Source organism: Eurosta solidaginis, chromosome 5 (assembly GCF_040869045.1).
Source record: "Eurosta solidaginis isolate ZX-2024a chromosome 5, ASM4086904v1, whole genome shotgun sequence".
NCBI classification, from domain to species: domain Eukaryota; kingdom Metazoa; phylum Arthropoda; class Insecta; order Diptera; family Tephritidae; genus Eurosta; species Eurosta solidaginis.
The window spans coordinates 4591431-4649446 of record NC_090323.1 but is presented as its reverse complement, the minus strand read 5'-3'; the positions used below and the strand labels follow the sequence as shown (position 1 = coordinate 4649446).

The window sequence follows — 58016 nt, the reverse complement described above, 5'->3', positions numbered from 1 at the left end:
TCAAAGCGTGACCCTGGGCAATCATGGGATATGTTTGTACAATATGAGTATCAAATGGAAGCTGTTTATGAGTACCTTGATACGGGGTATTTTTCGTACTCCTGGGTGACTAGGGTCTCAAGATATAGACGAAAACGTGGACTCGGTACCCCTAGAATGTGTTTATAGAATATGGATAACAAATGAAAGCTGTTGATGAGTGATTTAGTACAGTGTATTTTTCATACCATTGGTGACTAGGGTCTCGAGATATAGGCAAAACGTGGACCAGGGTAACACTAGGATGTGTTTTTACATTATGGGTATCAAATTGAAGCTGTGTATATGTGTTTCAGGACAGAGTAATTTTTATACCGCTGGATGACTAGGGTCTTAAGATATAGGCCAAAACATGGACCCGGATACCCCTAGAATGTGTGTGTAATGTGGATATCAAAAGAAATCTGTTGTTCAGAGCTTTAAAGTAATTATCATTGTGATGTTCGATTTAGTCGCATCAACCTGGCAAAACTGATAAATATGCATGCGAAGCCGAAAAAAAGCATGAATTGATAATATCCACATACCTATTTGCATACGTCCTATTCTATTTGCCTGAAATTTGGTATATAAATTTGCCTATATTAGTATTCACTATCCTTTTTTCCGGGAAGTAGACCAGAGACGAAGTGGGACTGGGATTAGGATTGAGACTGGGACTGAGACTCGAAGTGGGACTGGGATTCGGAATGGGACTGGAACAAAATACATACCACCCTCTGGGACTGGCAATAAGGGATGAAGAAGAATGAGAAGAACTTGAGAGAAGAGAAAAGATGGAAGGAGAAGTAAACTGAGAAAGAGATAGAGTGAGACGAAGATGAAACAGATTAGAGGAAAAGACGGAGGGAGGAGTAAATAAAAGGATTAAGAAAAAGCGAAGAGGGGGGAGGGCAGAGTTAGACAAAAAAGCTTATTAAAATGTATGCAGATAGACCAAATTTAGGGCAGAACAATAGAATGTGAAATATATTCTATATGGATAAAGAAATACCAAGTTTTTCCATAAATTTGAGCAAAACTTCTAAGTATTACGACAATCATTTATTGCTAGGGTCCACTTTTTGAAACCTGCTCTTTTGTCCCCTTTAACTATGGTTAGCAGCAGTCTAGTCAAAGTTTAACTGTAGCTTAAACTCACACTGAAAAAATGGGCCTAAGGCTCTGGGTCGTATAAGTTGGACAAAAAAAGGGTTCGATTCGCGCTTCTTTAGTAGCAAACCTCTGGTGATAGCTGATATGGCCTGAATCAGAGATAAAATCAGCTGGATTAAGCAAATAAATATATCCAGGAATCATTACTTATGCTAGATTGGGCATTTACGTAATCACATTTCTCGTCTTTTTTTAATAGCATCCCCTGGTTCGGGAGAAGTTAGAGCCACGTCATATTCCAAACTGCCACAAGAGTTTATTATGTATGATAGCCGAGTCTAAAACCAGAACAGATCGCTGATTTTTTTCGAATAGGATGCAGCTCTAACAGCGCTATTATAAACATTCGGGGCCCGTTATGTGTCAACAATAACAATAAAAGCAGATTAGAGAAATTTTATTTTTTTTTAATTTTATTTTACAAAAGCTTATATAAAAAGCTTATAATTATCATATGTGCAACCTGAAATATGCAGCGCTAGCATCAGGGGCTATCAGCCGACCATTAGAGTAATAATTCGTAGATGTTTGTTGGGTAAACCAGTTTTAGACTACTTTCGCTGTTAGAATGTATGCTTTGACTTCGAAATAGCTTAACGCAAAACTGAGTTCGAATTCGAGTTCGATTTCAAATGAATTTTTAGCTATGTAGATCTTTCTCTTGAAAGATTTTAAATAGCTCGGCTTATTTTCAAATTGAAATTTAATATGTTTACTGTAAAATACAAGTTCAAAAACAATGATTTTAACGTTTACATGATTCTTTAATATAAAGAACTCCCCCTGCCGGACTTGACAAGGTCTTTACAATTGACTAGAGTTTACTGCCATCAGCAGAGAGGTTATAGTTCTTCAAGTGCTTGCCCATTTTGCTTGCTTTATTTGAACTAAAAACCATCCGATCTCCGAATTTAGCCCCTTTTTTTCGGGGTCTTGCGATTTACCTGTCAAATTAAATGAATGCTCCGCACTCGTTGGTAATAATAACGGCTTATCAATCTAGAGAGAGAATTATAGGTAGTTATGTATATGTTTATGATTGATATGGTAGGGCATTCTTCCTTCGGCCGAGCGTAATGGGTCATAAAAGCTAGACTGCTCTCATAATTTTTTCTATGGACATTCTAGCCATCGCAAGTTCAGAGTATAGATCGACCAACCAGCTTGGTCTCTTGTAGCATTGCAATACGAATTTTTCCTTAAAATCAGTTATCTCCGCTATCTTCACAGATAAAGCACTGCAGTTCAGCTGCCGTATTGCATATTTCTCCTAGAAGAAGCTATAGGGCTCAGAGGTGGATAAATGCACTTTTATGGCGTAAGGCAGTAAGGTATCCGTTAATAAGCTCTTAATATCCAGGATAGTTTCATTGGCCAAGGCATCAAGTGTATATAAACAATCGTTGGAATGGACGCAGGTCGGAACGGTCTTCAGGACCCCCTTTGAAGTGAATACCATGCAGCTACAAATATTTTAAAGTTTTTTGCAACCCCCACAAAAACCTAAGCACTGTTCTATTTATTCTGAACCAAAATCATCGAATGCCTCAATGGTGTTCTAATATTCAAATCTTTCAATACATCCATATATGAAAAAAGTTTTTTGTGTTATATTTGAATTAAGTATTTATATTTATGTTCTTTTTTTTTCAGTATGAATATATTTTACATATTTAAAGTTCATCGGGCTTTGTTTTATAAAAATTTACAATTATTAACTATTTATATGTATACTTACATTTTATGTATATACAAATTTACAAATCTCCAAATACTTTTTAAGATAAATATTGCAACATTGCCACATTAAAATAATAAATAAATTTAAAAATTAAAGCAGTCTTTCGTTACGCATAAAAAGCTCACAATTGTTGTTATGCATGTAATTGTGTATGTGTGTGTGTAACATAAATTAAGTATTTACAATTTTACTATAGTGTTTTATTAAATTACTTTAAAAAAAATGTCTAAAAATATTTTTAGTTTTTTGTTAATTTCCAAAAAATTCACAAAGCTGCGCATTTAAGGCGTTGAAACAGCGCAATCACATTTACTCGTATATCACACATGTATGTGTGTGTAATTGTATCAGCTATTGCAGTAACTCAATAGCAGCGATCACGCATAATTAAAGATAGTGGCGTTTTAGGCGCAAGTAAAAACTCAAATTCCGTTTGCAGTGGCTCTTTGAAATCGATCTCGTAGGCGAGTAAGAGCTGTGAATTAGAAATGAAATGCGTTGAAATAATAGATATAGAATGTATGCAAACAAGCAGGTTAAAAAAAGAAGAAATATAGATAAAATACGGAAGATAGAGAGGAAAACCAAAGTTAGTTGTTTTGAAAGGAAGCTGAAATATCTCTTTCTCAATTTCAAAGTCCAGCCTAAGAACCATCAAGGCGTATTCTATATGCATACTTCAGAAGTTTCGTATTGAGAGCATATACTTGAAATGTCTGGACACTTCCAAGTTAAGGGACCATTGTCGAGGTGGTTGATGTCCACGTGACACAAAAGCTTACATCACCACCATATAGATGGACGGTATAAGGCAAAGGTTAAGCTGCGCCGTCTATAGCTGTGGCCATGGGAAGCAAAGCGGAACTCTTAGCCACGGTGTTGAACTTTTGGTGGGAAAGGAACTTCAGAATCAGTTAGTGTCATTTACGGATGTAAGCGTGGTACTTGACAAGGCGAGGCTCCTCAATATAACACTTATCTGGGCCCACGCATCCTTAGATGACACGGCCAACGTGGAAAAGGACTGCTTCATTAAGAAGTTTAAACAGACTATACCCGCAAAGATATAAAAATCATGCTAGGCTGGTCCTACATTCGGAAAATTCAGCCTCCTAGGTGTAACACCTTCCGACGGTTCACAAAGCTAGGAATAACGCCTTCCATAACACTTGGTTTCAGAATAAAAGGGTACACCAAGCTACTTAGGCGTCCCCTACCAAGGAACACAAAAGTACTGAAACTGATTCGGATTTGGTATTTCAATTGATTAATCAACGGCAGCGACTACTTCGGAATCACGTAACTGAACCAGTTAAGAACGAGTTCAAAAGGTCTGGAAACGTGGACTATTGCCATTGCGTGGAACAAGACAATGTAAAAAGGGTCAGGTGTTCATTGGGAAGAACAAACTTAGAACTAGGCGGAAATAGTGCAATTCGCTGCAGGACTGCTATCGACCTGATATTCACGATACCCAAAAACTCACGATAAGAGAACCAACACACAATAATCAATACTGCCAGCTGTGTAAGGATTGGGACGGAACTATCTGAGCTATTCAAAACCAAACGAGGCTTCAGACCTGAAGAAGTCGAAAATAGAACTTAAACTGAAATATATGTATATGTATTTATGACATACCTTAGCAAGCAGGAGTATTACTTCCATTTCAACAAACCGTTTTCCGGGACATGTTCGCTTGCCAATACCGAAAGGCACTACAATACACGCATTGGGCACATTTACCGTAAAGTGACCATGTTCATCAAGCCAGCGCTGAGGCCGATACTCCTTCGCATTATCAAAATTCGCATTATTATTACAAGCCACCATATTTTGGCAAAGTACGACGGTCTGTAATGAAAAAAGTAATTAACTTCCATATGGCATTTACAAACAACTTAAATATTTACTTACGCCCGCTTTAAGATTATAACCAGATAACTCCATATTCTCTTCAAGAACTCGCGCTAAACAAAATGCAGTCGGTCTAATGCGATAGGATTCCTGTATACAAGCTTTGGTATAATCCGCTTTAGCTATCGCTTCTTTCGTTATAGTCGTTTTACGATATTCACTAAAGTCATCGAGAATGCCACTAACAAATTTATTGTCGCTAGTCACAGAGCTGAGCACGAAGAGCACAGTGTTGGCTAACTGTAAAGATTGAGAGCAAAAAACACAACAAATTTATTATTGCTTAACACTTCCTATGTTATGACTCACCGTTTCTATGCCTGATGCTATGAAATCAACAATTGCTGATTTTTTATCACGTATATCCAAGTCCTTAAGTTCCAGTATATTCAGGAATATACTACGTAAGGCAGCCTCACTTTCATCATTCGCCGAAACAAGATAATCCTCTTGCAGTGCCATTTCAACCATCTCGGAAATAACACTGTAAATCAAGTGCAAGTCTTTTACTATCACATCAACTCGGTAGAATTCTCTCTCACATACCCAACACTTACTCATAGATAATCTCCTCAGCGCGCACAAAATCCTTGTACGTCTTCGTTGGCACATACTTCCACAGACCGACACCATAGTAGGAATCGCGTTGTGATATGAATAGCTGCTTTACTGCGCCTGCCAATTGCCTTATTCTTTCTGGTTGTTGACCACTTTTGTCCAGGAAACCCATGCGTCGTCCAAGCATTAGTGTACAGACTGCTTCGAGCCCCATCAGATTAGCGATATCTTCAAAGTTGTTCACTTCGAGCGTCTCGGGATTACGCTGTTGGCGCAATAGTTCGATGAAGTCGTCACAAACAACATTCAAAGCGGGCAAAAAGTTGTAGAGTATGCGTGGCGATGTTATGTAGGAGGTGAGCGAGGAGCGTAACTTTTGCCATGTGGGTCCTTGTCTGAAAAAAAAATTGACAAAGTTTCATTAGCCTTAGAAGAATCGCCAAGTTGTGAGCTCCATCGAGAAAGAAAAGCAATAAGATAGAAGGAATTATTTTAAAATAGAAGGCTCTGTGGTTAGAATCAAGCTTCTTTCAGAAAAAATGTATTTCGCTATATATTCGAAAATTTGTTTACTAAAAACATGTTATTTTGACTTTATATATCAAAAATATAAGAAGATGAATGAGAAGTGAGTATACGAGGGAGGTGGAAGGGGTAGGCATAGAAAACGACAAATGGGAAGGGATAGTTGGAAGATAAAAAGAGAGAAAGGCTGGATACCATACATGGAGCAAGACGAAGAGGAAGAAGAAGAGGTAGAGAATGGAAAAGAAGTGAAAAAGAATGACAGGATGAAGAGGAATGCAAGATGTAGACGACAAAAATTGGGAATGGGATACGGAAAGGTAGTGTTTTATGTAAATGAAAGGAGGAGGGGGAAGTCTCCGTCCACAAGAAGAACAAAAGAAAATGATGGAGGAGGGAAAATGAGGGAAGAGAAAAAAGAAAAAGTAAGGTAACGTGACAGGCAGCGAAAAAGCGAGAGGGGGAGAAAGACCAAAAGGAAGATGAAGTGGAAGGGGACGAAAAAGGAAGAAAATGTAAAAGAAAGAAGTGAGTTAAGATTACAATATAAAAGGTACTGAAAGGGGACAGGATGGGGATGAAAGAGAAAGAGGGAAAATGACGGGAGGACCGAAAAAAGCGGAGAAGAGCGTGATAGAAGGAAGAAGTAAGGAATTTCAACAGTGAGAGTAGGAACAATAGTAAAACTTCATAGAAAAGTAAAGTCAGATGGGGAGAAAACTTTTTCCGTACTTCATTGTAAAATGTGATTTTTCCTCAAAAACGGACAGGGAAGAGGAATTCAAGAGAAGCGAAGAGAAGTGGAAGAGAGCGGAAAAGGGGAGGAAAAAGTAAAAGGGAGAAGAGGATTAACTAGACAGCAAAAAATACTTAAAGGGAGAGAGTGATTGGAATAAATTAAAAAGCGGGAATAGCAAAAAGGCCGAGGAGAACGTGTAGATGGCAAAGAAAATAAAGAAGACGGAAAATAGTTACAAGAAGAGAAATAACGAGAGAAATACTACAAAAAAAAAGAAATGTCAGATGGAAAGGAAGCTTATTCAGTATCCACATTTCTTTGGAAAAGTAGATTCTTCTTGAAAAATTAGTTAGTTCATATTATATGGAAATTTTGTCAAATTTGGGAGTCGTAGTCTTTGCAAGTTAAATGCAACTTCAACCCCTTTTTTGTTTTTCGAAAATAATTAGCATGTAGAATTTATTTGGTAAAATAAAAATTTGAAAAAAAAAAATTTTTAAACCTTGGCAAAACTTGACCCTTCAAGAAAACTCTTTTTTTTTGTAACTTGAAAACAATATATAATATAGCACATATTTACAAATTTACACACCGTACATACCTAAAATACTTACTCATTCACAATGCCCAAACTGGAGTAACGATCTGGTCGTGATAACCTATAAGTCACAACAATTTCAGTGGGCGGCCGAAAAGGATAACGACTGGGATATTTCAGCACCTTTTCCAAATCATGGCGATCGAATAAATGTACAATTGGTAAGCCAGATGTGAGCACTTCTAAAGCTATTTGGCCATATTTGCGATGCCAATCTGTGTGCAAATATAAAATAGAGCGTCAATAGGGGCATTCATGAACAAAAAAAAAAAATGTTCTAAAATTTGTACAATTTGTTTCAAAGAATGTATTTTGATATTTTTCTATTCATTCTTTGCATGCTCACCTGCATACATCTCGTGCAGCAGCGACATTTTGTATTTGCGAAAAAATACGAAAAATACCCATTTTGTACCCAAAAATGGTATTGGCAAAGGTCCTGGAATATCCCAAACAATGGGCGGGCGTGGTATCTCCTTTGCATGATAGTAATCATCGGTTGCACCAATCGAACTTGCGCCTGTTGCTAGCTTCCCATTTCGTACACGGCAACGTGTAAGCAAAGGTTTTAGATAAGTGGCGGCTGCTTTGCCCGAGTCGAAATTGCAATAGAATGCTAAAAGTAGTGCGACTACGATCAATATAACCACGGCCATAACCATGGGAGCACGCTGCAAAAAATAAAATAAATACATTTTTGTAACCAAGTGAGTCATAATTATACTCAGCGTGCTCTGCACACAGAGTATATTAACTTTGATTGGATAACGGTTGGTTGTACAGGTATAAAGGAATCGAGATAGATATAGATTTCCATATATCAAAATCCTCAGCGTCGAAAAAAAATTTGATTGAGCCATGTCCGTCCGTCCGTCTGTCCGTTAACACGATAACTTGAGTAAATATTGAGATATCTTGACCAAATTTCGTACACGAGTTTATATGGACCCATAGTATATTGGTATTGAAAATGAGCGAAATGGGATGATAACCACGCCCACTTTTTATATATATAACATTTTGGAAAACACAAAAAACCTGAATATTTTGTAAATAATACACCTAGTATGTTGAAATTTGACGTGTGGACTGATATTGAGACTTTTGATACAAATTTGAAAATTATTTTTAAAATGGGCTTGGCACCGCCCACTTGTGATAAAATCAATTTTACAAATATTATTAATCATAAAATAAAAATCTTTAAACCCATCGTAACAAAATTCGGTAGAGAGGTTGCCTTTACTATAAGGAATGCTTTGAAGAAAAATTAATGAAATCGGTTAAGGACCACGCCCACTTTTATATAAAAGATTTTTAAAAGGGTCGTGGACGAATAAAATAAGCTATATCTTTGCAAAAAAGAGCTTTATATCAATGGTATTTCATTTATCAAGTGCATTTATAACAACAAATCTTAAAAAATGGGCGTGGCACCGCCCCTTTTATGACTAAGCAATTTTCTATGTTTCGGGAGCCATAACTCGAAGAAAAATTAACGGATCGTAATAAAATTGGGTACACAGATTTTCCCTATAGCACGAAATATTTCCAGAAAAAATGGACGAGATCGATTGCAGACCACGCCCACTTTTATATAAAAGATTTTTAAGAGGGTCGAAGACGAAAATAATAAGCTATGCCTTAGCGAAAAAGATCTTTGTATCAATAGAATTTTACTTTTTAAATTGAATTATAACATTAAATTGGAAAACACTAAAATTTTTGAAAATGGGTGTGGCACCGCCTCTTTTATGACTAGCAAAAAATAGTTTTGAATCAATGATATTTCACTTATCAAGTTTTATTGTAAGAGGAAATAGGGAGACACTTTTTTTAAACGGGCGGTGTCAGGTGTTATGTAAAAAAGTAATTTATCTGAAATGAAATGTACACTTGAAGCTCACGCTGAGTATATAATTTTCGGTTACACCCGAACTTAGACACCTTTACTTGTCTTTGATTAAAATTAATTTTAGTTTGCCTATATTTGCATTTGAACTTAATTATTTGTGCAATTTTATGTGAGTCAGTAGGTGAGTGATTGTGCAACTGATCTACTTAAATTTATGACCCACATAGAGTGCATACAAACCGAAGTAAGCCAAGTACCAATCTCCGCCGGTTTGCAGCTGTCAATAGACATACAAGATCTTGCTCAATTACATATTGGATGCTGGGATAAGATTTTTTTTTCGTATCAAAAATTCGTATTTTTTTTTCGAGTTGTCGGCAATAGTTATTGTAACATTTATTGGCGACGGCACGTCATGAGATATCACATTATGTATGTGAATTTGTAAAAAACGCCGGCCAACTTAAGAATCGAAAAAAGTAAGCAGCCCCTCAAATGATGCATACATATTTACTAATGTATATGTGTTAAAAAATGCTGTAAGTGCATTAGGATTTGCCGTTTGTATCGCGCTTTTTAATGCTACTTGAAAATCGCTGGTGGTGAGTCTGGGTCTAGTCCAATGCACACTGTTTTTGTCGGTGTTATTGTAATGTAATGTATTTATTTATTACGGCCTTCCTAAGCCTAACTTAAATCTATTTTACATGTTTTTAAATGTCTTCTGAACTATGCAATCTAGAATAGTTACATCTATGTCCTACCTTGGAGTACTATGGATGGGAGACTTCCAGATCATGCGAACAAAGTGTTGTTCTAGTGTAGTATGTAGGCATTTTACGCATTTTAGTAAAGCGCGAAGGCAACATCTGCACGGCGATGCACTGAATTAATCGAGTGATGCATTTCAGTATGCGCTTCGGCAATCTTTTTTGTATGCATACAAGAGCTTGGAAGTCTTGGCGCTACATAGCAGAATAGTTTCGCTGCACTTCTATCGATGCTATGGAAGCCCGCCTGTCCAGCACTAAATTGGTAGTGTTCTGCAATAATTGTACAATTTTTGTTTAAATTATTGTACAATGTAATACGCGAAATAGGCAACATAGTGCACAGCCGAACATTCCAAGGGCACCAAACAGTCGGGCCTAAAATTTTAGCTTAGTTGGAACAAAATTGTAGACCGATTTCAGGGTTTTATTTATTGGTTAGTTCAGCTTATGGACTCCCCATTGCTTATAAGTTCTTTCCCGGATTTGGTTAGTATATTTTCAGAATGATATCTGATTCCTTAAGTCTTAAGGCTTAAGAGATCAGCTAGAGAGATTTTTAGTGTAATTTCGTATTGTTTCTTGGACTGTTTTGGGACTTATTCGAAATGATTTTTTATGGTGTGGATACTTATTCGGGATCAGTTAGGTTATTTGCGGTGTCACCTGCCATTTGAGTCTTAACGCTTAAGAGATCAGTTGGGGGATATTTTCAGAATAATTTGGTAATGTTTTTCGAACTACTTTGTGATCTATTCCAAATAGCTATTTGTAATGATGTCGATACTACTTTGGGATCAGTTAGGATATTTGCGGAGGCATCTCAGCTCTACTACGAAAATGTTTTGGAAGAGTTTTCGAGTAAATTATGGGTTCATTTGGGTATAATTTTTGTAAAATTTCGGAACTATTTAGAAAAACACAATCCGCTTGTTATCGTTTTCTTTATAGGTAACAGCCTAATTTGTGTCATCGGTTTGTTATCGTTTTCGGCTTGTTAGCGAACACAACCAATGTATGTCGATAAGTTTTTGTTTGTATATTTCAGAGTTTGAATTAAATTCGTTTGCTTAGTAAAAGTAAAACTTTTGTGGCATACTTTCAAGCGTATTTTTAGAAAATAATTTCACTAAAAAACGGCTCACCCTTATGTTTGTTAACTGATGACCAATTCGCCCAGCATTGATTGTCGTTACAATTGCATTACAAAGCATTCGCTAAAGTTTACTCATAAACGCATGAATGAGTGTACATTTGCATGTATGCACATGTCAGTTATTATGTCGGCCTTTGAACAAACCTCTATATATCTGCCTTGCTGTTAAAATGTCTGCCGCCACGTCGGACCGGTAGTTTTTTTATCGCAGATACTCGAAATCATTTAAGTTTTTTGTTGTTATAACGCATGTAAGTAATACTGACTTAATAGTTGTTAAGTGTGATTAAATATATTGGTTTACAATTTGTATAGTAACATTAGGGTTGCACTATAAACAAAATTTAGTCATAGAGGTATAGCTATAGGCTCATTGCAAATAAAAATATGTTTCTAATCAAAACCTAGCATGACACGGCTAAAAACTAAGATTGCTTGAAGTACTTAGATACAAATTTTAGAACAAATAGGCATACAACTTGTCTTTTAAAAATAAGATTAATTTCAAAATGAAAAAATTATCAAACTTTAAAGATTCTTTAAAGCTGCAGTTCCCCCCTAATACATCTATGCACATGCTACTACTTATCGGCAAAATTTAAGCAAATCAGCACTGCAGTCGAATTTAACTTGCATAATTTTTAGTAAAAGATATATGACGTTTAATATCAAAGCGAGCAGCTGTGGGCGCGTTGGAGTTCTGTCTCTGTGATTAAACAATTATTAATTGATCACGTGATAAATTGAAACTATCTAAAATTATTCGTTCTTGTTCCAAATAAATCTGGGTCAAGTTAGTTCTCTTGTAAACTAGTTTGTCGTAAAAAAAAAAACAAAACAGCGCCTTGTACAGTTTGAAACAAGGAATCTGCGAAACTTTTAGTTTGTGCGAAAAGGCGACTGTTGGTACATATTGCATCCCTCGATACTGTACAACAGCAATTTTACACCAAAGGAACCATGGTTTTTGTCTGTGAGATGACATGGCACAGATAATTTTTTCTTAACGAAGTCTAGCTCGTTTAGTTTACTTTTAAGTTAAAGGTAAAACTTATCACATGTACATCGAGAGTGTTCATGTAATCTTGACGCATTTCAGCTCTTATTCCTTCTCATAAAATATGTAAAATTTTGAACCAGCATTTAGAAACTCCGTCATTTTACCTTCCACCTCTTTTTCACATTTTTCCGAAAGTTATCGGGTGGTTACTACGTATTGTAACGAATTTAGTGAAATTCCGCCTATTTCCAACCTTCTGCTAACGTTCGTATCGCTAAATTGTTGAATAAATAACTCCAACATTCAATAATGCAAGATGGCCTTTATTAGGCTACTTTGAAAATACTTCACAATAACACTTATACTTCGCAACCAATAGCGTGCTTAAATCAAACTGATTACAGATTACTCAGCTTTCGCTGCTTTTATACTCTCTGCCCAAATGTCTAGACATCTCTTCTTCTAGAATCCTCTACCTGGTCACCAGCCATACGCGCGTGTATTTGTAGTGTGTAACCATATGCGTGTGTATATGTGAGCGAAGTAGTAGCTGATGATGAAATGTGTTTGTGAGTATCTCTCTGTTACTTGTATGTATGCGTGTACATGATGATTAATGTGTTTATGTAGCTTGCTTAAATGTTGTTGTGGCTTTATTTAATAACCTTAGATATGTTAATATTCGCCACAGTATTAATGCATTTTCTAGTTCACCGTAGTTATAACTCTCCAAGATTTGTAGCCACGTGGCCAAAAGCCTCTTGTGATCTCTTAATATTAACGTGCAATTAAAAAAAATTAGAGGTACTAAACTATAAGTATGCTGAGTGAAAAAGATCTGTACCAGGTGTGTTTTCTGAAAAATACCATGGTTGCTTCGTTGCAAGAAAAGTCTTTCATTTTTTTTTATCTATTGGTATACCATCCTCCCAAATAGAAAATTTGTGAAATTGAAACTTTCTTACTGCTCCTACAGATCATGCATTCAACTTTGGACATAAACAAAAAAACTTCCTAAAACTTAAGAAACTGCAGAGAATGAAATACTCAACACTAACACTTAAAATTAATATTAAAAAGTTAAATAAAAACTACACATCCGTCTGCAAAATGCCCCTTACTTAATTTTTTAGCATGAACTCTTCCTTAGCTGATGTAGTTAAAACTAAACAAATTATAGGAGGTTATTTCGTTTCTGTTTGTAGGCCGCTGCCATGGAATGAACTTGATAATGAAAATAGTCTTAAATTTTTTTTCACGCGCTCCAACCTCACACCGAATTCACTTTTTTTGTAAAACATTTACACGAAACTATGAATGGTTTAGAAATGCGCCAACATTTTTTTTATGTATTTACAGAGCCTTGAATTTAAGCTTAAACCAAAAACGGTAACTAGTTTTGGGGTCAAAGACCCAGACTGCAAATGCGGTGAAATAAAATAAGCGTAGACATAAACAAGAACAAGCCAAAATAGGTCAACTTCAAGCTTACGTGTTAAAAGCCGGCAAAAAATTATGAAAGTAATGAAAAACAATTTTTTTGTATTTCATATTTCATATCTTTATTAAGTCAAATGGTAACAACCTTACTGACTAGATTACAGGTTAACTTAGTACTAGTTTAACAATTTTAAAGTAAGATTTACTGAGATAAGTAATAGGACTCAATGCGTTAATAACAGTAACGCAGAAATACATATATATATATATGTATGTGTAAATAGTTAGTTACAAATGTAAACGTTCGTAATCCGCATTTTTGCAATTCACTGATCGACATTTTCAAATGCATTCTTGCGCTTAAATTTGAAATCTTATAATCGAAAAAGAGAAGTTTTATTAAATTAAAAATTCAACTTTGTAGCCAAGTCTTAAGGATCAAGGATACCCATTACTTACTTACTTAATTGGCGCTTAACCGTCTAAACGGTTATGGCCGTCCAACAAAGCACGCCAGTCGCTCCGTCAAACGGCGCCAATTGGTCACACCAAGGGAGTTTAAATCGTTTTCCACCTGGTCCTTCCATCGGATTGGGGGCCGCCCTCTACCTCTGCTTCCATAGGCGGGTTCCGATAGAAACACTTTCTTGGCCGGAGCATCATCTTTCATTCGCATAACATGCCTAGCCAGCGCAGCCGCTGCGTTTTAATTCGTTGGACTATGTTGATGTCTGCGTATAGCTCGTACAACTCATCATTAAATGTTCTTCGGTATACCCATACAATATATTTATTGGCTCTGTATAGCTCACGACAACACTTCCTTGGCTCCGTTTGGCTCCCAATAACAACCAAATCGATTTCCGTAAAATTTACACTGAAAAAAATGGTGTTAGTAAAATCAACAAATCGGTTCTGTTGTTCTTGACTTAACGGAGATTCGGTGAAATTGATCGAATCATGGTTAATTCGACCGAGTTCTTTGTCAAGCGAACAAATTAGTTTAGTCGTTTCAACAGAAGAGAAATTGTCGCTCTTAAGTTAACAAAATTCTGTAAAATTGACAGATTCCTAATCAATCTAACTGATTTTTTGTTAACAAAACTGATCTCACTGGTCATTTCAACAGCGATCAACAGTCAATACATGAGCAAATTTCAAAGAGAATTTTACGCTCACTGCGCTCTCGACTTTGTATTTATGTATGCTGTGTACTATATGTATGCACATATTTACGTATGTATATGGCGGCCGCCGTGGTGTGATGGTAGCGTGCTTCGCCTACCACACCGAAAACCCTGGGTTCACACCCCGGGGAAAGCAACATAAAAATTTTAGAAATAAGGTTTTTCAATTAGAAGACAATTTTCCTAAGCGGGGTCGTACCTCGTCGCTGTTCGGCAAGCACTCCGAGTGTATTTCTGCCATGAAATATCTCCGCGAAAACTCATCTGCCTTGCAAATGCCGCAACATAGGTACTTTCGTACAAAGCTGTCGCAACAACTTTTTTTTTCATTTGACTACTAAAACCGTCAATTACGAATCAACGATTTGTGCGCAGTTGATTCAATATCTTGTTGCGATGGATAAAAACTGACAGAAATTTCGGTTGCTTTTACCAGTATTTTTCTTTCAGTGTAACTGAAATTGCCACAGCATGCTTTTAAATTCAAGTTCAAAGTTCGAATTGCCTTGGTTCGGCGTTGACGCCCATTCAGAGTAAATGGTCGAGATTCATTGGTTCGTTGCAGTTTAGTGAGAAAATTTAGAGCACACGAATTGATATATATGTGCCAGTGTATATTGTTCTTTAGTAGAAAATAATTTTGAGTGGATAAACTTATTATTTCAATAAGGCAGTCGTAGTTTTTATTGAGGTTGTTGTCGTATGGCTCCGTTAGCCAATTTTCTTTAGCAACCTTTGCTGTAAAATATTGAACATTTCACTTATGCTCTTTCCATACTACTACAGTATAAAATATATGACTACCTAGTTTGTCATTGTTAATAGCAAAATTTTATTGTTTAATATGACAACATGCAAATATTAAACACGTAAACACAATTAACTACGCCCAATCGATTGGAAGACGATTTTTGTACACGTTTGCATATGTGAATTTTTAGTGAACATAACTTCTGAACAATCAGTGCGAATGCAGTGATCAAATCGAAAGCATACGTGATCGACAACTGAAATGCACATGCAACCACACATATGACACAGTCACGAGACTGCATATTTAAGCTGTTTTTCGCTGATTTATGAACAACAATAAATAAATAGGAGCATTGAGATTGCTCATAACCGGAATCTTACGGTCGAGTTGCCGCTTATTACCTTTTCGAAGCGGGCACCAAGAACATCTATGGATCACAGATTATTAGAAGTATGCTAAATATTGAAAGATCTGAACACTCACTTCAAGAAACCGCAGAAAACACCTAACACCTCGTATAAACTTGATTATCAAAAAAAGTTAAGGCCTGAGCTTATGTAAGTGTGGCGACAGTACGGTAGCCAATGATGTCAAGCAGTGGATGTTAAGAACAATTAGAGGTAGGCTATTATATGGCCCAATATATTGAGTATTTCTTTTGGAGAAAACTTTCTGTCACGACCTATGAAATTGGTCAGGGAAGAATATTCCTTTTGGAGACTATTGATTAGATATTTTTTTCGAACTATTTGAGTCAAAAACTTAACATATATAAAACCAAAAATTTCTCCATTTTAGCTATATCAAAATCCTTTAAGAATTTGACATTTCTTCGTTTTTCTCAATAACAATACATAAGAAGCTTTCATCCATCAATAGGGTACATACATACACATGCACAAGTACCTATTACAATTTTTTTATCTGTTCAACAGCGCTCAAATGTTATATTATATCACATTAAATAGCATTGAGGCATGTGTATCAGAGATCTGCATGCAAAGCATTGAAAGCAGTTTAAGTGATTCAATTTCGACTTTACGGCGCTGCGGGTATTTAATGCTTGTTTTATATGAACGGAAAATGGCACAACGTCGAAACAAGTTTGTCACAAAATCAAATTTGACAAGGGATGACGAAAATTGTTCCAATGTATCTCTCAAAGATCGACAATTTCCTCAGTGAATGTCCTTTAGGCGGTTTCGTGTAGTCTGATCTAAGACATCAATAGCTTTATTGGACAAACCAAACGGTTCGAGTAAAAAAAGGTCATTCTACAGTAATTTAACATTCCTGATAACTAATTGGCGCCAGCAAAAGTGTATTAAAATGGCACCTAGAGCGATACTTGGGCAGTTATCACAAATTTAAGTCGCTTTTTTTCTTCTGATGACTAAACTTTAATAATCATTTCTCAATAACTTTTTTTTTTGTTATTAAATTATGACTGATTGCTCATAAAATTGATGAGGAATTTAGGCCTCTTCAGGATCATCTTTTACTACATTCGATAGCAGGGGCGTAGCCGGAAAATAGCCTTGGGGGGAAGTTCAAAAAAAAAAATTTTTTTTTTTTCAGTTAAATAAAAAAAAATGTTGTCTTTAGAGTACGTGTATTTAGAATATGATATGAAAAAGGTTACAGTAAACACTCAAGCGCATGCGTCGGTTTTTCTTTGCCATTTCATCTAAAACTTCATCAACGGTAACAATTTGATCACGGTGGATGCTTAGTGATGCACAGCCATTCAATCGATTTTCACTCATCGTATTTCTCACATAGTTTTTAATCAGCCTAAGAGTCGAAAAATATCTCTCGTTCGTTGCCGTTGTTACTGGAAGCGTACACAAAATTTTCAACAACATGTGAACATTAGGAAAAGCCACAGAATCGCATTCCTGTTATACTAATCATAGATAAATTGATAAAAAAAAAAAAACCGAAGTACCTCCTTCAGGAATAAGTAGAATTCATGCTTTTTGAGCCTATGCCTGAGATCTAACGTATACGTCTATAAAATTCAAAAGAAAGAAACTGATCGAAAAGAAAAAATGTAGATATTACATTATAATAATGTGTTTTCCATATGGAAAATAATATCAAATTTTCATTATATTTCAAAATAGGAAATGTGTACTTCAAAAAAAGCTGTAAATTTAAAATTTTTTAAATGTTAATAATATTTGCGTTTTCATTCCGATGAACGTAATCGCTGTTGAGCCAAACGAGCAAACGCCTGAATTGATTATATTCACACATGCAATTAGTTGGTTGATTTTATACCAATGCCGATTATGTTCAATTAAGTAAGTTGGATCATTGAACACGATCATGTTGCCGTTGTTGCCGAACGTTGTTGTGTTCGAATTTTGCTGTTCTCTGATATGTATGTAGATGGTCGTTAGGCAAATTTAAAACTTCGTTATGAAATTATAGTAAAAGTTAACATGTACATTTGTATATTTAATAAATTGCAGAATTATTATGAAACAGAATATGATTAAAATATATGTCTTCACTTCGTACATACATATGCTTGCATATAGAACATATAATATCACCAACAAAGTAAATACGTAGCAGAATATATGAATTGTAATGACATAAAAAATCAAATGATCCAGAGGCAAGAGGGGTTTAAACCCCCAAAACCCCCCGTCGCTACGCCCCTGTTCGATAGCATTTCATTATTTCAACTGTAACGCATGCCGTTCTCTGATAAGCATGGATGTGTACACGTTAGCTATTTTTTGCAATACATTTTGTTCATTGTTGTTATTATTATTTTCTTATCAGAATTTTTGTATACAACTCTATTTTAGTAAATGTTTGCATAATCGCACGCACACAAATTCAAACATACATCAGCAACAATTTCAATGTCAGTAGGCCGTTCTCATTGTGGAAGTTGCCGCTTATGACGACAATCGTAAACGTCGTCTTATCAGCATTTAGCGTTGCCCACTGTGCGCAGAAAATTGATCTCGTGGGGTTTTCATATTCACACATCGCACATACACAGGCACAAAGATTACGCATTCATATCAGATTAAGTGGTATTAATGAATGAAATATATATGGCGTATGCCTATAATATTTATATAAAGCTAGCTGCAAGTTTTGTGAACATTTTACATATTTTAATATAAATATAATAAGGAAACAGATAAAAAAAACGTTTAACAAAAAGAACACTCACCATAAAAACACAAGCACTTCAAAATTACAATATATACTTATTTACCATGAATACCTTAAACGTACTAAAATTCTAGATTAAGTGCAAGTCCTTTTTATACATAAATGAATCCATACACTAATTCAATATACATTGAAGGCTATTTGTGGCAAAAGATCACATGCTGATGATATTTTATTTTTATAAATATAAAACACTTTGAATTTGTTGTATTTTTGGAAGTGACATGTATAGAAAGGAACATATGTACATATTAGCCACTATTTACGGTGGAAAAGGGACACATTAGACGTATTCACAAATGCACTTGAATATATGTGTAACCAACCAGAAAAAAAATCTATCTGACTGTTGATACACCTTAAACACAGGACTTACTTTAATTGCCGCTTAACAGTTTAAGCACAAGAGATATTACTTTTTTAGGGCCGGTCTAATGTACGTTCTTGCATCAAGTGAATTATTTCCAATATAAACCTTAATAGGCGTTGACTAAATTTTAACCAAATTTTGTCACGTGTGTTCACAAGTTGCATGTAAGTAGTAATATTGTGCATTAGAGTGCCCCACTCACCATGTGACAAAAAATGAGTTCCTTTTTCATTTCAATTATGAAATCAATTGCATTTAAAATCCTTAATCTCTGTTCATATTTTTGAAAATACGACTGGGTCAAATATACACTCTTTCGAGGTACTTATAGGATCCTTATCCGTCAAGAGATTGTCAAGGTCGGTAAGAACCTCTGAACGTGCATGGTTAATCCAGCAACCAAAACAATATATTCCAAAATATTTCGCAAAAAAAGAAACAGAAGTAAAAGAGCGTTATGGAAACAGAGAGATGGAGAGTCAGAGGGATAGATGGGAACCGTGGACCTCAGGAGAGGAGGAGCAATGGGAGGCAAGTGGGTTAAGGAGTGACAGATGGATAGGTGGAGGAGAGGGCCTGTGGAGAGGTGGAAATTGAGAGAGTTTAGAGAGACAGTAAAGAAAAGGGAGAAAGAACGGAAATGAGAGGAAGAAAGCAATAGAAGAATAGGATATTAATCATGAGCTAACTAAATAAAATGGGGTTTACAAATAAATACTGATTTCTGAAATTAGTTTTTTTAGGCAGCAACACGAACACTATGGCACACTATTTTGGAGACTTCAAAAACCCTTATAATTTTCGAGCAAAAAAAAAAAGGAAACAACTTGTGTAAGCACTCTAATATATGTTTACAGCAGCGAACATTAAAATAGCAGTACATTTTTTTTATTAAATTTCGTAAATTTTTTTATGTTTGAAAATTTATAAAAATAATTTTTTGAATTTTGTAACTTTGGAAACAAATTTAAAAAACCTTTTCGAAAATTCGTGAAAATTTTCGAAATTTTTATTTAGAGCTTTCAAAATTTATTTGAGTATGTAGTTTCATAACCCAATCAATTTAAGTCTAAAAAAGTACTAATTAGTTAACGGAATTTCATCAAAATTTCCACTGGTATTTTATTGTTCGCTACTGTATATGTATGTATTATGGCAAATACTATGTAAGTGTATGTATACTTGAGAATATTTTATGTTGTATTTGAAATCTTATGTTACGTGAATATATGTGCTTCCTTATGTGACGTTATGCTATATTATGTCATGCTTTGCCATGTAATACTATGCTGTTTTATGTTATGTTACCTTTTGGTACTATTATTGTATTTATTAATAATATTACTTAAATTTAAAAGTATTTTCAATGACTCTAGAACTACTCATTCGTGCTTACTTAATTCGTTCTAAATTTAGCATTTATTAATAAATAATGCAAATCAGTTCAATGCGTTATGCAAACTCATTTGAAACTTGATTTTCCTGCCTTTAAACAAATTATGTGAGCTTTCAGATAAATTCATTTCTACTGTATTAATAAAAGCGAACACTTCCTTATTCAGCTTAATTCGCAAACTTCCGCCCAATTCGAGCGAAACATAGAATTCCATAGCCAGACCTGTGCTGGGAATTAAGTGCGTACTGGTTTTGTGTTGACTTACATTTGACTTATATTAAGCGTTATGCAAGAGAAGCAATGAAGCAAGTTCTGCAAATTACATTACCCAATCCGAAACTTCAATACCTTTGCCTACGCCGTTAACTGGTTTGACATGAAATTCACTTTCTTTGACAAGTTCTTGAGCCTGCGAATAATACTTACAGCCATACATAAATATTTATGTGTAGGTATTAAGTACACAAGTACATTCTGAAGCGCGTCTATTATTTCATTTTAATTAGTTTCGGAAGTAATATGCCGCAAAGCAGAGTGCTATTAGATCTACGTCTATATAAACTTAACGAGTAATATTAGCACTCACCATTTGCGCATGCGCACATTAAAGTCATTTTATAATTGCCATATTAATATGCGTCCAACAGACTAGCACACAATCAGAATAATAGCAAAAAACATAGAAAAAATTTAATAAACAGCAGCAACAAACGAAGATGAGCCACCAGTATACTGAACATTAGAAGCAACAAAGCTTTGCGCATGCGCATTAGAAGTCTAGTCGTACGGAAAAGAGGGCAACACGGCAACAAGCCAACAAGAAGCTGTTGAGCTTAAGAATTAGTTCTGCTAAGCTTGTCACGATTCTGTGTGAAGTCAAGCCGGTATTGATGAGTTGGCAACGTCACAATTCAGTGATTTTTGTTTATGCCTGTTCTAATTGTTGTTATTGCAATTAATGCTGTTTTTTGTTAAAGCGTGCGTGCTCCTAAGTTTTGCTTCTAATAACTACAAACATATACATATGTACAGTGTACTGTTTATACTTTTATGTACTATTGCTACATGTTTGTTACTCATTTGTTGGGAGGCAGCATTATCGCTAAATCCGTCGACCCACCAACTGACTGACTGAAAAGAATTTGCAAAACCGGCTTTATATTTTGCATTAGATGTATATGAATGACCGAAAAGGAAGACAAATACCATTTAAATGTCTAATGGTTTATGCATATTTATGATGAAAATATTAAGAAACAAGTAAGGAAGGCTAAGTTCGGGTGTAACCAAACATTACATACTCAGCTGAGAGCTATGGAGAAAAAATAATGGAAAATCACCATGTAGGAAATTGAACCTAGGGTAACCCTGGAATGTGTTTGTATAAAATGTGTATCAAATGGAAGGTATTAAAGAGTATTTTAAAATTTCTATAGGTGGACGCCATTTAGGGATATCGCCATAGAGGTGGACCAGGGCTAACTCTAGAAGTTGTTTGTACGATATGGGTATCAAATTAAAGGTACTAATGAGGGTTTTAAAGGGGGTGGTGGTAGTTGTATATGTGAAGGCGTTTTCGAGATATCGACCAAAATGTGGACCAGGGTGACACAGGACATCATCTGTCGGGTACCGCTAATTTATTTATATATATATCATACCACGAACAGTATTCCTGCCAAGATTCCAAGGGCTTTTGATTTCGCCCTGCAGAACTTTTTCATTTTCTTCTACTTAATATGGTAGGTTTCATACCCATTTTACAAAGTTTTTTTCTAAAGTTATATTTTGCGTCAATAAACCAATCCAATTACCATGTTTCATCCCTTTTTTCGTATTTGGTATAGAATTATGGTTTTTTTTTCTCATTTTTCGTAATTTTCGATATCGAAAAAGTGGGCGTGTCCATAGTCGGATTTCGTTCATTTTTCATACCAAGATAAAGTGAGTTCAAGTAAGCACGTGAACTAAGTTCATTAAAGATATGTCGATTTTTGCTCAAGTTATCGTGTTGAGGGCCGAGCGGAAGGACAGACGGTCGACTGTGTATAAAAACTGGATGTGGTTTCAATCCATTTCGCCCTTTTTCACAGAAAACAGTTATTAGAAACAGTTATCACAAGGATTGGTAAATTTTTGTTCGACTTATGGCATTAAAAGTATCGTAGACAAATTAAATGATAAAGGGCGGAGCCACACCCATTTTGAAAGTTTCTTTTATTTTTGTATTTTGTTGCACCACAGCATTACTGTAGTTGAATGTTGACATAATTTACTTATATACAGTAAAGATATTAAATTTTTTGTTAAAATTTGACTTTTAAAAAAATTTTTTTTAAAGTGGGCGTGTTCTTCATCCGATTTTTCTAATTTTTATTGAGCACATATATAGTAATAGTAGCAACGTTCCTGCCAAATTTCATCATGATATCTTCAATGACTGCCAAATTACAGCTTGCAAAACTTCTAAATTACCTTCTTTTAAAAGTGTGCGGTGCCACGCCCGTTGTCCAAAATTTTACTAATTTTCTATTCTGCGTCATAAGTTCAATTCACCTACCAAGTTTCATCGTTTTATCCGTCTTTGGTAATGAATTATCGCACGTTTTCGGTTTTTCGAAATTTTCGATATCGAAAAAGTGGGCGTGGTTATAGTCCGATATCGTTCATTTTAAATAGCGATCTTAGATGAGTGCCCAGGAACCTACATACCAAATTTCATCAAGATACCTCAAAATTTACTCAAGTTATCGTGCTAACGGACGGACGGACGGACATGGCTCAATCAATTTTTTTTTCGATACTGATGATTTTGATATATAGAAGTATATATCTCTCTCGATTCTTTATACCTGTACAACCAACCGTTATCCAATCAAAGTTAATATACTCTGTGAGCTCTGCTCAACTGAGTATACAAAAATTATTTTGCAAAAATGTTCAAAACCGGCGTGCGCAGTGAAGCTCAATGAACTTTGCTGCCAAATTTATATCTAAAATATATTTAATTTATGTTAATTATTAATTTCACAAATCTGAATTATTTTTTTGGCATACAAACAATTTAATAAATTTTCGCGTTGTTATATTAAACGAGCAGACCCGCCGACGCTGTTCTGCCATAACTTTGGCTCAGCTGCATAATATTTAAGAAGTTTTTATCTAAAATTCTCCCTCCTCTCTCTCCCATTTTCCTTTATCCTTTAATGCACTCCTCTCTCTGCGTCTCTTTCTCCTTCTCATATTTTCCATCCATTCTTTACTCTCTAGCTCCCTCTCCTTCTCCTTCAACCTTCTTTTTTTCTTCGCCTAGCTCTATCTCTTCCGCAATCTCTTTCTATTTCCCTCGTTTTCTTATCCTTAGTTCTTTTTATTCTTCCCCATCCTATATTCCTAGTCCCACCTCCAGTTCCAAAGGGTTGTGTGTTTTGTATGATGTTTCATAAAAAAATAAAAAATATAAAATTTTCTCAAGCAAATAAAAAATTAAAATTAAGGCATGGACACATATCTACCGGCACGAGATTTTTATATCATTATATATAAAAATTACGTGTCACATTGTTTGTCTGCGATGGACTCCTAAACAACTGAACCCATTTTGAATTTGTTTTGCACCCCGAGTGTAGTTTGATCTAACTTGAAATATAGGATAGGTTATATCTTAGTTTATAGTCGCAATATAATTTTATGGCAAAGGGAGGACCCCAATTTCGAAGTACTAAGACTTTTTTATTTTAATTCAGGAGAGTCTTTAGTTGTGCCATGTGCAATTTTTAAGCCGAATTTAAAAAGCAACGAATAGCTGCATTTCGTTTTAATATTATAGTGAAGTGTGGAAAATAAAAATCTATATATATAAAAGGAAATGCTAAAATGTGTGTTAGTTGGTCCCCGGTGTTTGAAGAGATGCGTCCGTCGATTTTGTTAAAACGTGGACCCGGGTACCCCTAGAATGTGTTTAACAAACGAAAGCTGTTGATGAGTGATTTAGTACAGAGTAATATATTATACAGCTGGGTGACTAGGATGTCGAGATATAGGTCAAAACGTGGACCCAGACACCCCTAGAATGTGTGGGTAATATGGATATCGAAAGAAAACCTGGCAAAACTGATAAATGTGCATGCGAAGCGGAAATAGAGACATGAATTAATAGTACCCACATACCTTTTTACATATGTATGTCCTATTCGATTTGCCTGAAATTTGCTATATAAATTTGCCTATATTAGTATTTACGATCCCTTTCTTCCGAGAAGTAGCCCAGAGACGGACTGGGACTGGGATTAGAACTAGGACTGGGAGTGAGACTCGGAGTGGGACTGGGACTGGAACTGAAACAAAAGAGATAGACTGAGAGATAGATAGAATGAGACGAAGATGGAGATAGATGAAGCGAAAAGGACGGAGGGAGGAGTGAATAAAAGGATTAGGAAAAAGTGAGGAGGGCGAGGGCAGAGTTAGACGGAAAAAGCTTTTTAAAATGTATGCAGATAGGCCAAATTTAGGGCAGAACAACGTCTGCCGGGTCCGCTAGTATAAGATAAAATTTGCATTTAAGTAAAAAAATGAACAGAATTAAGAACAGTAGTGGCGAGAAAATTGTCTAAGTTTCGCTTAATATTATTAACTAATCAACGAATTGGAAGTCATGCATAGGCTTAATTTATTCCAACGCTAACTTCGTTGTGAAGGCTGTTGTTGTTTGAGTTGCAAAATATGAGGTTTGTTGTTAAGAGAATACTCGTTTGGGGGTTATTTGACATTCAAAGAAGTACTTAAATATTTAACTCATTGGCATGTCTATTTCATCATACACTTATACATATGTATGTTTATTAGACTGGGTCGATTTATTAACCGATATCGCGCCATCGATTTTTCAATAGGATTTGGGCTCAGGAAAAAAAGTTCCACTACGCATACCCAAAAAAATAGTTTTCGAGCTTGCGAAATTTTATTTTTTTTATTTTTTTACTTTTTTTCGATTTTGATTTTTAAGGTTTTTTTCATGATCTACTAAAAAAATTTTCATTTGATTGTAAAATTTTCATGTATACCCTGTCCGACCCAAAAATGTCCGCTAAAAACGTTACCGATAACAGTTTTTTGAAACAAAAATTTTTTTTTCAGCTGAGATGAGCGCAACATTATCAAACAAAGTGACAAGGTTAAACTGTAGTCAACTTTAACTGAAGTTTAAACTCGCACTGAAAAACCGGGCATAAGCCCCAGTTAAAGTTGACTAGGGCTTAACCTTGCCACTTTGTTCGGTAACATACAATTTGTACACGTATATTTTGGTTCCGATTGCAGACTTTGAATACCGATACCCGCATAAAAAAATATTCTTTTTTTAAAAAAAAAAACTGTTATCGCCAATATTTTTAGCAGACATTTTTGGACCGGACAGGGTATACATATGAAAATTTTTTTAGTAGGTCATAAAAAAAAACCTTAAAAATCAAATCCTATAGAAAACTCGATGGCGCGATATCGGTTAACTTTCGTCCATACAAATCGACCCACCCTAATGTTTATACTAAAACACATCTCAACTTAGTATCACTCATATGTTTTTGTATTTGGGAATGTTATCTGCTTTCATGTGATTAACTTTTTGTCATCACTACACTCACAAGATTTTGAATTTTGCGAATTGTTTGTTTTTTTCCCTTATTTGTTTACTTAAAGTCTCAAATGAACTTGGCATTGAAAATAAAAATTATGTACCTGATAATACAAAAGATTAGAAGTATGTAGTCGCAAATAATTAACGCTTTATGAGGCGCGTCCAGGTTTGTAGTTCAAGTTCACATTTATCTACGCAATAGACGCTGACTAAAAATTAGGTGATGAAAAATAAATAATGAAATTAATTTGAAGAGACAAAGTTTTAAAGTATCCCACGTCTTATCAAATCAAATATGCTATATTTGAGTAGAGAGCCATTGGGGATATAAGGGTAAATTTTCACGATACTTTCTTTGGCATCCACACTCGAGTATTTCTTTCACTTTTTGTACAATGTTCAAACAAGAGGTAGCCTGAGGCCTGTTACGTGTTTAATGCCCGGTTTTTTAGTGGGAGTTTAAACTTCAGTTAAAGTTGACTAGAGTTTAACCTTGTCACTTTGTTTGATAACATAATGTTGCTGCTCATCTCAGCTTAAGCTGCCATAGTGGCAAGATTAAACTCTAGTCAAATTTAACTGAAGTTTAAACTCCCACTAAAAACCGGGCATTAAATTATGCACTGAAAAACCAGACATAAACCCCAATTAAAGTTGACTAGAGCTTAACCTTGCCACTTTGTCCGGTAGCATACAATTTGTACACATAAATTTTGGTTCCGATTGCAGACTTTAGGGGTATCTCATAGTGTTAAAAATGAAGATTTCTCCATGGAGAGTAAAAAAATTAAAATTTAATTTTCAGTTTCTAATACCCAAAATATATAAAACTACTGTGGGCGATACCACCTAGGAGTTTTGCTCTCGACGAGAAACGGTTAAGGCGCGCTGCACAGAGGTTAAAGTTCATTTTATGCTTTGGAAACTCAATATATAAAACAAGAATATAAACCACTGTGCAATAACCCTTATCAAGTTCCAATCAGGACCAACATGTGTTTATGATATCGCCAACAGTAATATTATCGATCTCGGATCACGAGGGACGAGAAAGGAAACCTAAGTGAAAAGCTCACTCAGAAACATTTTCTATGAATTGCGCAAGTATCTGGCGACTGATTTTGTCGGCGGATATATCTCTTAATGTCTCTTGTTTCTTCCTTGGGTGTTGTGTAAAGTGATTGTATTCGTTGAAAATGTAACGTGCGTTGTGGGTTCGGTCACAATGTAGGCAGTTCAGATTTCCCAATTTTCCCATTATGTGGATACATTCACGAACTTAGCCAGTGTAGTTAAAATTTAGTCCGATAGAAGTTTAAGACTTCATGCGCCAGCTTCAAGTTTGACTCTACTTCTCTGGTCTACTTTTCTGCTTCACTGCAAGTTCATTGCTGTAGTCATCACCTTCCAATGGTGAGGTGATTATAAATTCGGTCATTTCAACAGTAAGAAGGACGCCATCTGCTGAAATTGTGCAGTAAGCTGAGACTTTACATAGCGCCCTTCTGCGTTGCACCGTTGTTATAGCTGCTTGGTACTACCGGACTTTCATTATATCCACTCAAATTTCTGTTCAATATGAGAGTAGAGGATTCGAGGCGGATACAAAGAAGTCTCTTACACATGTACGTATGTAAACATGGTTGAAAGAGCAATGATTTTCCTTTAATCGGCTTCCTTGAAAGCACTTAGAAAGTTTGACGTGGTCATATCAATTCGTTCTCGAGATGGTAAGGCCAGAAGCTTAAGTAGCTAGTCCCGGAGCGTATTTGCTTCATATCCAGAAAAAAATTATCAAACCATCGGGAAGTCTCTATTGTTACAACAACAAAACTAAAAACTCATTCACTGTTATTAGCGGGTTTTTGGAGAATAGTTGTTATGTAAATAAGAGGCAGCAAAAATCCTCTTCAAATATTGTTAAGTAACTCGTTAAAAGCAAAACAACCTTTTCTTTATTGTTTTTTTTTTTCTTGTTCGCTATTCGACTTCCAGGCACGTAAGCACACTTCCTTGCCCACAGACAACACACAACAAGATTCTTTACTTCCAATGACCATTTGCGCAGCGCCGAATTACCTCGTCACATTACCCCACTACAGAGCTGCGCATTCATTTGACGGCAACGTCTTTCACTTTTCTGAGCTTCCATTGGCAGCGTCGGCAGAGAAACTTAGAAACGGCATTAGAAGTAAAAGCCAAAGTAAAAAGCAACTAATGAAAGAGTAACTAAAATCGATAATTATTCTAACTTCATTCCGTTCCCGTGCTGCAGAACCACTCAGCCGTCCGTATGGTATAATGTAGCCAACTTTCAATGTTCAAGCAGCATTAAGTTTTAATGTTGTTGCATTTGTTGCTTGCTATTACGGTATTAGAATTTTTGTTGTTTGAACTTTGTTTGTTAGTTTTATTTTACTATTTTTAAATTGTTGTTGTTATTTGCTTGTTGGTATTATTTAGGCGTTGGAAAGTGGTTGTTGCTCAGTTATTGGGTGTGCCCGAACCAGAACTTGTTGTTATTGTTCCTGGTGCAACACTTCTAATGGTCATATAATGAGTTTGCTTCTTCTTCTTCTACAACACTCCCGACTTGCTGCTTCTTTTGGGCTTCTGTGATTTTTTCATGGAAGTGGAACAGGAATCAAGTGAGTATTCAACAATGAAAGCAACAACAATAAGTATGAAAAAGGAAAACTTCTGATTTCTCTCTTCACGCAAATCAGCGACGTTGCGCTGCTAGCAGATGTGGTAACTTTTGTTGTTGTACTTGTAGTAAGCGAACACGCTAGCACTTCAATGACAACAAAGCGGGCAGCTAAAGTTGTTGAAATTTATTGTTCGAGTTGTTGGCTGCTTTGGTTATGAGTGAGCTCGATTGACGAGCCTAGAATCGGCGTAACTACAAGGTGTGGCAAGCGTTCAATAGCAAATGAGCCTATATTTGCATCAAATCGCTAACGAGCGCTAGCTTTGGCCATGACCATGACAGCGTGTGAATAAACAAAGCTTCCAATAGCAATGAAAAACACTCGCTAGGCGTTAGAAAAGTGGTTTTCAATATTAGAAAAAGCAGTTTCAAAGCATGAGCAGCTCTTTTTATTGGTTGGATGGGTTGCTAAACTTCTGGTACAGAAATGTGAAACGACGTGTGGTAAGAGGAACGGCAGTCAGGCGCATTTATGGTCGCAACAGCGTCGTGGAATCGCTGCGCGTTACCTCAGCTTTTTGACATAATCTTTGTTAGCTTAGTCAATAGCAAAAACAATAACAAATGCTACTAAAACAACAAAATTGATGGAAGCCGCTTGTGCGCATGCGCATTTAACCTTTGAAAGCAAGCAACTAGTAGAAATAATTAGTTAAACAGAATGATACAAAAAATAAAAACAACCACAAGCTTCAACATTATAAGCAATAACCAAATGAGGAGCGAAAAGAAAAAGTAAGGTTAATGAAAAACGAAATGACACTTGCAACAGCAACAGCAATGCTGTAGGCAGCGGCCGAACGTGCGAGATGGTGGCTGCGTCAAACTGCACATGCAGGTCATTTACATATGTAATGAGCTAAGCTTACGTTGTCATACAGAATTATTTTTTTTTTTTTTTTTTTTTGGGATTTGATTGCATGGAGGAGGACCTTCTTATATTTGAAAGTCCCAGTTCCAGGTTATTGTCCAATGCATAAAATGATTAATTTCTGGATTAACTTTCCATAGTATGTAAGTAATTTAGGCTCCACTAATACACAATGGTAATACCACTGGCCAGAACCATGTGTAGTAGCTTGCTATTTGTATTTAATTATGTGCTTTGTTAACTGGTTTTTTCATGGCACCACGCCAGGTTATTTTCAAATTATAGTTATATGTATGTTTGATTATTTATAAAATTTGTGTTTATGTCCAATTTAATTTGGTAAAGGTCTTTAATTTGTTGATATTTTCCAAATCTTCATATCACAATAGTTTCAATTTTTGTTAATTTTCAGTTTGAGTTGGTATTTTTGTCCACTTTCTTTGTTTAAATATCACTTTTTGGTTGTATGATTCAAATCCAATTTGTCTAATCCGGTAAGTTTTATCTCGATTCCACCAGTCCATTCCATTGTTGTTTTTGTCCAATTTTGGTAATTATTTTTCGTTTATTTAATTGTGTATTTTGTAAGTTTTAATTTAATATATACAGATTCCCCAGTCCATTCCATTGTTGTTTTTGTCCAATTTTGGTAATTTTCGTCTTTTCCATTATTATATTTTATATTTATTCAGGTTATGTGTACATGACTGTACATTTTAGTTACTCCGTTAAATTGTCCCGTTTATTTCCGAGAATTTTATTTCCATTTGTATGTATGTAAAAACATTAATTTTCAGTGGCTTGTTGCCAAGTGTCTTCAATGATTTCCCGTTACGACAGTTTTACGTAAATCGAGTTGGTATTATGTGGCCCACGCCAGGTTATCAATTTCATTTGTTATTTATATGCACAATTTGCATATTTTTACAATAAATCGCACAATTTGTAAGTATTTTTAATTAATATTGTCTTTTCGACTCCCGCACTATCCGCCATTTTATTCTCAAACCGCGTGAGTAAAGCCCCTTGATAGCACGCGGTTGAGTTGTGGGGAAAACCGAACTTGACGCGACGACGTCAGAAAACGAAGTGCATACAGAATTATAAAAAACTTTTCGGCTTTATAAATATAATTTTTAAGCAAGTTTTTGGTAATCGTAATATTTCTGGTTATTGCATTGGAAATCGAGAATTTGTTACGTGACATCGTGCAGCGATGCGCTGCTCATTTCATTTCGCTATCGATTTGTTGTAAGTATATAATGATTTTGTTGTTTTTTATTTTATACATATAGGTATAGCTTACTTTCATTGCACCTCATTGTAAAATTATATAATTTATGGAAATTTTGTGGTTTCTTTCTTTATTTGTAAGCTTGTAAGTTCTTTAATAATTGCCTCATTTGGTTTTGAATTAATTAATTTCTTTATTTTCTCCAAAGCTCTTTTACTTTATCTTCGTTATTTTACTATTGAATTTATTTAGCAATTCAATTTCTGTAGCAGTTCATTTTTTATATAAATCATGACTCATAATTGTACATATAAAATTTCAATGACAAATCTTGTTATGAAAGCCAAGCTCTCCTGTTTTTGAGACCACCAGTTTTTGGGATTTCAAGGGTCAATATTGCAAACTGTGAAGCTTGAATCGAATTTTATACTATTTTCATCGATGGTTACATAGAAAACAAAAGAGGTCCGATTTTGAAACCTTGATAAATAAAAAAACGCTATAGAAGCCTTACGAAATTGTTCAAGTAAACATAGAGTATTTTGAGTGCGTTTTTCCGTATTAGTTAAAATATACTCATGACTCTGTAGGAGTACAAAAATTAACCAGAAGTGGTCTTTTGTTCTAAGAAAATATAAGAAACATTGTTGGCCTTCTGTTTCCCATCCAACCATCCAGAAAGAGTATGCACGTTCAGAAGCGCACAAGATGACACAATTCCCAAAAGAAGAGCAACTCTACATAGGATTTTACCTACCAGACCTCATATACAAGAAATGTCTCCAACAAAAAACTTTGGAAACTTTCCCAAATTATTAAATAAATTAAAAATCGCTTGAAATATATATTTTCACACATTTAAAGCAATAAGGGCAACCCCCGCTTAATTCATACAAAAAAATTTCCGCCAGATGCGAAAATATATAATAAACAGCAACTTGCACCCTCAGCCATCTTTCCGTCGTATGCTCATGCTAGACACTGCATAAAAAAAAAAAAATGATCTATATTCTTCTGAAGCAACACCTCTTGGCGGCAACGGAGAATGAGGAAGACTGTCCAGAAGCCGATACATCGTTTCATCAAGCAATATTGCTAATCCTATAAAGTGTGCATTCTGTCCGCATTTTGCAAAATCGCATTTTTCCAGCTCGAATAATATACCAAAAAATAAAAAATCGTCAACAGAAAGCTGAAAATGAGGTCGATCATTATAGACATTTTTTCTTCATTTCACTTTTTTTGATTCAATTTTTTAAGACCGTAGAAAAATGTCATAGCATTAACACATTTTTCCTTGTTCTTAAGAAAGTTTCCTGTTTTGAGAAGAAAGTTCCCAGTGCAAAAAAATTTTGAGTGAATGTTTTTTGTTTACAACAATCGAACCGTTTGTTAACAGTTTTGTTTACAGCGTACATTTTTTATTGACTTTCTTTGTTTGAACAAAAAATAATAACAAAATATTAATTAATTAAGGCTGGGTGCGAGTTCGCCTAAGTTTTAGGTACCTAAAGTAATATGCCACTGGAACTCTCCAGCACTGCAATAATTTAGGAAAAAGCTGTCAAAACTGTGCGAGTTGATTTGATAGCCTTAATTGTTTATTTCTGCTAATAAAGCAATAACAATATGGGAAGTTTGGTAGTTTTGATGCGTTTTCACGCTTAAGAAGAAAAGAGGTCAATTAGGGTCCGCGGTAAGTACCTATCCCAAGATAGCAGTTCAAGAAAATGCAGTGGCTCCGTTTTATAAGGCTTTTTTTCGGACATAGTGGAGCACGTGCACAATGAACTTTTCCACAATCTCGAATTCAATACTGTGATGTTGGTACGCCTCCAATAACTTTTTTGGGCCAATTAGTGCACTTGGCTGCCAAATATGTTTAGATTGCGGTCTATATTTGAGAAGTATCAAATTCTTGTGTCGCCAACATCAGCTTGATTAAATTTGAGCTCACCATCACGTACAATTCGATCGGACCTTAATCGCAGCAGGGATCATCGCTCTACGATCTATGATTTACTTAAATTGAATGGACAAGAGCCATTTGTTTGCATATACAGTATTGAAAAATCAATATTTTTGTTTTTGAAATTTGACATTTGAATTTAGGTTGAAAAGTATGCTCATAAAAATTCTAAATTTTTACTTTGCACTGCCTTACCGACAGTTCCCAGTGATTTAGGTTTTATCTCTATTTAGGTAGAAATTTAGGTCAACTCGCACACAGCCTAAATACCCAAAACGATGACCTACTAACAGTATGCAAAGATGATTTCCGCACGTATAGTGCTAATGAATCGATGGCTGATGACGGTCTTCATTAAGGAACAGCAGGACTATAGTAAACAAGTAGAGAAGTCGTTTTCACACGGACAGAAAAAGAATTAATCCAACGCTTGCAACAGCAGTACTGCAGATAAAAGGAGCAGGAAATTAATTACAAAAGTGAATCCTTGATTGAGGCAAGCACGTGGAGAGTTCAACTTGCAGCTGACCCAATTTGAGCACTTCACGCTATCTGCTCAGAATATTAACGACTTACGCTGCACCTTCCTTCGAATGAGAACACTTTGCTCTATAGTGAACTATGCGCAGATCTGACGGATGCAATACTGTTAGCAGATAACTAAGGCACATACTTCCCAAGAATTATCTAAAACGGGTCAGTAATATAGGGCCAAAAATAAGGTACACATTTTCCATCGTTCTATTACATCGTTCACTTGTCATTGCTAAATTTCACTTACAAACTTCATAACCGATTCTGGCATTAGGCTCTTTTGTAGAAAAGGAAATTCTGTGTAGTTTCCATTTAGATACCTCCAGTATATGATGTAAATGATTGAAGCAAAACACATGACTTTCCGGAGGCACAAAATTAGACTAGTTTCTTATCTCAAAATACCCAACAAAATAACATAAGCAGTTACACTCATACATATATGCATATAGTTAGGTACATTTTAAAAACAATTATTGCATTATATAACACAAAATTCTAGAAGGGATACTCGAGCATACAATACTAAATAATAGATGACTTGGCAAATATCTGAAATTTTAATTTAAATATACAAAACAATATGTGCTTTCAAAAATTTATTTTTAGTTTAACTGCTCAATATTCTTTTGCAAAGTCATTGCCAATATTAAATGCTGACTGCATATAAAATTCAGTCGTTAAAAAAAACTATGCCCTGCGCTATATTATCAATAAATATATTTATATACGTACTATAAGCAAATCAAGTTATATTTACATACATATTTAGGTGTTTTTCGTGCACATTTTTGTGTTGTTATTTTGTTGGTTCAAATTACTACATTAAAATTTAGTAAGAGTTAAAAAATTGATTATATGCTTATGCCTTACTCCCAAAAAACACATATAAAAAAGTTATATATATTCAGGGAGCCAGCAAATTGTGTTCAGACCCAATTGTATACCAGTTCTACATTTGCGTAGTAGTTTACATAACTCTAGATACCGATTAATCGGTGGGATTTCTGTTGTAATAATGAATAGCGTCCCGTACTAATATTCGCAGGCATATTAGAGAACATTCGTATTTTTATATATGTATGTATGTATCTCTAAATGTTTATACTTATAATCAACTTTTGAATTTAAAATAACATAAAAATATTTGTTTAGGTATTTATACAAAAAGCAGAAATATAATTTTCATGAATTCGCATTGTTTGCGTCATTAGTGCAGCTACTAAAAGGTATATGCAAAATTATATAATTAAACTGAACAACAGTAACTTCGAAATACAGAAAACATTTTATTTTCATGAAAGGTGGCACTTTTTTTCTGAACAAACTTATGCCTCAGCGTATCTTAAAGGGAAGAACAAATGTTTGTACCAAGATTATAAAATGAGAAACTTTTCAAAGCAGTACTTAGAAACACCAGCATTTTTTATCCCAGGACTCTTTCACATTTTTCGGGAAATCATAATAAATTAAGTGTTGATGCAACATGTTGCTAGAAATGTACCTCACGTTTGCGGCTCATAAGGAAGACTCTCAAAATTGTATTTATGTCAGATTTTTCGACTTGTTCAACAAATTTCAGCAAATCCCTCCGAGTTTATTTATGCCGTTCGGGGTCGGTATAAAAGGATGGGCTCTTACAATATGTAGGAATAATCAAGAACAAACATAAATCTACTCGCAATTCGTAGGAGATACTTAGACTAAAATTGTTCAGAATTTAATCCGTATCAATTATTATGAAATAAAATTATATAGTTAACACAAACTCAATTTAATATGTCATAATAAATACGCTAAATTTGACGTATAACCTTAAAAAAAATTACTGCCAAATCTCGCGTATTTCATTGACCCTGAATTTATTATTTATTCAATTATTTCGAAAAAAACAGATGTTTTAATACATAGATCGCATGAGAACTTTATCACATATGCTTAGGTACGTAACTGTACCTGTAGACTAAAAGGTATAATTCTAATCTTATCGCGCTAAAATTTTAGGTATGTAAGTTAATAGAAGTGCCTGCAAAGCTTGAATTTTTCGTGAAAATTAATTTCATCATGTCTTTTTTCCTGTTATCTATAATTTTTAACATAACAAAGAAAATGTTTTGTAATTGATACAATTTCTCCCACTGTAAGATAGCATTTAGAAAGCAAATCAATTATAATCTTTGTTTTTTATTAAGTAGATTTTAAAGCCAAATAATTTAAACCTGTTCCAATTTAAGATGCGCAAATTTAAATGCAAGAAAAATTTTTAGAATATTTTAAATACCTTTTTTATGGCAATAATATTGCGCAGTGGCCTAATTAAGATGCGGAACTTTGTTGATCTGTTAAAAAATATACACAGTGGTAGTCAGCTAAATAGCCCGATTTATTTATGGACAGTATTCCCAACTGATTTTATTTTTTAACAGTTTGGTTAGTTTTCAATAAAAAAATGTTATATTTTCTCATTCTGATTACCAAAGAATTCAAGTCTATTTCATTTTAAAAAAAATATTTTTTCGCATTTGAAAAATGATGCTTCTAATTTGACAGCTTTCTAATCACTGTTCCATTCAAATCGCTGTTCCATACGAATCGACTTACAGAACAAAGCCTCAGCACTTAAAAAAATTCACTGCAATTCAAGAAATTTTAAAAACTGTTTAATATTTTCATCTTTTTTATTAGGAGTTTTTAGAACTTCTTCGAATACTGAGTTTTGTCACGCACTCAATTTGGCTTGTGCTTGCTAATTTTATACCACATAAAAGCAGATTTTGCTCATCCATTGTATGGAAGAAAATTAGCAACATCCTACACAAAAAAAAATCTCAAAAGTAGTTGATGGGGATTTGAAATTTGCACATTGCTAAAATCAACTTGAGTGAGCTGAAAAACTGCGTATTTGAGTTTTATTTTAAGTACTGAACTTGAGTTGTGCGGAAATCGGAGAGAGAAAGCATTATATTTCAATTTAAAACTAACAGAACAGTTCAATATAAAAGCAGTTTGAATATATCAAAAAATAAAAGTGTGCAATTTGGGTGACCATTAAAAAAGTTTGAGCTTTATTTCTACATTTTTCTTAAATAAAAAATAAACAATATTTCTAGCTTAAATTCACCAAGTCAGTTTTAGGGTTTTCCTGAAGGCATAGTTCATTTGCTTATATAAAAAAAATTTTATTGTTTTTGGGTTTTTTGAAGAAAAATCAAGCGAAAATAATTCCAAAACTCACGGAGACCACTTCACTAGGTGTTAGATTGTATTTAATGGGTTTCGTAACACCATTTTCTGCCTTTTGGTTTAAATGCAGCAATTATTCTCTGAAAAATTTTAAAATTTCTTTTTTAACACTTTAAGACTTTAACAAAATTTGGAACTTAAATGTTTACCGCTTTGAGGTTAGATTTCTATAATCGAGCGTTCGAATCGACAACAATAAGATTTTTTTATTTCAATGAATTTTGTAAAAATGATAACACCGAAATACATGAAGCTAGTAAAATCGACAAATCAGTTTATTTGTTCTTGAATTAACAGTTATTCAGTAAAATTGATCGCATTATGGAGTTTTTTGTCAAGATGACAATCTTGTATTTCAACAAAAGCAAAACTGTTGATCTCAAGTTAACAATATTTTGCAAACATTTTATACTCTCCGTCAATTTAACTGAATTTTCTGTTAAACGAAAAATCTCTGTAATATCAACAACCACTGTTACATTTCAACAGTTTTCACTGATATTTTTTTAGGGTGACATAAATAATAGTTGGTTAAAACACCAAAATTTGATAATAGCGTGCTACGCCTACCACACCGAAAATCCTGATATGAAGGTCTGCAGATGCACATCAAATTCTTTAAAAAAATTTATATATAAATGTATATGGTATTCCATCCCATCTCGACCATGGGGTATTCCATCCCCACCGACCCCTTTAGAATTGGCTGAAAGTTTTTCTTCTTTTTCTAGCTTACGAAAGACGTTTTTCAGAAGTTTTTCAAATTTTGTCATCCAACTCAAAAAAAGTTATGAATTTTTAAAAAAACACCGTTTTTGTTTTCAAAATGCTATAACTTTTTCAAAAATTGACAGTTTGGGATCTTTTTTTTTTAAATTTGTTTTTAAATGTACTTTTCGGAAACAATTCAAAAAAATAAAAAAAAATTTTTTTTCAATTAAATAAAAAAAAATTCTCGGCCCACTACGGGATTAGTGGGGATGATTGCAGAGTTGATTGAAGTTTTTTATGAGAAAAAAAGGGCGAAATTCGAAAAATCTCGAAAAACTTGAAAATTACAAAAAAACTTTAAAAAATTTTTTTGAATTATTTCCGAAAAGTACATTTAAAAACCAAATTTTTAAAAAAAAAAAAAAGATCCCAAACGGTAAATTTTTGAAAAAGTTATAGCATTTTGAAAACAAAAACGGTGTTTTTTTTTTAAATTCATAACTTTTTTTGAGTTGGATGAAAAAATTTGAAAAACTTCTGAAAAACGTCTTTCGTAAGCTAGAAAAAGAAGAAAAACTGTCAGCCAATTCTAAAGGGGTCGGGTTCAAAATTGATCGAAATGGGATAGAATACCCCATATATATGTATACAAATTTTTCTTTTAACAGAGCTGTGCCTTGCAATTATGAACTTTTTTTTCTGTTTGCTGTTAAAACAATTAAATCGGGATCAATAATTTGTGCGAAGTTGATTCAATAGCTATTTACGTTGGATAAAAATTTATTGATAGAAATATCGGTTGAATTGACCCGTAATTCGGTTGCTTTTTCCTTCATTGTAAAGTTTGCGTATCGGTCCGTCTGCCCTACAGGTTTCGGGTTGCAGTGTTTTGAATCAGTTTCGTGCTCTCAACCCACTGAGCTTTCACGTTTGTACAACGAAACATATCATAACAGTTCATGTATATAATATAATATTGTGAAAAAGGATCGATGACTTGTAGAAATTTTCACAAAATTATATTTTTATTTTTAAGTTTTCCGCAACAAGTTTAAACTTTAACTGTCTTCACTTTGCAAGTAGCTTAGTGCCAATTATAAAAATATTAATAGAAATTCATACATGCAGAAGTTACTGTGTATTGCAATAAGCTTGTGGTTTGCATTATTTTTTTTATAATCCGAGTTTTCCACGTAATTGCAAGCCTATGAATATTATATAAACAATGCACGTGATTTTCATTTTCTTCAGTATGTTTGTTTATTTTTTTTTTTAAGTTTTCCACAACTGCAGATGCACAGTGCCGATGTTTATGTACATATGTATGTAGCTATCTACTTGTATTTATTTATTTTTATCTGCATTTCTTTGTGTAAAAGTTAAATCACTGCGCTCTCATGCACCGATTACTTGGATTGCGCTCAATCGGCGTAACAATTGCGTGGCATTAGCAATTTCGCTAATAAATATTAATTTTTTTTATGAGATTTGTTTATATAACTTGTGCATTGAGCGAAACTGCTTAGGCGCTTAAAGTAAGAAAAAAAAAATTGCTTAAGTTTTTTCGCTCATGCTTTGTTAAGTATCTAATTACTTTATAAATACACAAGTTAAGTATTCATTTTAGCTTTCAGAGAAGTGGATTATTGCATATGTCACATTTAAAGAAGTGGCTATCAACTCAAAAAAAAAAAACTAATTGCTTAAAATGTTTGCATCTGCAAAGCCTTCTTTTGGTGTGTCTTGGGGCTGTAAGTAAGTCTACAGATCGATCGTTATTGAATGAAGATACCCGGTAATTTGCAGAGTTTTAAAATTTTGGACTTTATTTCACTATTAGACAAGTCCAAATAAATAAGTTGTAAAAAAAGTTGAATTTTATAGAATCCCTAAGATTGTGCAATAGACCATTACCAAAGAAATGGCCATATTCACAACAACGCTACATACCTTTAGAGCTTGATAAACTTCCTTAACCCTAACACCATAGTCGTAACTATAGCCATATCCATAACCATCTCCAATGTGATCGATTAATGGTGCCTTAACCTAAAAATCGTGAAAAATTCATAAAAATGAAGAAAACGCAAAAAAATAACAAACATATTCCACAAAAAATAAGTTTCTTAGTCATAACGTATCCCAAACAATGAATAAAATCTACAAAAAGTTATTAAATGCACCAACTCAAATATTTTAAGGTTATTGATATGGCGAGAAACCAAAAACCAATTCGTTGGCTATGGTATGGTTATGGCGTTAGCTTTATGGTATGGCACCATTAATCGCTTATATTGATTTCCACAAGGTAGGTTCGATCAGCTGTTTTATCTGGTTATGGTCATATTGTTATAAGTCACCATTAATTGGCCCTTTTAGCTCATTACTGTAAACTTTTTGTGTTGGATGGTGCTCCAATCACAGTCAGTTTATGATGGAGTACATCGTATTTAACGCGAGCAAAGGCTGCTATTTCAGTATTACCGATCGTTACGTATTATTCTACGGGTGAACTTGCCGTTCCGTACAACTTCTCTGAATAACTTTATCAGAGAGCCATGTCGCGGAATTTTTTTTCAATACATATTGCATTGCAGCTGGCCTCTGGAGCATGTTAAAAAATCCAATTCTATAGCTTTTTGTACGATTTTCTGAATACCTTTCCAAATCTGTATGTCTCCTAGCAGAACTTTTACCCCTACACGTGTCATCACCTGGTAGGACGTCCCAAATTTTACGTCTCTAGCACATGTAATATAAAAATCAGATATCTCAGATCCGTGACATATCTGGCAGAATTTTGTTTAGGCCATAAGCGTTATTAAAATTTTTAGGTATCTAGATTATGAAGAAGAAACATAAAGCTTGAATATCACGACCCGAGCACCACTAACAAGTAGTTTTTTTGCCCCAAAAATTTTTCGAACCTCCTGTTAGTGGTTTTGTACAAGGAAAGTAAGTGCGAGCAGGTATTAAAAATTAGAGCTTAATACTTCTTCCCGAACACAAGCATGAGTTTCGTGAAACGAGTAATTGAGAACTCGGCTCCTCGTGAGATCTTTGTTTCTCTAAATACTCGTAAATCTCGCGAGCTTCTTGACATTCAATTTAGTCGCTGTATTGGTTGTATTCCATGTATTCTAGTGTTTTTATTTGTGGTTTGTGGAAATATTCGCTTGTGCTGCAGAAGAAGTCGTAAGCTCCATATAACACTTTTTCAAGGAAACTTTGTATTTGTAGGGCAGATAAACTTTAAAGCTCACATGGGAATATGGTCCTAAAACAGTTATCATACTGTTTAACAGGTAGTCTTCAAGTTATTATTTTTCAAAAATACCAGAAAGAAACCCACAATTACAACAAACGTCTTACGAGTAGGAAAATACAACGCTTCGCTTATTTTTATATTAAAAAAACCTTAAGTAAACAAAAAAAGTTTATGTTTTTCGAAATGAAGCCCAATCTCACGCTTACCTACGCTTTGAATTAAAAAAAATATGAAAAAAATGTCTTCTGCGACCATTAAAATTCGCCACAAATCCACACCACTTCATAGAGTTCAAGAGTTAAAATTTCCACTTTCAGACAATGGATTTTGATTCCTTATCACTTTTAATTTTTAACAGTATACTGATATTAACACTAAGCCATACATGATTTTATGCACAAACGCATTTCTGTATTGCACATTCCCCGTTTGATAATTTAAATTTTATTGAGTAATTATTGTTTTACACAAACACAAAATTATCTATCACTTTCTTGCTGTGACTTTTTTTAAAGCTGGTTATTTGCATATATTCGCACATAAATATGACAACATAGATTTACGATATTCGCAATAGTTAATTGTAAAGTTTTCATTTAAGTATTATTATTAATTAAAAACTTCTGCTTCCTTATCCGACCATTCTTATTGGTAGTCTCACTTGCCACCATCAAATCAAACCTTCAAATGCGCGCGTTTCTCAAAGACTGCAGCTCACCGGCGTATTGTTGTCTACGTTTGTGGCGGCGCCGTCGTCAACCAACCACAACTGCGCGATCTGCTGCGATCAGGCACGATTGTCATTTGCGCTACGTACGCTCGTCTGCGTACCCCAAAACAACGAACACTCATTCGGTTGCACAGCTGTTTGAATCCGTTTGCTCAGTGGAGCAGTGGAGCTCCCCACACAAAAAAGCAACAAAAAATAAACAAACAAGTGTGCGACGCTTAGCAAAAGGCGATATTGTGCAGTAAGCAGCTGGTTTATTATATATATATATATATGTATGTGTGTCTGTGTGTGTATGTGTGAATGTGCTAGCGCGTTTGCATATATGTGACTTCGTGTTAAAAGTTATTGCGCTAGCTGGCAGCAGAAACATGAAAAAAAAACTTTACCTACTCTGTGGAGTATTCTCCTCAACGTGTTTTTTCAATTGCCGGCAATTATAAACAATTGATTTTAGGAGACTATGAGAGCGCGAGAGCATTTCAACGTCACAGTCGGGAGGCCCATTGAAATTGAAATGTTATGGAGTTGGTATCTTGTTTGAGCAGTATGAGTAGTGACACTTTTCAGTTTTGCGAGTAATTTGCAATTTGCACATGTGTAGGTTTGCTTGAGGGATTATATTAGAGCTTGTTTACCTTTGAAACTTAGCAAGTGATAAGAAAAATTCACGTACGTAAAGGTAAACAATATGAAAGAGCTTGAATGAAATTGCACAGAGAATTTCATTAGGAGGTTTACATACCTGCGATACCGCTTTTAAACCGGAGTCGTTATTATTAGATTACTATTTTCTACAGAAATGTATTTAATGTAATATAACTGAGGAATCATTCAAACTTACATCCGTAGTTTGACAATTGTTTTTCGCTTCTGGATTTTAATTAATTTATTTGACGCTGTATAAGTCAGCCAAGGAACTTTCGAAAAATTGTGACCAAATGGTATATGCTAATTACATACACATAAATATGTTAAACATATACATCTGTACATACATAATTGCGCAGTTGTTGCTTTGTCATTCCATCCTTTTCCTGAAACAGGATTTTTTGTTTTGTTAAAAAAATGGGGCTCAACCCCTGATTCAGTCCCCTTTTACTTTTTCCTACAAATCGTAGTCTAATCAAATCACATCTATGTACCTGCTCAGATAACCTTCATATCATATGATTTATAGTGATCTTTTTTCATTTCTAAAACTCATTTTCCCCCGGTGGCATTTCATTGATTGCATGCAACAGGTTCAATCAGCTGGTCATAATCATTGAATACCTGTTTTTGTTTTTTGTTGATAATTTGTTATTCGGTGTTGTGTTTGCTGCTGCTGCAAACAACTTGTGTGTCCGCTACTCCACTGCTGCTGTCGTCCTGTTCGTATGTTTTATGCATTGTTGTTGCAGTAGAGTGTCTCTTAAATCAAGCGTTGTGTTTTACTGCTGACACACCCTTTTTTTAAAGTGTCTGCACTAAAAATAGTATCCTTATTCAAATCGCATACATTATTTGTGAACGCGCATGTGATTTGGTTTCGATCGAGCGTTCTTCAAACAAAGTAACTAGACACATGCGTAATTTTTTTTTTTTCAACACAGATGACTTGGCGAAGACGCCACTGTAGGTAGCTGTAATTTCGAAACCGCAAAATGTTTTATTTATTTGGGAACCATCGTTAACACAAACAACAACATAAACTTTTGGAGTGTTCGATAGAAAAGTTCTTCGAAATATTTATGGGGTCTACGCATAGGCGAGTATGTACCGAGGAAGATTTTATGATGAGTTGTACGTGCTTTATGTAGTTACCAACATAGTCCAGTGAACTAAAGTACAGCGGCTACGCTGTCATGTTATGCGAATGAAAGATGATGCTCCGGCGAAAAAAGAATTATTAACGGAACCTGCCTATTGAAGCAGAGGAAGAAGATGCTAGTAAGACCTACGAAGCGCATGGCCACTTGTTGGACGACCAGACGTATTTAAATGGTTCGCCGCCAATTAAGTAAGTATGTAAGGCATTATATATTCTTATTGGAGTCAAACCTCAGCTTACCTTGAGTACACAGATCTTATTTTAAGATTACTTCAAAGATAATAAATAAAGTTCAACATCTTTAAATCTACATTTCACTGTTTATTTAAGTTATTTTTCAGTGCAGCTTTTTAAAGGTTTGCGCAAATTATAAGTAAAAGGATTGCAAGAGAAATAATCTAACTAACTTTACAATAAAGGACAGCCTAATGTGGCATGTATATCTTCAATCTGACTTCCTCACCTGCTCTACTCTACTTTTATTATTCTTCGTGTGCTTACTGACACGCAAACCTTCTCTCGCTGATTCCCTACAAACATATTTATGCACTTAAGAGTAAACAAACCTTTATGTAAGGGTGTACGTATATTAGGGTGCACCTTATCTATATAAGGAAACATTTCTTGTTCAGCTACAAGGCAGTGCTCATTGGATATTTCAGCAATAGTTGTTTACTAAGCCAATATGGGAAACAAATCGGCATATTCATATCGAGCAATTGCAACTGCAACTTTAATAAAATAATTAACAGAAGAGAGTGTTTCAAGTGCCTCGACATAGTTACAATAAAACCTCGTTAGGAAATTTTTCTACACCAGAGTTACTCCTCAGCAGTTGTTGGGCAAGCATTTCGAGTGTTTTGCTGCCTGAAAAGCTACTCAGAGAAATAAATCTGCCTTAACAGAGGCATAAAGGATGTAAGCCCACCATTTTTGCAAGAATAGAAGTTCAGCCTTAAACTCCCCGGAGATAATGCCCGCCCTACTTTAATTGCTATTTTTATAGCCAAGGGTTTATACTCTTGGTAGGATATCTTCGCCTAATGTGCCACGTTCTGTTTCTCTTCCGTGTTATCTCAAATTTTGTGAAAATTCGATATTTTAACACTTTGTTTATTATACTTAGTTGAGCAGAGCTCACAGAGTATATTAACTTTGATTGGATAACGGTTGGTTGTACAGGTATAAAGGAATCGAGATAGATATAGACTTCCATATATCAAATCATCAGTATCGAAAAAAAAAATTGATTGAGCCATGTCCGTCCGTCCCTCCGTCTGTCCGTTAACACGATAACTTGAGTAAATTTTGAGGTATCTTGATGAAATTTGGTACGTAGATTCCTGGGCGCTCATCTCAGATCGCTATTTAAAATCAACAATATCGGACTATAACCACGCCCACTTTTTCGATATCGAAAATTTCGAAAAACAGAAAAAGTGCGATAATTCATTACCAAAGACGAATAAAGCTATGAAGCTTGGTAGTTGTGTTGAACTTATGACGCAGAATAGAAAATTAGTAAAATTTTGGACAATGGGTGTGGCACCGCCCACTTTTAAAAGAAGGTAATTTAAAAGTTTTACAAGCTGTAGTTTGGCAGTCGTTGAAGATATCATGATGAAATTTATCAGGAACGTTACTCCTATTACTATATGTATTCTTAACAAAAATTAGCAAAATCTGAGAACGACCACGCCCACTTTTAAAAAAAATGTTTTTTAAAGTCAAATTTTAACAAAAAATTTAATATCTTTACAGTATATAAGTAAATTATGTCAACATTCAACTCCAGTAATGATATGGTGAAAAAAAATGCAAAATAAAATAAAATTTCAAAATGGGCGTGGCTCCGCCCTTTTTCATTTAATTTGTCTAGGATACTTTTAATGCCATAAGTCGAACAAAAATTTACCAATCCTTGTGAAATTTGATAGGGGCTAGATTCTGGGACGATAACTTATTTCTGTAAAAAAGGGCGAAATCGGTTGAAGCCACGCCCAGTTTTTATACACAGTCGGCCGTCTGTATTTCCGCTCGGCCGTTAACACGATAACTTGAGCAAAAATCGATATATCTTTACTAACCTCAGTTCACGTACTTATCTGAACTCACTTTGTATTGGTATAAAAAATGGCCGAAATCGGACTATGACCACGCCCACTTTTTCGATATCCAAAATTACGAAGAACGAAAAAATGCCATAATTCTATACCAAATGCGAAAAAAGGGATGAAACATGGTATTTGGATTAGTTTATTGACGAAAAATATAACTTTAGAAAAAAAACTTTGTAAAATAGGTGTGACACCTATCATATTAAGTAGAACAAGTTCTGCAGGGCGAAATAAAAAACCCTTGAAATCTTGGCAGGAATAATGTTCGTGGTATTATATATATAAATAAATTAGCGGTATCCAACAGATGATGTTCTAGGTTACCCTGGTCCACATTTTGGTCGATATCTGGAAAACGCCTTCACATATACAACTACCACCACTCCCTTTTAGAACCCTCATTAATACCTTTAATTTGATATCCATATCGTACAAACGCATTCTAGAGTCACCCCTGGTCCACCTTTATGGCGATATCTCGAAAAGGCGTCCACCTATAGAACTAAGGCCCACTCCCTTTTAAAACGTTCATTAACCCCTTTCATTTGATACCCATATCGTACAAACAAATTCTAGGGTCACCCCTTGTTGTTGTTGTTGTAGCGATAAGGTTGCTCCCCGAAGGCTTTGGGGAGTGTTATCGATGTGATGGTCCTTTGCGGGATACAGATCCGGTACGCTCCGGTACCATAGCACCATTAAGGTGCTAGGCCGACCATCTCGGGAACGATTTATGTGGCCACATTAAACCTTCATGCCATTCCCTCCCTCCCCACCCCCAAGTTCCATGAGGAGCTTGGGGTCGCCAGAGCCTCGTCTGTTAGTGAATCAGGATTCGCGGCGGATAGGTGAGGTTGACAATTGGGTTTGGAGAAGCTATATATTAGGCTAGCAACCTGAAGGGTTGCGCTACACAACCCCTTCAATCTGGTATTTTAGTCGCCTCTTACGACAGGCATACCTACCGCGGGTATATTCTGATCCCTAACCGCTGGGGGGTAGGGTCACCCCTGGTCCACCTTTATGGCGATATGTCGAAACGGTGTCCACCTATGGAAATAAGGATCACTCCCTCTTAATATAATATCTAATACCTTCCATTTGATACCCATGTCATACAAACACATTCCAGGGTTACCCTCGGTTCATTTTCCTACATGGTTATTTTCCCTTATGTTGCCACCATAGCTCTCAACTGAGTATGTAGTGTTCGGTTACACCCGAACTTAACCTTCCTTACTTGTTTTTCCTTAAATTTGAAGCTGATGAAAATTTTTTGTATGCACGAAAATTAAAAATTTTTTTTTTTATTAAATTCAATAACTTTCGTGTTATTATATGAGTTCAAGAATGTATACAGATGACGAGCATAGCAACTGCTTCGTAAAATATTAGACCATCTCGACTGTCAACATGAAAACGTCTTATTTCAGAATATTATTTTATTGAACGTGCTATCACAGATCTTAGTTCTTAAACACATTATTCTTACAAGAACGTTTTTGAAAAAATTCTGAAATAACATGTTCTTCAACAGAATTCTAATATATGGCGCCTTTTAGCAACACCCTGAGGTAGGGCGTTTTTTTTAGAATTATGTGACGTTTTTAAAGTTTGCTTGGGCATGGTGTTTTTGTAAAAGCAGCCATTTGGGATTCTACTCAGCAGTTGATATCTTATAGAGAGATTTTTGATTTGTATGATCAGTTTTTATAATAAGGTGCACCCTAATACACATACTGGTATTCGTACTGATTGCTGTAATCGCAACTCAATGGACATGTCGGCAAGTTAATCATTTCGTAATTCAGTCCTTTCCCCCTCACATTTCAGGAGCCTGCTAATGTAGCACTTAAATTGAATTACAAATATGTATGTTAGTGTGCGATCAAACTATGTTTGGATTTGCTCTGCGCGCCGCCACCGATCATGCTTGCTACTCACGCGCAGGGCTGGCTGATAGCAACGGCAACAAAAACAATAAAAAAAAAATTGCCGCCACTATTTAATGCAAAACATGTTCCACCGATTTACTCAGACACTATCCACCGACAATTCCACGACGTCATTGTTTATCCTTTTGCGCGCCTTAAGCCCCCATTACTGATACTTAGCATAGACTTGACTTGACTTGGCGTAAACTTGGCAACTTAGACACGATTATACTCCACTTGGCGCATAAAATCTGGCATCATAATCAGCGTTGAAATTTATTTTTAAATAAATGTCAATTTGTATGACAAAATGTCAAAATGAAATGGAAGCAAACAAATGGCATCTCAAAATGTAAACGTCACTTAGAACTTACATAGAAAATGAAAATTCAACAGACTTCTAAGTCAAGTTAAGTTTTGAGTAATCAGCAACATGCAATGTTCATTTAACAGAACTGTAAGTGACAGATCGCAAGCCAAGTCAAGTCTATGCTAAGTATCAGTAATGGAGCCTTTAATTTGTGTTTATTATGCGCATTCGACGCATTGAATTAATAATCAAATTGCTGCCGATCCCACAATTATCTCTCATACGTCGTCGTTGTCATCGTCTTAGTTGCTTTTTTGGTTTGCGTCGTGAAGTTGTTGTTTTAACTCGCTACAATTCTCATCTCAGGAAAAACGCGTCATGCGAGACAGATAAAATAAAAATCAACTAGAGTAGTAGGTAGTAAAGCCGAGCAGTTTCTGATCTATAAGCAGCAGAGATGAGCGAGAATTTAAGGAAATGTGAACTGGTTCCTGCTGACAGACTTCGCTGAGGGTGTTGTATCGGTAGTGGGGATGCGCTTAAGTTTTTCGGTTTTCATTAACAGCACAGCGTATTCTGTGATAATATATGTATGTAGGTTCATGCGTCTCCCATTTTCTCAAGGTCATGCCGGTAATTGTCATGCATGTAATTGTTTCAAGTTCAATTTCAAGTTCAATATGTGATTACATACACGCACACACACGTACATATACATATTAGAGTGGTTCTTATAAAACAAATAAACTACTTTTTCCAAACAACGGTCTCCGTAAGGGCCAAATATATATGTAGTATTTTTGACCTTTATTATATCATAGCAGACATTGCTACATTTTAGTATGGATAGGAAAAAGGTAAGGCATGTTGTGAGGGTTCCAAGCTCAGATTATTCCATACAGACTCGATACACGAAATTCGGAACTTTTATATTAAATTGTGGACCACACTCTTATACTTTCCAATCCGGATCAAAATGTATACGTCATATCGTTAACTAAATTATTTTCGATTTTGTGTATTAGATGCAATGAAAGAATTTAAATTCTAAAGTTACTTCCTTTACTTTGACCGCTTCGCATCACCCCTTACCCCTCCCCCAACAGGGCTATAATTTACATGTGTTTAACCTTTATTCTACCATTTGAAGTGGTGAAATTGTAAAAAAGCTTTTATTTAATTTGTAAGGACCACCCTAATATACATACATACATACAAACCTGAGCATTACGGGTTCCTCTTTTATTGTACGGGAAGCAGTAAATTATATAAATATTGAATGTTGCGTAGTAAATAAGTTGACCTTGAAATTCTGGAATCGGCACTACGCATCTACCCGAATCTGCATAAAACAGCAAATTGAATTCAAGCGATTTACACAATTGGCAATTATGAGAAGTGGCCTAATTTAATTGGATCCCCTTGAAGTAGCCAGTGGCGCAAATTTTGGAGGCTGTTTTGCTTGGACTTTGCTCAAATCATTATTGCACTTTTGAATTATACAAAATTTGTGTGCAGGCTCAGGCATTGACTTTTGAACTCAAAGCTGGGATTTGACAGCAGTGTATGAAATCAAGTTCATGACCGCAAACTCACACGAAAATATGTGAATGACCAGAAAGTGCTTTGATGACAAGCTGCAGTGGCCCTTTTCTAATTTTAGCAACCACACAAGAAACTTATTGGCAGAATTGCATACCGAGTTCACTTGCGATTTGTGGTGTGCTGCGTATTTTTTTTTTACATATTGGCCGGGACTATGGTTTTGAGATGTATTTTGGATGTTTCATGGTACAAATAGAGTCCGACAGTTTGATGAGCATGGAATTGGGGTTAGGCCCTCTTATGACTAACGGTTACTGCGTTTAAGTAGAGGAAATCAAAAACTTGAACCAAACGGGAATCAAAGCGATACCAAAATTTGCGACGGTACTAAAGTCTGAATCAAAAACAGGCCGAAACCGGCACCCACACTGCAAACAAAACCAAAACCAGCATAGGGTCGAAATAGCACCCAACCCGAGATTGAATTCGGAACTGATTCTGGAATCTAAGCCAGTAAAAATGCAGACGTAAATAAGGTCCCAGATCAGAGTCGAAAAGAGAAAATGAGCATTCAAGTTCACGAAACACAATTTTATCGAAATTGAAGTTTTTCGAGCACATTTTTCACCAAATATTCAGATTCTTCATGCAAATCCAAAATACGAAAAATAGTTTTTAGTTGCTGGACTTCTTGTACTAGGCTAGGTTGACCGGATAGTTTTAAAACATGATTGATTTAACGAAAGATTGAGGAAACGAACTTTTCCAAGATTGCTGCAGTCGCCTAATGACTTACAGAAACTTGAGAATGTCCTCAGCTGGTTTACTGAAATACCAAACTATGAGTTGCAACGGCATTGTAAAAAATCCCATTAACAAATACGTGCAGACATTTTAGAATTCCAACTACTAGTAGTCGATGCCATGGTTATTTAATATAGCAACGAAGTTCGTGTTCAAAAGGGTATTTTTAAACATGTTTGAAGTCAGCTAAACTGCCAGAGATCTACTATTATGAACTGCATCACTGCTAACAAGGAATACCAGAAGCATTTTGGCGTACGTTTGTTCAAGAAACCTCCTATGAAGGAACTAGAGATATGTCCTTCAAAGGTTTCCTCACACATGTTCCGCGAAAATTTATATTTATAATAAGAATTTTTTTTAACTAAATCCCTTTTTTAATTCATTTTTATTCACTCGAAAAACTCCTTTAAAAATTTTTTTACCGGCGCCTTGCAGTGTTTCATTGGGTCGTAAAAATGCAAGCAGATGCAACTTTGTATTAATTTTAATATCATTTTGCTGGTAGGTTTTGTTTTTTGTTTTTCACTCAACACATATGTGACAACGTTAATTTTATTACACACTCTTCACTGGCGGGTGTTTATTTTATTAGCGTCGCTTAAAACTCAACGCGAAATATTAAATGTGCGTTTTGCGCGGTCAGCACACGTTGTAAGATTATGAGCTCAGAGTAAATGGGGAAAAAAGGGAAACAATTTTTAACCACTGCTTTGTTGGTATTCGAACTTATTCTGATTTTGTGGTTTTAACGATAAAGACGATATATATATATAAAAGGAATTCCAAAATAATCATAAATGTTTATACATTGGGTACAATTATCAAGTGCAGACATCAATACACTCCTCTTTGAGAGATTATAGTCGTAAAAATAACTTGCAATTCTTAAATAACTCCACTCAATATAGGCAACCCAGACGATGAATGTTGAACGCGCAAAAAATGTTGCTGATTTCGTGAAGCTGAACGTGAAGCTCCAGATGTTGTAATACTCCGGCATCTGCTGCTGCTGCTCTCAGTCGTAATTATTACTTGTTGGTTTTGTTGTTGTTAGCTTGCTTGTTATCTGTAAGCAAGTGGGGCAGCATATCAAATGCACTAATTCTGTCTCATTAAGTTGGAAGTATTGTTAATGTGTTTTGTGCAGAGACCGTAAATGTTATGAGTTTTGTCATTGATTTCAAAAAATTTAAGTTTAACAAGAGTCTTCTAAAATGACTTTGGTTTTTTTTTTTTTTTGTTTTTTTTTGGAAATACCCGTTAAGAGCGAATTATAGTTTATTTTAATCAAACATAAAGGAAGTATTAAATAAATAAAATAAATGCAAAGCGCAATAGCAGGGCAGACGAGTTTTATTGAGAGTCTTTTCGTGACAGAAATATACCCGGAGGTTTGCCAAATCACTGACTAAAATTTAACAGTTTTTCTGGTTCTTAATCATTTAATGGTGGAAGAGTTCATACTTATTAAAATCTAACAAAAAACTAGATGGGGTTTGCAGGTTATCAATACACTGAAAGAAGAAACTAGTAAAAAAAAACCGAAATACGGGTCAATTAAACCGAAATTTCTGTCAATTTTTATCCATCGCAACAAGATCTTGAATCAACTGCGCACAAATCGTTGATTCGTAATTAACCGTTTTAGTAGTCAAATGAACAAAAAATGTTGTTGCGACAAAAAAAAAATAATTGTAAGGCGCGATAACCTCCGAAGAGAACTAAGGCCGAGCTTCTCTTCCAATTTGCGTCGAGCTCCTCTTGATTTTCCCTACAAATTGGCAGGACGGGACCTACTTGTTTTGTGCCGACTCCGAACGGCATCTGCGAGGCAGATGAGTTTTCACTGAGAGCTTTTCATGGCAGAAATACAATCGGAGCGCTTGCCAAACACTGCCGAGGGGCGACTCCGCTTAGAAAAATTATCTTCGGTGTGGTAGGCGGAGCATGCTACCATCACACCACGGTGGCATTTACTAACCGAACTTCAATTGGGCGCACATCTAATATGCTGGCACACATTAAACATTATACACTTTATTATTTTGTTTTATTAAACTCACTTTCACCAAATTTTATATTTTATAATTTATTTAATTTATAGTTTTGAACTTCGCTTGGCAAATAGAAATAAAAATAGTAGTCACAAAACTGTTTCTCAATTCTTTCAGTTGCAGCTCAGCTCATTCTCAATTTCTTCTCTCGCATGTAGTTCGCATACTTGATTATTTCGAACAAAACATTTAGTATAAATGTTTGATATAACATTTTAAATAGAGAACTTGTGCGTTATAGAAAAGTAAAGAATCAAATCGCTAGAAGGTAATTCACCACTGGAGTAACTTTACATGTAATTCGGCAAGTTTCATTTTCGTAACACTTTAAGTTGAAGCGATTCCAAAACAACTCAAACTTTTATGTTGTCGGAAACATCAACATTAAAAAAGGATGTTTTTTATTATCTTATTACATACGTTCGCGTGAATGTAAATTCGTTAAAATTTTGACAAAATATTACTAACTTTGGAAAAATCCTGTTCGTTCAGACAAAAATTTTCCAAAAAGAGGGCGCAATTTTGCATTTCGATTGGAGGAGTAGTTGCAAAATTGTACCCGATAAATAGGTGTCCCGGTATCTCTAATTTTGGGTTTTTCGTTTTGTATTGATAACTGAAAAACTAGTTTTTTGTTGTCTTTGCATTTTGTGTGTTTTTTCGATTTGGTGGTTTTCTATTTTGGTGTTTTTTTTTAACATGTGGCACCATCGTTATAAGTACAAAGTAGAGAGCGCAGTGAGCGTAAAATTCTCTTTGAAATTTGCTCATGTATTGACTGTTGATCGCTGTTGAAATGACCAGTGAGATCAGTTGTGTTAACAAAAAAATCAGTTAGATTGATTAGGAATCTGTCAATTTTACAGAAATTTGTTAACTTAAGAGCGACAATTTCTGTTCTGTTGAAATTACTAAACTAATTTCTTCGCTTGACAAAGAACTCGGTCGAATTAACCGTAATTCGATCAATTTCACCGAATCTCCGTTATGTCAAGAACAACAGAACAAATTTGTTGATTTTACTAGCATTTCTTTCAGTGGAACAATTATAACGGAACCTTAAAAAAACGCCGACAAACGCTTTGAATTCCATTCTGCATATCTGTACGTCTGCAGCCCTAGCTATCAAAAATATAGTTTTAACAACTGTAACAAGATTCTAGGCCGCGGGTCAGCTTGTGTGCTGGCCGCATGGCACTGCTTAAAAGTTAGGGTGAGCCAAACAAATATTTTTCTTTCTTCGGATTTTTCTTCCAATATTTAGATTTGGCTCATCTCGACTTTAATTTTTCCTTACAAAACATATGGGGAATTTTGAAGTTTTTATAAAAAGACTACAAGTGTTCTACCCCTTAGTACCCGAATCACTAGCTATACTTGTTGGCAATTGAGCGGTCTAAAGCTAAGACGAATTTTTGCTAAGTTGACTCTCTTAGTAACTAACCGAGATAAAAGTTCAACCTCAAATTATATGTGACGACTTTCAGTTTTTTCAACTTGATCCCAAAACAAGCGCTTAAAAAAGAAAAAATTCAAGTCTTTTATACATGTTTTTGTTCTTGTGCAACTAATTTATAGAGATAAGGTAAACAAGTATATATAATATGCAAATAACCATAATATATTTTAACGAATTTTACTTGCAAATCATCTTATTTGCAACCCTCTGCTAAGTTCGAATCACTAAACTGTTGAATAAATGACTCCAATATTTAATAATGGAAAAATGGCCTTTATTAAAGTATTTCACAATAACACTCAAACTTTGCAACGAATAGCTTACTTAATAACCAAACTGATTGATAGCTCAAATGAAACTCAGCTATTCAAAATTATACTGCTCTTGCTCGCTAGATAGCGTCTTAATCGAAATCTCAAATAAAACTGAATTCCAGTGCCTCTACAATTGCCGCCTTTTATACTCTTTGATTTCAACCTTCGCATCTTCTAGGCGCTTCCAGAATCTACTAGTCCAGCAGCTCTCAAACTTCTCAGCTGTAACTACAATTGCACAATTTTATAGTTTTTCTCATTGCATACTTATAGGAGTATCTCAGATATATGCATGTGTTTGTGCATTGACTCTCCGCTGCTCGTATACGTACATGGTACATATGTGTAGACGCAATTATTGTTTCGTTTATGTAGATACATAATGATTGAATTATTGATGTGAATTCACGTCACTGCTTAGCATCGGCTTAGAGACGATAGCATCGCTCAGTGCTGCTAACATTCGTTACAATATGTATGTATGTACTAGGGTGAGCCAAAAAAATATTTGTTACCTTTTCGTATAGTAAATACTTATATTGTTCAGAGCATCCAAAAAGATTGCCTGTAAAATTTTCAGCTTTTTATATTAGTGTTTGAAAATGCCGCATACGGTTTCGGCTTTTCTTTACAAATCCTGAACAATGTTTTCACTATACCAAAAAGAAAAAAATATATTTTTTTTTTCAACCACCCTAATGTATATGAATTGTTGCTTTATAGCGCTTTAATCTATTGTATATTCTGCAACTTGTAAAATTGTGGTGTATCATTTTAGCAGCATTATAATCTGGCCAAAATTAACGGGTCTGCATACAGTGAAACCACTTCACTATACTCAGCTGTCACTGGTATTCACACAGAAAAAAAAATAAAAAATCGAGAGCAAATTCTCTTTTATGAAGTCACAATAAAAAACAAAATAAATGTTAAGCGATATGAAATTCGTTGGCTGAGCTTGAACTTCACCTTCAAAATATTTCCTTTATCAGCACAACCAAAAACTTTGTCAGCTGACTGATACGAGTATGTGAGAATTGAAAACAAATTGCACGTAGATATATTTATTTGTTTAAATATATAGTATAAATATTTATACAATGTGTATATAAGAGATAATAAAAAGCATTTTACCTCATATTTGATTACCCTTTTGCTCAAATTTTGATTACACTTATCAGTTTTTTTTTTGTTTTTGTTGCTTTGTATTTTTTGAAAGCTTGATGCGAATTCGTATTATTTTTAGTATTTTTTGTGGCGCGTGTACATTTCAAGATCATTTCTCACTTGTCATAAAAGTGTTGTAAATTTTTTACGAGTCAAGGGGAAGTGTTTAAAGCTGTCGTGGCTATCACTTAGGTATTCATTACGCATAATCCATCTGTTAAGTGCGAGGTGTAAAATGATAATGCAAATTACGACAGCGTTAAACAAGATTAATCAGACTATCATGTATTTTAGTCTTTTGATTATTTGCTATTTTGCAGTTATTATATTATCATCATGAGTTTATGCTTAGATAAGGCGTTTCCGAAACAAATTCTGAGATATGGCGGGTTTGACACACAAATTCCCAAACAAAATTTGTTTGGTGTTATCCTTCAATTTGGACAAAAAAAAAAAACAATTCCGAATGAATAGACTCTTTATTTAACTTAACATTAATCATCGGCTTTGGGTATTGGCGGATGAGTAATCGAGTATCACTTTTCAAATAATATTAGCGCTCAACAGTAAGAATGCTCATGCAAATCAGTCTAATGCTCAGAAATATTTGCGCTGTTGATAACATATTGAATAAAACCTTACTTTATTGAATAAAGTTTATTCAGAATCTTCACTCTCACTCTACACATATTTCACCACTTTCTACTGAGCATTTGTCATCTCTGTCATCTGGGCAATGCACATATTAAATTACAGTAGAATCGCGAGAAAGTTAATCGCCAGTGCTCGGACCACGCAAGCTCGAAAAAAGTTAGTAGTTTTTTTATAGAAGTTTTTTGAAGAAACCTTTGCTTTTCCACAATTTTTTGAGAAGAGAAACAATATTATTTGTAGAAGAATAGTTTTATAAAACTCAAAATAACACCTAGCGATGCTTTGGTTACCATTGATTGAAAAGATAATAAGAAGCGGCGAGCTATCAAGAGCATCAAATAATATTTTTGCAAGCTGCCAAAACTTAAAGAACAGGAAGTACTGTTCCACTCTTAACTCATACTGATCGCGACGCTAATATATTGTTGGTTGATAATAATAATAAGAAAACGCTGCATTCAACATCTATGAATACTGAATCGGTTACGAATGTACCTATATCACTTACAAAAAATTTTATTGTTGAAAAATACGACATAGGTAATTTTGTGGGAAAAAAACATTTATTAGATGATTATACGAAGTACAACTTATTAAAATATCCTTTGGACCACCGAAGGACTATATCTTTCCTTTTTTGAGTCACAGTAAGAAAGGAAAAATAGAAAAGCGATACTTTGAACATCATTTTTCAACTGAATATGAGTGGCTTGTTTATTCTGAACAAAAAAAAGGATGTTTTTGTAAATATTGTTTCTTATTTGCAAGTGATACTGGTGACTCGAAATCGAATGTTCTTCTCAATGCACTTGTAAAAGTTCATGTGACATCGTTTGCAAAGTTGTCCGGTAAAGAAGGTGTACTAAATAACCACGCTATTAACAAATATCACTCTAAGTCAGCCCTTTTTAGTGAAGATTTCATAAATACTTATAAAAATTCAGGAAGGGAAATCACTAATTTGCTTGCTTCTCATCGCATGGAACAAGTTGAGAAAAATAGAAGATTGTTGGAGAATATTATAAAAACTATTATTCTTTGTGGGCGACAGAATTTAGCATTAAGAGGCCATAGAGATGACGGTAAACTAAACTATTCTGAATCAGCAACAACCGAGGGTAAGTTTAGGGCAATTTTGAAATTTTTAATCGCTGCAGGTCATAAAGAGCTTGAAGAACTTTTAAATTCTACACATCCCAGAGCTACTTATATAAGCAACATGACTCAAAACGATCTTATTCAATGCTGCAAAGATAAAATTCAATCTATTTTGATAGAGAGGGTTAAAAAAGCTAGATTTTTTGCAATTATTTTCGATGAAACTACTGATTGTAGTCATACTGGGCAACTCAGCCTTTGTTTGCGGTATTTATATTGTAACGAATTTACTTGCAAACCCTGTTATTTGCCCTTCTGCTAAGTTGGAATCACTAAACTGTTGAATAAACAACTCCAATATTGAATAATGGAAAAATGGCCTTTATTAAAGTACTTCACAACAACACTTATACTCTGCAACTAGCTTGCTTAACAACCAAACTGATTGATAGCTCAAATGAAACTCTAATATTGCCCGACAGATTACGTGCTAAATCAATAACTGCTTGATAGCTTAAATCAAACTGAATTCCAGCGCCTCTACATTTACTGCCTTTTATATTCTCTGATTTCAACGTTCGCATCTTCTAGGCGCTTTCATTTCCAGAATCTACTAGTTGCCATCAGCTCTCAAATTTCTCAGCTATAACTACAATTGCACGCTTTTATAGCTTCTCTCATTGCATACTTTCAGGAGTATCTCAGATATATGCATGTGTTTGTGCATTGCTTCTCCGCTGCTCGTTACGTGTAGACGCAATTATTGATTCGTTTATGTAGATTCATAATGATTGAATTATTGATGTGAATTCACGTCACTGCTTAGCATCGGCCTAGAGATGGCAGCACCCCTTAGTTTTGCTAATATTCGTAACAATATGATGGCAATATAAGAGAAGATTTTGTAAGTTTACTTGATGCGTACGATTCGATCCGAGACGAAGATGTTATAAACGGAGAAAAAACATTGACAGGTGTAGCCTTGGCACACATAATGATCGATATTTTTAATAATTTAGGACTACCCTTCGAAGATTGCGTTGGAATTGGATGGATGTTCTGTAATGACATCAGAAGTTAAGGGAGCTGTGCAGGAACTTCTTAAAATATGTACCAATGCTAATTGTCCGTATTTCAACCATTGTCTTAATAACTCGCTTGCGAAAACGTCGAAAGTTCTTCAAACAAAGGATTGTATTGCGTTCATGGAAAAAATTATCAGTTTTTCAGATCAGTCTCCGAAACGTACTATATTTTTCAAAAAACATCTGCAGGAATCATTTAGTGGACTATGTGAAACGCGCTAGTCTGAAAAACATGATGGTAAAATGCAGTTTGAAGAAAACATCACAAAAATTGTTGCTTCGTTTCTAGAAATTTCCACTTGGCAAGATTCAACAACAATTTCTGAGGCACGTTCTATGTTGTCATCTATTTG

General features: G+C 34.8%; 1 protein-coding gene across 4 annotated transcripts; it reads right to left on the bottom strand.

Moving 5' to 3' along the window:
* Window positions 1-2883: 2883 nt before the first annotated feature.
* Window positions 2884-54929, bottom strand: shd (cytochrome P450 family 24 subfamily A member shade). 4 transcript variants are annotated; one of them, XM_067791329.1, is made up of 8 exons: window positions 54794-54929; window positions 7619-7943; window positions 7289-7487; window positions 5410-5805; window positions 5162-5336; window positions 4853-5092; window positions 4577-4789; window positions 2884-3410 (listed from the first exon to the last, which is right to left on the bottom strand). In XM_067791329.1, the coding sequence occupies exons 2-8, from the start codon at window positions 7932-7934 to the stop codon at window positions 3300-3302; spliced, it is 1650 nt and encodes a 549-aa protein (XP_067647430.1). In that variant the 5' UTR covers window positions 7935-7943; window positions 54794-54929; the 3' UTR covers window positions 2884-3299. The 4 variants fall into 4 exon arrangements, with proteins under 4 accessions (XP_067647430.1, XP_067647429.1, XP_067647431.1 ...); XM_067791328.1 differs by lacking the exon at window positions 54794-54929 and adding an exon at window positions 40783-41344; XM_067791330.1 differs by lacking the exon at window positions 54794-54929 and adding an exon at window positions 39259-39279.
* Between the last annotated feature and the right edge of the window lie 3087 nt (window positions 54930-58016).

Bases quoted from the DNA above. Each gene is read 5' to 3' on its own strand.
- shd (XM_067791329.1), bottom strand. From the start codon at position 7,934: ATGGTTATGGCCGTGGTTATATTGATCGTAGTCGCACTACTTTTAGCA. The intron at 5,093-5,161 runs GTGAGTCATAAC...CAATCTTTACAG, and splicing joins TAGCATCAGGCATAGAAACG to TTAGCCAACACTGTGCTCTT. The intron at 4,790-4,852 runs GTAAGTAAATAT...TTTTCATTACAG, and splicing joins GTTATAATCTTAAAGCGGGC to ACCGTCGTACTTTGCCAAAA.